Source organism: Cryptomeria japonica, chromosome 1, assembly GCF_030272615.1.
Source record: "Cryptomeria japonica chromosome 1, Sugi_1.0, whole genome shotgun sequence".
In the NCBI taxonomy this organism is placed as follows: Eukaryota; Viridiplantae; Streptophyta; class Pinopsida; order Cupressales; family Cupressaceae; genus Cryptomeria; species Cryptomeria japonica.
In genome coordinates, this window is record NC_081405.1 from 136,067,179 (window position 1) to 136,139,267 (window position 72,089).

The 72,089-nt window shown below is 35.7% G+C and overlaps 2 protein-coding genes across 2 annotated transcripts in view; both read right to left on the minus strand.

The window, feature by feature from the left end:
* Window positions 1–781, minus strand: part of LOC131065290 (beta-hexosaminidase 2-like) — an 834-nt gene extending 53 nt beyond the window's left edge. Inside the window, exon 1 of the mRNA XM_057999755.1 lies at window positions 1–781. This exon is cut by the window's left edge and continues 53 nt beyond it. Within this exon, the coding sequence (XP_057855738.1) occupies window positions 1–781 (781 nt within the window).
* A 9,822-nt stretch (window positions 782–10,603) lies between these two features.
* LOC131065291 (beta-hexosaminidase 2-like) lies at window positions 10,604–54,237 on the minus strand. Its single transcript, XM_059208753.1, has 3 exons — window positions 53,800–54,237; window positions 13,000–13,336; window positions 10,604–11,674 (listed from the first exon to the last, which is right to left on the minus strand). The coding sequence occupies exons 1-3, from the start codon at window positions 54,235–54,237 to the stop codon at window positions 10,710–10,712; spliced, it is 1,740 nt and encodes a 579-aa protein (XP_059064736.1). The 3' UTR covers window positions 10,604–10,709.
* Between the last annotated feature and the right edge of the window lie 17,852 nt (window positions 54,238–72,089).

Here is a 72,089-nt window from a genome sequence, read left to right on the forward strand (position 1 = left end):
CAATCTCCGGGATGACACGGACGCCATGGTCTCGCCCATATTCGATTATTGCACGCACATCTTGATTTGTATATGTCATGCCAGGGTACGATCCTTTCTGCGCCAGGGTCGGCTCCGAAGGCAACTCTAGCGGAAAAGAATGCGAGTCGGTTATGTGCCAGTGGAACACATTAATTTTGTTGTAGCTCATGGCGCTAATGGTCCTCAGAATTTCTCCCACAGTATAAAAGTTCCTGCTTGTGTCAAGCGTAATTCCTCTGTGTGGGAATAGCGGGTAGTCCACGATCATCAAAGGCCCCGGGATGAGGAGAGGATAAGAGGAAGTGGCGTTGTAGAGGCGGATCAGCTGTGAGAAGGTCTCCAAGCCCCAAATGGCTCCCCATGCCGTCTGAGCCGATAAAGTGGCGGGCGTTCCGTCAGAGGGAACGGTGAGATTGTATGACTCGTCGACCCCGTGCTGGAGGTCGGCGTTGAGATCGCGGACCAGCACATTGAGCTGTTTTAACGGGGTCGAAGAAACGGGCGTGGATGGTGCAGCGTCGGGTGAGTGGATGGGATACCAAGGCTTTTCCGAGATGATCTGTTTGTAGCGGGAGACTGCGTTTGCAAGGCTTGTATGATTGGGAAACGAGATTTGGAAGGTCGAAGATAATGGAATCATGAATTGGGTCTCATTTCCCCATTTTACAGAGATGGGCTTTGGCCATACATAAATGTTTTCAGATGCCGCAGCTGTGAATGCGAAGAGAGAGAAGATGAGAGAGCGCAGGGGGATCCTCATCATGGCTGAAGATTTTATGTTTGCTTGTGGTGATGAATGAGCAATTTATGGAGTGCGTGAGGGAGAAAGGTGTATGGATTGTTTTATGCTTTTGTCGATAGGTTGCAGGCGGATCATGCGAAGCTAATTCAATTGAGAGGGACAAAACTAGAATTGAAAAAAAAAAATTTGACATACACGTGTCGGGCGTTGAGGTCGATTGAAGAAACACAGCATTGTTGCCTGCTGAACCCGGCTGCCGGCTATTAGATTATTTTCTGATGACATTGTGAAATATGGGTTGGATTTTATTATATTTAAAAATAAAAAATATTTATGACATCGTAATATATTAGCTGGATTTTCTTTATTTATTTTTTTCAATTTTTTTTTGTTTTTATGTGAAAGCGGATATGAACAATTTGTACGGTTACTCTTAATTGATCTAAATAAAATAGTAAATGTAATGGATAATAAATGCACAAAGTATTGATTGTAATATTGATTATAATTTTTGATTAAAAAAATTATAAGTGGTTTTCAGATTAAAGTTATAAGGATTAGGTCTCAATTAACTCTTTGATATATGAGATATAAGATAAGATTAAAGACAACTTTCTTAACACATTTATATATTTGTGTACATATTAGATTTTTTCTAATATATCAATTGAAATGTTGAAGTGTGAATAATATAATTTCACAAACATACATATATATGTAATTATAATTCACACATTCAAACTTCAAGTTTAGTGAATCTCTCTCTCTCTCCGTATGTGTGTGTGTGTGTGTGTGTGTGTGTGTGTGTGTGTGTGTGTGTGTGTGTGTGTGTGTGTGTGTGTGTGTGATGTATATGTATATGTATATGTATATGTAAATTTATGTATATGTGTGTTTGTGTTGTACGAATAAATATTTAAATTATTGAATAATTTATACTAAGTTTCTACTAATGGTATTTATCAGATATTTAACAAAACTCAAAAAAAGAGGGGAGCACATTTAATGTTGTTTAATTTTTTATGGAAGAAAAACCCAATCGACACTAAGTCATGCATCCCCATTTTTTGGCTTTTGATGTACTCTATGGTGCCTAGATATTAGTCATGAATGGGAAAAATAGTATTCAATTGACCCCATTGACTACAATTATTAATCTTAATTCAAACTCTCTTTTTTCTTCCTTCCTAAATCTATGTTAATTGTTCAACCCCTGTGCTTTTCTTGAGCTATAATAATGTATTCCTATTATCTCGGTTGTGATCATTTGATATCATAAGCTTTGAGGATGTGAGATCAATGATAATGTGCTCTCATTAGCTAAATTATGATCATATGTTTTATATGCTAATAGTTTGATGTTGCATAGCTTAAATTATACATACAGATGATTCCAAGTTCTTGATAGCTATGGATGTGATCTAGGACTATCTTTGAAATTTCCCTAAGGTGTTAGAGTTTATTTTGGTATGTTAGTGCCCCTAGTATTAATTCATTTTCATTGAGTAATCATTAGTGTGCCACTTTTCATTTTATTTCTCCATGCATACTATTGCATCAATATTGTATCCATTAGATAGGGCCATTAGGTGGTACAACCCTATAAGCTTTATTTATATGCATAATGTGATACCATATATAATGTGAGTTGTTCTCTTGTGGTGAATTGGATGTTTAGAGGATCCTAACAAATCTAGGTAGAAAGTTCTTATTATGTCAATAGATAGAGCTATGAGGATAGTTTATCGCATTTGCAATATATAGTCTTCACACCTCCTATGGTCTCATTCACTTTACATTTGGCTAGGACTTTGTTGGTGATTCTATCTATCATATATTGACAATTATTATAGATTAAATGTATATTGGTCATTTCTATTAGGTGGTACAAGTGTGTGTGTGTGTGTGTGTGTATTGGTGATCATCTAGGCCCATGAAGGTAATTTAATATTTAGGATATATGATGATATGTTGTGCAAGTGGCAAGCTCAAATAATTTTTATTGTTGTTGGAGGACTAATCATTTATACTATTATGTCAATCTCCATATATACATAATTCATTAAGAGGATGTCATGTGAATATGATTCACAACATGGTGGAATTTAGTGTGCTTATTTCAAAGATAGTACATATATATTTAAATACTTACAAGATATAAGACTACATGTTCACTTTTAATTTTCTTGTGGAATTTTCAATTGAAAATGTATGATGAAAAAAAATGCACTTGGAGAAAGTTGTGAGACCCACCCTCTAGTTCATCTATCAATTTACAGGAAAGAACATTTAGGATGATTTTATCATTATCATGAGATATTAATGTTATAATCTTTGTGGACATTTTATTATGATTATTTGATGATTTTGTATTATAATGTGATGTATGATTTAATTTGATGAATTAGGGTTAAATATGTTTATCTTTTAGATAATCCTAATTACCTAGCTTATGAATACATTAACTGTTGAATGGAATTTTATTATGAATGGAAATAAACCTAGATATGTTGGTTAGAAATGATGTATGCGATTGTGTATATGTTGGTGTTCCTTTGCTTTAGCTATAGAAGTATCATGTCTTTCGAATATTTGGAATTGAGTATGAAAGCATTCTTGGCCAATCAGATCAAAGATTTGACATAATGATCTATTGTGTTAAGCCAATTAGGTTGAACTAGCCTATTTGGGGAGGTAAAGGTCTTCTATTTCACATTTATATCCTATGATGTGAAAAAATATAAATACTATTAAATTTACCTTTTAGTTGTGAAGTATGATGTTGTGTTGTAAAGTGCATGCAAATGTGATGATGAGGGAGTCAAATGATAATATGTAACACTTAGGAGTCTAGTGTGAATTTAATTTCTATTCCAAAATTTTAAGTGAGTTTAATGTGTCATTCTCACTTTATAATGCCTCTCCTAAAGTCCTAGGTCATAGGATAATGGGTTAGGACTCATTTAAAAGTCATAAGGTTTTGATTAATAAAAATAGGATAAGCTTGTATCATTACATATCCACAAAGTGACACCAAGAGTGCATGAGGGATGCATAGCCAGCAAAAAAAACCCACCAAAACATAGCAAAGTGAATAGAGAGCCAACAACTACACTAAAAGACCAACAAATAGAGAAGAACAAAAACAACCAAAAACTCAAAAGAACCACCCAACACAGACACAAAGAGATGGTCTACTACATGTGGGTACCCTTTTCCTGCCAATCCTGGCACAAATTAAGAACTTTATTAGAAAAAGAAACTTTTTTACTCAACCCTATCCCAAAGCTAGAGAAGACCAATGCAGAGTCAAGGGTGGCTTTAACCAAGGAATTTGCGGCACAAAATCTCATGAATAGGGACTCCCTATGTTTTCTTTTATTTTCCCTTCTTTCCATCTCATCATGAATAGCCTATAGGGAGGCAGGGACCTTCTCAATTTTCTTGTTAAGGGCCTGTTGGGTTTTCTTGACCTCATCCAACTCAAGCTTGGTCCCTGCCATCTAGAGTCCATATCATTGATTTTTGACCCATAAAGTCATAAAGTTAGTCATATGTGATTTTGACCCATTTTCTACCTTTCTATCATGCATGAAGAGTCGGTGTCTTTTTCTTTTTTCTATTGTTTCACTGTCATGATGCTCTCACAAATAGTACAATTATGACTATGCATTTTTGTTGATAGTAATGTCCCTACCCTATTATGCATCATAACTTGCCTCTTGCATGTGTGACCTCAAGGTTCTTTTGAACATGTTTAAAAAATTGTCTATTTTGCACAGTCACACACCATTAACTCTATTGTAGCATGATTTTAAGACTATATATTTTCCCTTATGCCAACTTAAAAAGATTTCTCTTTCTATATTTTATCTCAAGGGATTTGTCTTTTAAAGCTTGTCATGCCTACTTTTTTTTTCATGCTACACTTGTGAACTCTCATTTCAATTTTGTTTGGTATAAAAATTCATTAAGAATTGTATATTGCCCATGCTATTTTATATCTTTGTCATTTCCTTTGATACTCCTAATTTGTATTATTGTCCTCAACTTGATGATTATCTACTTGTTTGAATGTTCCTTTATGCCTTAAGACCACTTTCCTTGTCATTTTTACTTAAAGTAGACTATCCTTCACTTCTACTTAATGTATTCACTATCTATTAAAGGGATGTGATTCTCCCTTCAGCTTGAATTAAACCCTTTATACCATTTCCATACATGAGCTTTAATGTCCATTACTAGTCTCTATTCCAAGAAAAAAATAAACAAGTGTTTTTTAGGGAAATAAAAAATTAATATATGTCTCTTCGTACCCCAAACATCACCACTATATGGAGCTCCAAATTTAGCACAAACCCTTCATCATAACTTAGGAGACTTCTCTTATCATAATTTAACACCCTTTTGTGAATTTGCAAGGTGATGTTTTGTATAGATTAAAAGGTGGCTTTTGGTGCCAATAACCTTCCAATCAACTTATGTCAAAGGGTTTATCACATCACTATGAAATTATCTATAGCATAGTCCCTTTCCTTCCATGTTTATAACTATTATGGATTGTCATAAATTAGTACTCTTCTTTATGATAATGGCATTGGCCTATTTTGATTTTCTCATTGTTATATGAAAGGATTTTATTTATAGAACCCAAAATTACACCATTTTCAACTACTCCTTTCAAATTTATTCATGGACAAAAAGGACTTTCAAGTATGTTATCAAACAACCTAGCTAACATTTCTTCATAACTATCATAGTCACCCATATTCTCCTTAGTAGTTTCAAATACATTTCCATTCTTGTCAACTTGGGATGAAACCTTGAAATTCTCTCTATTGTGCAATGATATCTAACTAGGAAAATGCTATGAATACCATCACTTACTTGTGGATTTAGGAAATAATTATCAAAAGAAATAGAGGAAATATGTACTTAAAATTTCAAATGTATTTAGGAAAATAATCTAAATATAGAGGCTTGAGAATACCATTCAAGGGGTTTATGGAAAGTACTTTCCTGTGAGAGATTAGTATTATTTTTTGTTAAGTTTAGGGATTTTTTGAAACAACCATCTATATGGATACCACCCCCTAGGAGTTAAATGTAGAAGCATCAAGAGGAGAGTAACCTAATGGAATATGAGTAAAGGCTTTGAACCCATGATTAGCAAAATGACCAAAAAAATTGTCAAGAATTTTGTAGCTTCCTAAACTATCATATCTATCTACATGATCAATCCTAGCAACATGATATTATGGACTAATATTGGTGTTGATTGTCATAAAATTTTGGAATTCATAATTTTTACAAACTAAATACCTTGACATCATCATTATCATCAACACATCTTGAATAGAGATATATCATCTTCATGTCCTCAACCCTTGTGTTTGCTCTACAACATGGTGAAATTTATCCATTATCTTCTTCAATGTAACTAATATTCTTAACAAACCTTTCAAATATGCCAAGCTAGAGCAAAAAATATTGTTTATACACCACAAATGAAGGTTCTTTCCATGCCATATGACCAACAAACCTAAAATCCCATGGAAAAACATATTTTGGTGTTTTCCTTTCAATGAAAGGCATAGATATCTTATCTCTTTTTAATTTTTGGCACCCAAGACACTCTAGATACTTATAATAAAACATTATAACTTTGTTGGAGTTGAGGGGGGGGGGGTGAATTAGTACATTTAAAAGCTAATAGAAAGTTCCCAAACTCAAACTCAGTCAAACAAAGGAAACATATCTCAGTCAAGATCAATATTCATAAGAATACTTGACATCAACTGGTTTAACTAATATGACAACTTTAACAGTAAACAACTTCCATCTTGTAAACATCAACAATGCTCAATCATAACTCAACATATTCAACTCTCAATGCTTCTACTTAGCATGCCTTATCAGAAGTTAACCAAATCAACAAATAAGGTCACAACCACAAAAGCATTCACCACTTGACACAAATGTTTATATGTGGAAAACCCAAATAGGTAAAAACCACGGTGAGATGAGGCTCACAAGGATAGCTATCTAAACTCTTCTGAAGTTTGCCTTGTTAGGAGCCAAGCTTGTTAAATCTTTACAATAAGTCTTGTTAAGAACTAATTCCGGTTAGGAATCACCCGGTTAAGGGATTTACAAATATGCCTTGATGAAAAGCACAATACCCTATTAAGAGTAACCTTGCTGGAGGATTTAAGAATCCAAGCTAATGGACCACCTTGTTAGAGCTTACCCGGTTAAGGGATTTCACTTCTACTGTAATTGTTAGAAAACAACATGTTTTCTTGATCTGTCTGAGTAGCACTACATTTGCTTGATCAGATCTTTCTAAGCTTCAATCTGCCTTCACTCAAAGTGTAGATCCATTCATTGGTTAGGCAACTACACAATCAACAGGTTTCTACCAATCTTGCCAACAAACTTTACAAACAACTTCATCAACCTTAAACACAAATCAATTAGGTCGGTAACACAACAAAAACCTAATTCTCATCATCGAGATTACAAACAAGTCAGTACAATCTTGACCATTAGAAATCATGACAATCTCTTCACATTCTTCAAGAAAATTCCAACCGCTCCATGATCACCACTTCATCGGACTTTGTAACTCACCATGCATTGTGCATTAGATGTAATCCACTTTTCTCCTTCCCTAGACAAGAAATAAACGCGCCAAAACAATATGAATATATCCTCATACAATGATCACATGTGTCTCCATCATTACCGCTTATCAGATAATAAACCATCAAACTTGATCGGTTAGGGTTTAACAACTGATAGGGTTTACTGGTTACATTACATAGAAAGGTTTAACCCTTTACACCGGTTCACCTATTCAACTCACAAACTTTTCATACCGGTTTACAACATCTTCCACAAAGCTCTTCCTGATCAGTTACTAGCCAATATCAAAAACAACAATATCAGCAATAACATGAATACCATTACCAGTTCAATTGACATCAATGACAACATATCATTAATGCAATCTCTATGCAAATTGCCAACAAACTCAAAATGCCAACATCCATTAGTTTCTATCAAGCATATCTATTATCTACTTGTTTCTTTATAATCTTTCTTTTATCTATGGCTATTATATTGGTTGTCTATGGAGGTGGAAACACCAAAATGGGGGTCTGATTGAGGAAGACCTCTTAACATATCCCCAATAATTTTCCTTTTATCTGTGTGAAGGTTCATTATCAAGGGAGGAAGATCACTCTGTTGGAGGCTTCAATCATGGGTCCTAGTTGTGAGCCTTCCTAATTCATCTTTTTCTGAACTTTAAGTTGGTATTATTTCGTATTGGTGATTTCGTTTAGTATAGTTTCTTTAGCTTAATATTTTTTTTATATCCACATTTGTTGTACGGATTTGGTACTCTATCCATACAAAATGTTAGTGCATCACACTGGTGTCCAAGTTCTACGCATTCATCCCGAGAATAGAGAATTAGCAGAGGTTGTTTAGAAATTTATGTGGCTTGTCTGTTCAGTTTCATAGTTTATATCCCTTGGCTCACCAAAGTGCTAGTAAAGTGAGGTAGAGCGAAGGTTGGTTTTTTTCCTTGAATTTCATCACTTTGATAGTAGCAAATCCCATCCTCTACATTTCGGCGAACCCAAAATGAAACAATTTCATTTTTAATTCCTCATTGTGTGTATGTGTGGTTATAAAACTTATATACATACATACATACATACATACATACATACATATATATATATATCTATATATCTATATATATATGTATATATGTATAAAATAATTTCAACAAAGTTTCCTTTATCACCAAGTGTTGTAAGACCATTATAGTACCCTCATAGATCTTGTCTACGAGCTTTACGACCCAGACTGCCACAGGGGCTGTTCTAAGAAGGACTATTAGGAAGAGAATTCCTCTAAATCATTATAGTCCTCCTCAGCTAGGTCCATTGTATAATGAACCACTTCCCGATCCAAATGACTTCATGGCTTCTCACCTTGTTAGGACCATTTTGACAGGGGGTTTTTCTCCATCTATTTCACAATCTAATTCTCGATTTAACACCTTGACGAGCTCTCCCTTGTCTTATCCTCTTTCTATTGATCATGACTTCACTATCACTATTGAGTTTGACCAGATTCATATATTAGATGAGAACTTGAGATATTTCAAAGGTTTCTTAAATTAGGAAATATCCTCCCTCAGGCTAAAAATGTTGTGAATGCTTTAAGAGACATGTTGATTTCAGATAGAAGAGGCCTAGAGATGTTGAGGGAACTGTCTTTGATTGTTAAGAGTCATGTTCCCCTAGCAAGTACTCCTCCCCAAGACAATTAGTTTGACACCTATAGTTTTGAAATTGGTGTTTATATACTTGGGATGACAATACACATGGTTGAATCAACACCCACTATCCCTAGCATCAATGCTTCTACCATTCCCCTGGTTACACAGGCATTTCTAACAGCTCCTCTATTGCTTCCATTGTGGCTCATATCACTTCTATCAGTGTTGGCATAGGTGGTAACACTATCCCTAGTGGTGGTACTGGTCCTTATGTTAGTATTGGTGGAGGTGGTGGCACACGTGGTGCTCCTCCACCTTAAAATCCTATCTTAAATACCATATTGTAGAACATGGGTCAATTGCAACAACTCACAAATCTTGCATCCATCTCTAGCCACTCTTCTGTATATACTTATTACCGGAAGAGCTCATTCGATTTGACCATCCTTAACACTATCCTTCCCCAAGGGGCTAAAGTATTGAAGTTTGATTGATTCAATGGAGATAGTTATCCTAATGTGCATATTGACTCATTCATGACCATGTGTAATGATTATCATAGTTTAGATTTCATCTTGCTTAAGCTTCTCTCTTGTTCCCTCAACAAAACTATGTTAGAATGGTAGAACTCATTACCTGATCATTCCATCAAACATTTGATCAACTTATGGAATTGTTTCTCAAATGGTTCCAGGCCAACATTGGTAGTAGGGTCACCATCCTAGACCTTTTTCAATTTAAGCGAAATCCAAATGAGAAGGTTACAGATTTTATTTCAGGATACTAATCTATCTCTACGAAAATCCCCTTTGACTTGCTAAATAGATTTTTAAATTCTCACACTTCTAGTCCAGAGTAGCTTCATTTTTAAGGAGGATAGTGTTTCCTGAATCACCTTCTATTATGATTCGATTGTACCCTCTTTCATTGATAAAAATGAGGCCATAGTAAATAGTTGCCACCTCCGCAAAGCTCGACGTTTGTGTGCCTAAGTTGGCCACATAGGCCATATCAAAATTACCCTTGTTATCACGTACGACACCACCCCCACCTGCTTGACCTATATTTCCTTTTGACGAGCCATCTAAATTCAACTTCAGCCAACCACTATTGGGAGGGGCCCAAGAGTACATAAATATTGCAAGAGAACAATAAAAGAAATTAAATCAACCAATCATCATTTTGTAATAGGAAAACCCAAACAACATATTCTAAGCTTTGATTTGTTTAAGTGGCACATCTTAAATTACACTAGCTTCTGTCGTAGAACCCATCTATTACAGTGATTTCAGACCAGTCACGTGAATAAATGAAAACTTAAAATATGTTGTTTAAACCAAAAGCAGAAGCCTAAAATTGACGCTTCTCAAATTGATTATCAATAAACGTGGGTTTAAAATCTGAACCAAAAAAAAGGCAAACCAGAAAAGATATCAACAACAATCAATACACAAGCAATTGGATTTCATTCACAACGAATTTTAAGTTTACGGAAACCAAATATTCCGTAAATTAATTCAGCAGATCCACAGTAGATGCATTGCCGCTCAAGCCCATCTACTCGAGATAGGCCATGTCGACCATTACACAAAGAATTGAGAATTCATGGGCGCATAATCATAAATTGAGAAGAGTGCACTGACAAGATCATTGATTCAAATTACACATTCCAGGATTCAAGAGGCACCACATTGGTTGCAGAGGCTCTGCGTTGATTCCCCTGCCCACCATACGATATCTCCACTGGTTCAATCTATCGATGGCTTCTGCGTATCTCTTTTGCCCACTCGAGTCTTTATTCCCCGACCACAGTATTTCCGCCATGGCAGAAGCTCTGGGCCAAAGTCGAGCATCTAAAACAGTTCCATCAGCCTGTTCAGACCAGAGGGCCACCTCTGCACCTAAAACAAGCTTGGCTTCCTCCTCACTCAGCCCATAAGTGATATCGTAGTCATAAATTCTTTGCCACGTCTTGAAGGGCGCACAATAAGAGCCACCGTTGCCTCCCGCATAGTTGAAAGGGCTCCCATCGTCGCTGACCTGCTTATCATAGCGACTATCATTACCCAGCCAGCCGCCATGCCCACAATCCAAGTAAAAGAAATCGGTAGAAGAAACGATGGTTCTGTATCCAGCTGCAGTAATAAGCTTTGTATTGTTGGGACCGTTGTTCCAGGATTGAAGAATGGTGGTCTCTTTGGGCAGAAGCTCGGGCCTCACCTTAATCTTTTCGTCCAGAAGAACATCCTCCCAGTATATTACAGTTTTATTGTGGGCTGTTATTAACGGGTAGGTTTCTTTCACGAATTTCTCCAGGACTTCGCTCAGGTTTCCGCCCCCACTAACAAATTTTTGGATATCAGAATTCGCCATCCAACAGCCTGGTATTATCTCGTCGTTGCCCGCGTGAAAGAAATTATCGGGGAACATGGAGGCCACGTCGTTTACAACATTGTTGACGACTTTGTATGTGTTGGGGTGTAAGGGATTGAGATGGCCGGATCCAGGCTCAGAGGCCTTTCGGTCGTCCCAGCTTGTGCCGGCCTCCCACCAGAACAAATCGGAGCATGTCGTAATCTCTGGGTACGCCTTGGCCCACGACAACGTATGACCTGAAATCGTTATAACATTCAAATCACAAGTTAACTTCACAATTTACAAAGAAATGCTTGGAGAAATGATAAACGTAAGAATTTCCTTGGAGAGATGCAGAATTTTCTTTGATCCTAGAGGAGTGAGCGTATTCATAGATCATCTATAGTTTGCAAAAGCCCTCCAAAAGCTCTCCAGTTATAGGGGAATTGATTCAATTATCATTCATGTTTCATGTATTGGATCACCTAAATTTTGTGTTGGTCAAAGTGAATGAATAACGGTACAATAGAAAATATGTATTGGATGTTATCTTGAAATGGCAATTTTTTTAACCCTCGATGTATAACAAATCCCATCATATTTGTCATAACTACTTAGAAACCAAAACAATAGCTATAAGCACTTAAGTCACATATAAAGAGGAATAAAGAAAATTGTCAAAATCTAATATACTGTTTAGAAGCTTAGGGAGCTTGAAGTTAGCTATAATGACTATTGGTACCTTTACCCTAGATTTAAACTGCAGAAAATGTATTAAAATTATAAGATAGAGAAATAGTTGAATATTATTAACAGATTAATCAATATATTATAGCTAATCTTTGATTTATGATATTAATATCAAGATTCAATTCTGTAGTTTTTTCACTCAAACCCACTGACCTATATTCTATGAATTGTGGTTTGTATGAATTTATCACTCATGAAACTGAATGATCTGTTTCATGTAGATGATATTCAATAAAATGAAGGATCAAGACATCACCACATATCACCCATCCTAATACTACTTGGTACTTGGAAGTGATTAACTATGAAATTTTATCAAGATCAAACATACTTGTTACCCATTAACTAATCTTAAATTAGTTCATTTATTGATAGCATTTAATTCGTTAAAAAAATAATACTCCCACTCTAAGATTTTAATTGTAGTTCTGTTTGATTACCACTTTGTTTAGACCGCTGAGGGCTAAATATTGAAAATAAATATGAATGCAATTTTCTGAATTAATATGAGGAAGTTTATTTTGCTATCTACGCATTTTTCCCAAATTTTGTGAAATCCCCTGATTTTGTCCAACAGCAGTAGTGAAGGTTTCAGCAGGTATCCATCGCATCGCATCAATCTTTTCACTTGCGTGTTGTGGGGAAAGCAAATAAAAGTTATCGATGCGAGAAAAGGAAAAACTGGATATTATTACCTTCCTCCGCCCAAGTTTTGATTTGTCACTAAAGAAAACTGGGGGAAAATCGCAAATAAAATGAAAATCCGACTGGAAAGAAGCTGTTAACAGAATTCTTTAAAAAACTGTGGGTAAACAGGCCAAAACTAACAAACCTGGAGTGTCTATTTCAGGAATCACACGGACGCCATAGTTTCGACCATATTCAACTATCTCACGCACGTCTTGGCTAGTATACGTCATTCCAGGGTACGATCCTTTGTGCGCCAAGGCCGGCTCCGAAGGCAACTCTAACGGAAAAGAATGCGAGTCAGTTATATGCCAGTGGAAAACATTGATCTTGTTGTAGCTCAAGGCCCTGATGCTCCGCAGAATGTCTGTAACAGGGTAAAAGTTCCTGCTCGTGTCCAGAACAATCCCTCTATGTGGGAAAAGCGGGTAATCCATGATCATCACAGGGCCGACGATGACACGAGAGTAGATCGACGTCGCGTTGTAACGGCGCACGAGCTGCGAGAATGTCTCTAAGCCCCAAATGGCTCCCCATGGCGTCTGGGCAGCCATACATAAACTTTTCCGTTCTCAGCAGCCGCAGATGCAAAGAGAAATACAAAGACAGTGTAGAAGATGCTCATTTTGATGAAAGATCCGCACTGTGAGATGCTTTCGTTGTGTTTGATAATGGGGAATTTTATAGAGGTGGTGGAAGACGTTAGACAATGAGAGCTTCTGTCGCTTGCTGAATGGCGGATTGTACAAAGAGCGGGGAGTTTTGAAGTGTTAAATTGATTCCAACCGACAAAAGTGACGATATTATAGATAACTCAAGGATTCCCCTACAGATGTTGGACGCACAAGAATGTCAAAAACAAAGAGTACTTATTTAAATGGGCTTAATGTTCGGTTGCTTCAATGTCGATTCTCTGTTCTGGGGTAGATGCCATTCGCACTTTTCTTGGTAGAGATGGCAAACATTGATCGAGAATCTATCGTTTTCAAGTCTGAAATACGTACGAATATGAACGACAAAAAGTTACAACTCACAATTATTGTTAGGAAGTGTGGTTGGTTAGTCTACAAGGGAATATAGACACATTAAATGTAAGAGAAAATTGACAATAATAATTAGTTTATCTAAATTTTATTATGATGTTGATTTTGATTTTTATAATGGATTGATGTATATTTATGAAATATTAGATCTTAAAATTTGAATAGATATAGAAATTAGAGACTCAAGATAGAGACATTTTAATGTTCCGAAGTGAATTGTCTTTTGCAACCTAGTCTTATATTAGACTACTATATAACTTAGTCTAACAAATTGTTGTTCTCTAGAATAATTTTGGTTTTAATATAATTGTGAGTCTTTCATTTTATTTGTATAGTTTATTAATTTGCATCTTACTTAAATCAATTAAATACTTAAATATTTAAATAATTATTTTTAATAACATTAATCAAGTTAATTAATTTACTTTGTTTAATTCAACAAATGTACTCTTATGTGGGAAAATACTCAAATAGGGATTATAATTCATGTTATTAATAATTAGTAATCATGAGGGACATATAGCTAATAGGCTTAGAATGATCTTTATTAATTTTGAAAATGAGTCATATTGAGTTCCGAGACATAAATTATGATATCCATGACACTATTACATCATTGACCAATATCAAATTGCACAATTTCTTACCTGTACATGTCAAATTTTATTTTATTTTTCCAAGACACATACCAACTCTTACCTATAATCTATCAACTAATCACCCTTAAACATTACCTCATTCATAACCAATTCATATTTCATAGTCATGTTCACTATGAACTAGGTCACTTGATGAAATCCATCTACTTAAATTTTAAAACTTTCAATTAAAGGACAACCACTTAAGAAAGTAGGTATTTTCTTATTTGTTTGCAAAAATTAAATTTAAACTATAGGTATATATATATATATATATATATATATATACATACATTTTTAGGTTTAATTAAACATCCAAAAATAATTAATAAATCAATTGTAAGATCATTTGATATGAGAACATTTAAATCTATATTCTACATCTAATATATTGTAAAACTTCACTACGACATTAGATCTATATTTGCACTACATATGTGAAATGTTTGTATCATCTTATTTTTCCGTGTGATCTTAATTGATATAAATTGAAAACAGTTATCTAATCTATCATATTTTAAAGCAAAATATATTCATAAACAAAAGCATATTAATTCAAAAGTGCATGTCAATAGAAAATCAAGCCAATCTACACAATTGCACCTGATCTAAAGCACTAGATTTTACTGTACAAAATATTCTCTGGTATTTAAATACAAATCCACAATAAATTTTTGATTTCAATTAATTACAAGATCAACTATTCATCTATATCTAATAAAATTAAATAAACTGAATCCAAACGACAAAACTGATGATATTATAGAGAATTCAATGCTTCATCTACAGATGTTGCAAGCACAAAACTGTCAAAAACGAAGACTGCTTATTTAAAATTCCATTCTCACTTTTCTTGGCAGGGATGACAAAAAAAAGAGCAAGATCAGTTTGTTTACAGGTTTGAATGACGTATGAACATGAACAACAAAATGTAAAGAGTTGTATGTGACTACTTAGTGATTATAATTGAAGTATTGTTAGGAAGTGTAGTGGGTTTGTCGATAGGAAATATAGATATATAGTAATGTTATATTCAGAATAATGATTTTTTTAAGTTTTTTATTAAAATGAAATAATTGAATAGTATTTTTTAGTGTGAGATATTTTTTATAATTTTTTTTATCAATTAAATATTTATAATTATGTAATATTGAATTAATCAAAATATATAATATTATGAATGATGGAGACTAAATAACATTTTTTTAAGTTTTAGTGTGATGTTGATTTGGATATCTATAATAGATTGATGTATTGTTATGAAAGATTGGATCCTAAAATTTGGATAGATATAGAAATTAGGGATTCAAGATAGAGACACTTTAATGTTTCTTCTATTAAAGAGTGAATTGTTTAATCAAATTGTTGTAATCAATATGGAAAAATACTCAAAATAGTTTTTGGGGTCATGTAGTTGATGTGTATTGATCATGAGTGACATGTAGCTAATAGACTAAGAATAATATTTGTTCAATTGTGAAAATGATTTGAGTGTTAGGACACATCATTTATGATATTCATTACACTTTTACATCTTTGATTTATACCACTTTGCAATTTTCTCAAGTAAGAGACTTAGAATGCAATTTTGTCTTATCAAGGCATAAACTAACTCCTACTTAGAATCCATCAACTTGTCACAACTAGACATTGCCTTATCCCTAACCAATCCACATTTTATAGTCATCTACAACTATAGATTAGCTCACTTGACCTTGATCAAGTCCATCTAATTTAAATTTTAATATTCCCAACTCTAGGGCAACCCCTTTAGAAAGCGGGTATTTGATTTTTTATTCGTATGTGTGCTAAAATATTGAAATATGAAATTATTGACATGTATTTATATACATTCCTAGCTTGTTATTAACATTTAGAAATAATAAAGAAATCAATTCCAAGATTATTTGGCACAAGCACATTTAAACCTATATTCTACATTTGGCCATTTTAAAACTTCATTATTATATTAGATCTACATCAACATTATATGTGTAGCATGTTTGTTGATCTTGTTCCTCCCTACAATCTTGATTGATATCAATACAAGACAATGACCCATTTTCTCATATTGAAGCAAGCTCTATCATGCTTTTACACACAACTATATCCAAATAAACATTAAATGAAATCATATTAATTGAAGATTTTATGCTGATAGAGGACCAACTAATATCATTTGTACTAGTCCACACAACATAGCCTTGTTTACAATACTAGATTTCATTGCACAAGATATACTCTATTATTTGATTGCATATCCACAATAATAAACCAAAATTTATTTAATTTGATGCCAACCAAATAATTACATTAATCAAGACACAAGACATCTTAATCTACAATACTAGATTTAATTGAATAAAGTATTTTCTATTATTGAATCGCAAATCTATAATAAAATATTGATTTCATTTTATTTGATTCAACCAAATTAGATTAATTGACACAACACATTGTAAAAAAAGAATATTTCGTACTATTGATCAAAAATCTATATCTAAATTTAATTTTGATTATTTTGTCACAACATATTAAAGAATTCTTTATCCAATAACAAGAGATGCAAAGCGTCAAGTTCCTGCCAATAATTTTGTTAGTTTAGAGTAGAAAACAATAGAAAATGCATTTACTTAAACGCAAAAATTTAGATTTATTATTAGTAATAAAATAATTTGAAATGTATTGTGAAATTGTAGATATTTGCATTAAAAGAGTTTAAGATGAACAAATAATTATTTAAAAATAATAAAGTAAAATATTTCTTATTATTTTAAATTTGAGTCTTTTGTAAATTCGTCTAGCAATATCAAAATACAGTAAAACCATTCATAATTTTGACCATGATGTTATTTGTGCAACAAAGCTTTGAATGGATAAGTAATAACTTCAAATAAACTATGAACCCAATTATAGAGATCCAAACACAACTAAAAGAAAACCTATAAAATGAGAAGACAATCAAGCTGAGGAAGTCTAAAGCATAGAAAAGGGAGAGAGAGATAGTGATAAAAAGGGGGAGAGATACAAATAGAAATGAGAGATAAAGAGATGGAAATATCACCTTGGCATGTAATGGGAATGTTGAAGAGGTGTGGTAATATCACCTGATCCTATTTGATTAAAATATTTTTTATAATAATAAAATTTATAGTAATATTCAATTAGAATCACAATCATAATATAATTGATTAAATTTTTTATAAATATTTTACAATCATTTTATATTTTCAACCAAGAATTATTTTATGTTTATATATTGCAAGTTTATATTATATTTTAATTTCATGAGGTATGAACATGAAATTAAAATATAATATAAACTTATAGTTCAAATCTTAATAAAATAATATATTTTTATTAACTTATTATCAAATTCATTTTCTTTAATAATTTTAATTAATTTTATTATAGAGTTTATATATAATTTTATTATAATCTAAACAATTTTAATTTTATTGAACTATTATTATTAAAATAAAAATTAACTTTTAATAAATATCCATTAAATTTATTATAAAAAATATTCATGAAAATATTTAAATTAAATTCGTTCATTGAAGTGAAATCTTATCATATTAATAAATTTTAAATAAATAATAAACACTTTTATTCATGATATAATTATGACATAATATGAGGGCAAAAAGGGTAATCGAATTGCATGTAAATCCAAGAACCAAGTGATATTAATATATTAAATAAATTAACTATAACACGAACGAGCTATTCAATGCTTTTTCTATAACAAAAGTAGTCAAATATAATAAAAAGTATTAATAACAAAATATAAACATATTCAAATTTACCATTATAACATATATAACAAAATATTAGTTGTAGTATTGATGAGGTATCAACTAAAATAATTAAGAAAAAAAAATTGAAATATTTTTTATTAAATTAAGTGGGGAAGGGCCCCAATCTATTACAGATCTGTCACCAACTATCAAAAATTTGAACTAGAACAAAAACAATGACAAAAAAAAGAACTATTATTAAAGATTAATATTAAATCTATTAAGAGTTTTTACTACATTCCAAAGTACTAATCCTGAACAAAGTATCTAAACTTTTTACGAGGCAATAAAAGGGGTTTAGGAAAAATTACACAAGCCATGAACAACCCCTAGACCCATCATTACATTTATCAAAATTAAAAACCTTAGTAGCTAAAATCATCTCCACAACCTCATTTAAATCTTGATTGCCACAACAATTAAAGTCATCTCCACAACAAGAGGTCTCCATTGAGGTCTTTAAGAGGTAGTTTATGCAGTAGGAGCCTCCAGGCAAAAAATTTCTTCTTTGGCTCAGTCGGGGAAGACCAAAATCTTGAGAGGGCAGAGCACCAGTGCAAGGAGTCCCAGGAAAGGCTCCAGGAGCAGTTAAGGTGGTCAAGGATATCTCCAGAATCAGCAAGGGCAAAGTAGATCATTTTGGCTTTGATTTGCAAGAGGGGGGAGCCACCTAACCAACAGAGGGAGGTTAAGGGGGGGAAGGCGGGGGAAGGAGCAGGTAGGATGGGGGCCAGTGCAGATTTAAGGACAAAGTAGGTTCTGGCCTAGGAGAGGGGGAGGTTGAATTTAGAGCTAAGAGATTCCCAAGAGATCAGGGTGCCATCCTTCAGAATGTGTTCAAATGAGACTAGCCCCAGGTTGTGCCATTTTAGGGAAGAGCATCCTTGAAGATAGGCAAGTTGTTTTCCATTATGCAGAACATTCCACCAAATAGACCTTTCCAGATTAAGGGTTCCTTCCTTATCTGTTATGTCTTTATTGCTAATAAATTGCCTAACATGGTTCCAGGCTTTCCATATTGATTTGAAGACTTCTGACCCTACAGGGGAGACCTCAAAACTCCCAACAATCGGATCAATGATGGGTAGGTTCTTCCATTTTTTACCTAATTTTGGGGTGGAGCATTGAATATTATTTCTAATAAGCACTTTCCAGGGTTCGTTATCATCAATTTCTTTACAAATCCATTTGGTTGCCAGGGCAGTTCCTTGAAGTTTGAGGTCTTTGAGGCCAATACCTCCCTGAGTCTTAGATTTGATACACCAATCCCATTTAACTGCATGTTGTTTCTTTTTTCCTTTTCCATCTGATCAGAGGAAGTTCCTGATCTATTTTTGAATGTAGTTGAACTGATAATTGCTGAATAACCAGGCTCAGGAGCAATATATATTATAGGAAGATAGCAGCTTTTGGCAAACCTGATAGTGACTTGCCAAGGAAAGGAAGTTCCGTTTCCACTTGGTGAGTTTCTTATCAACCTTATTTTTGAACCATTCCCACATTTCTTTCAAGTTCGGAGAGATAGAGAAAGGGATTCCTAGGTATCTAATGATTATATCTGGGCCTCCCCACTTTAGGTCAAACTTAGACAGCAAGATAGGAGGGGCATCAGACCATCCTAACATGGTAGATTTGTGGAGGGCAATTATACTGCCTGATGCTTTGCAGAATATCTCTATATTGTGAAGCAGGTGTGATAGATTCTCCTCTTCTAGGGAGAAGATAATAGCTGTGTCATCTGCAAACTGTATATTGATGACTTCTTCTTTGTTAGGGAGTCTTATTCCTATAACCTTAGGAGATAAGTTGCAGTCTTTTAGTATGTAGTACATAGCATCCGCAGCCAAGACAAACAGGGTCGGGGCAAGAGCGCACCCCTGCCTAATTGATCTGGATAGAATGATGTTATCAGATTTTAGTCCGTTTACTTCCACAACTGCATTGGCATCAGTAAGAAGTGTCTGAACAATCCTACAAAAGGAGTCTGGGAAGCCCAGATTGTCTAGCATCTGTGTAATGAATCCCCATTCTATCCTATCGTATGCCTTCTCGAAGTCTATTAATAACATAGCCCCATTCTGACCAGAGGCTTTGGCCCAATCTAGAGATTCCCAGCAGGTCACCAAGTTCTCAAGGATAAACCTGCCTTTCACAAAACCTGTTTGGGTAGGGCTGATAATCTTAGGTAGTATTTTGATTAACTTGTTTGCTACTACTTTAGCTAATATTTTGTAAGATACATTTAGTAGCGTGATAGGCCTCCAATTCTTGACCAAAGTCTTGTCTCCCTCTTTGGGGATGAGTTTGATAAGCCCTTGATTGATCTCTTTACCAAGAGTTCCTTTGGAAATAGCCTCCAAATATAGGGCATGGAGGTCATCCACAATCCATTTCATATTTTTCTTATAGAACTCCACTGGGAATCCATCTGGACCAGGGGACTGGTCGTTTCCCATAGAGAAGATAGCCTTGACTATTTCTTCTTTTGAAATAGGGCTTCCCAAAACCTCACAGTCTTCCTCATTAATTTTGGTTGGGGTTAATTGCTTAACAAGGACTCTAGCTTGTCTGTGTTCTTCACTTACTTCCTCTGACGCGAAAAGCTTCTAATAATAGAGGGAGAAGCATTGCAGGATCTCCTGGGAGTCTGTGATGTGAGTATTATTGTCCCATATAGTGTTGATGTTGACTTTAGCCTCTTTAACTTTGAGCATGTGAAAAAAGAATTTGGAGCCCTTGTCCCCCGAGTCCAGCCAATTTAGTTTGGCCCTGGTTTTCAACCCTTTAATTTTCTGGTTCTCAAACTTCCTGAGTTGGTCTTTGATTGTCATTAGAGTGCAGGTGAGGTTGTCATCATTCGGAGAGTTTTGAAGATTCATTTTTGCATTACATAGATCCTCTTGGAGAAGTCTTTCAACCCTCCTGGCATCCTTGGCCTTTTTTTCCCCACTATTTGATAAAGTATGGTCCATGTTTTAATGTTTGCATTCCAGGCATCAAGATAGGATGGCTGCACCCTATCCTTTTTGTTAAATAGTCTGATAAAGGCTAGGGCAGAGAAAAGGTCTTCATCTTCCAGAAGCCTAGTGTTTAGGATAAATGAAGAGGCCCTTGAGGAGGAGGGGGGGCCACTGGGGACATGTCAATTCCCATAATTATCGGGTGGTGATCAGATAGGGTGTATGGGGAAACAGCATAGTGGTCACCACAGGGGCCTTTGTTTATCACAAAGTGGGCTTTGTTGAGGTAGAATCTGTCCAACCTGCAATATATCCTTTTATTCACTTGTTGATAGTTGCACCAGGTCAACCATATAGTGTTCAAATTGTCTTTCTTCCCCACAATAGGGTCAAACAGGTGTAGTTTATTGATCATTCTATCCCATTGAAGCCTTTCTATTCCTTTCCACTCAAATTTATTGCCTCCTTTTTTATCACTGGGAGATTCCATCATATTGAAGTCTCCCCCAATAATCCAAGGGATATCCTCTAGAGTTGCTAGCCAGTTCCAAAGTTCACCTCTTTCCCTGTAGTCATTCGGGGCATATATAGAGCAAATTCCAAATTTCTGGTTCCCCATTTGAATGGAGACCCATATACCTCTAGCACAGGGGGATTGACCCCAATTAACTAGATTGCTGGCCCATTTAGGGCTAAGGAGAATGGCTGATCCACCTTTTCCTTTGGTATGGTTAGTGTAAAAAGAGGTGGCCTCCCTCTAGATACATTTTAGACCAATTTGCAGTGTGAAACCCACTGCCTTTAGCTCCTGCAAGAGGAGACAGTCCATGTTCTTATGTGCATTGAGAAACCTGTTTATGATGTATTTCCTATCAGGGTCCTCCACACCTCTGATGTTCCAAGAAATAATCTTCAGCATGATTCACTTAGTTGGGGAGGTTCAGATTGGGATTTAAACCCCTCAAAACACTTGGGCCAGTCCTCTTTGTTGTTATATTGCTAGCATCAATGCAATAGAAGAGGAGGGTCTACCTCTCTTTTTCCTTGCCTCTGAGATTTGTTCAGGGCCTAGAGATTCCTTCCTGTTAGCACTATCCTTGTTTTTCTTAAGAGATCTCTTTCTCCTAGATTTTCTGTATTTAACCATTGTAAATTCATCTTGAGGGATTGTCAATCCTTATTCGAAGTTGGCTTCCATTGGATTGAAGGGGCCTGAGTCGGGTTCCACAGGTTGATCGGTGGCTACCTCAGCCTTCAGGGCACTAATAGGGGTGCAAGCCGAGTAGGGGGCACCACTAGCATGGTCTCCCCTAGAATCCTGCAACTTACCCAACTCATCTAGAGGGGTTGCCGGTACCTCCTCTAGAGTAGGATCGTCCCCAACCCCTTGCCGAGTAAGGGGATCCTCAGTATTGAGACCATTATGTTCTTTGTAAGAGGAAAGTTCAGGGTCTAGGGCCGAGGCCCTACTAATGGTGTCAGTCATATCAGGAGCACCTCTATCAAAGTCCTCAAGGTCAGGTAGGTGGCACCGAGAGGCCTCAATTTCCATTTTCTGCTTGAGGAGGTTTAGTTCAAGAATCTTCCTAGCTTTCGCTGCTTTTCTTAGGTTCTCCATCACTAGTTGTTGAGCATTAAGGGTCCTTGGGTTAGAGGGGTGGGACGGGGGATCAACTGTTCCAAAGGGGGTAAGGGGGGGAGGCTGAGCAACAGCGAGGGCCTCTTTGATAGCATTGCGGTAATCTGAGATGGAATTAGCCATCAAGGAGGTTGGAGAGGCAGGGGGAGGGGTGTGGGGGGGTGGCGAGGTGGGGGGAAAGGAAGTTGGTGGGGGGATGGCAAGGAAGGGGAACGAGGGGGGGGGGGGGGCGAGGGCAGGTTCAGAGGGCACTACTTTAGCTACAAGGGGGGACCGGAGGCCCTAGTTTTGGACCTTGAATTTTTGCTCGAAAGTAACGAACATTTGCTTCTAAAGTGGCCACTAACTTTACAAAAGTGACAGGCATCTATTCCTCCCATGTATTCAATCGGACAATAGTCGGTCTTATTGTGGAGACAAATAGCAATCTCTGTAGGGTAAACCATGCCTGGTTTTAATGCAATGAGTATTCTAGCATCGAGATGAGGGAGAACCGAAGGGGAAGAGTCTATTTTTACAATTTTCCCCAATGGTTCCACAATTTTGTCAACACAGGACCAAAGGAAAGCTGGAATATTTTTGATGGTAATCCACTTTGGGCAAGAAAGGGCAAGAATTTCATCATTGTAGGCTTCAGGGTCCCATCTAACTGCCCTAAACGACGAATTTCCTGTTGACCAAAACCTAGCGTCATTATCAAATTGGTTTAAAAGGGTTTATTATTTATTAGGTGCGAAAATGGGAGCTTTGGAATACGGTATGTGCATCCATGGATAAACAATGTAGTAATTTTATCACTACAATTGACATGGTAGACATATGCAAAATGTGTAAGCTTAAACAAGGCACGTGAACTGTTTCACGGAATGCCTCAAAGAAATATTTTCTTATGGAACACCATGTTAACATGATATGAAGAAATTGGATTTTTTTAAAAATGCTTTAGAAATTTTCAATAAAATGCTATTGGCAGGTCTAAAGTTTAGACGTCGAAATTAGTTGCATGTGATCTATGCTGGCATTTGGCATTACCCATGATTAAATTTAGGGCTAACTCGCAAGCTTTAAAGCTTATTACTATTCTTTTACATCACTTTTTTGTTTTTTTTTAATGTGGAAGAAAACTATTATCTACCATTTATTAATCAGCTCTTTAAATTTTCAGCTTAGATATAAACTATGGGGTCTTTTAATATAATTTCAGAAGGTTGTTTCATTCATTTTATTATATACTCTTCATTAATTAGTCATTTGATTATATATTTTTCATTGGTAGTTTTAAATCATATTTAATAATTTGATTGTTTTTATTTGTTTCTATTTTTATTTATTTTTTAAAACTACTTTTTATTTGTAGAAAAATAATTATAAATGTCATTCACATGCAATTGTGTATTTGTTATTTTATTTTTTGTACAACTTATTCTTTTTAAAAATAATTGACAGATTATTTTTAGTGACCACCTATAACATTGAAAAACCAGCTACCAAAATTTAAACAAAATGAGTCATTAATTAAATATAAATTGATAAATCATAATTTATGCTATATGTTTTACCCTTAATTTTATGGAATGACTTTATCGGTCTCAAAAAAAATTGAACAATTGAATATACACACAATCTATTCCGGAAGCAGAATGTCTATTATTTGAATATAAGTTTTGGTTTAGCTTTGTCATACACTAGAATCATCTAGATAAATGCTAGCTATTGGATATCATAATGAGTGGTTTGAAGGAGACATGTGGCCAAAAGTAAAAGAAATAGTCTCTTAACTTTTGGGCTTCTCAATAGAGCATCTCATACTTTCTAAGTGGTTTGCTATGAATACTATTTATTCCCAAAGATCAAAGGATTTCTTAAATATTGATTAGCTTGGTTATTTTAATTATATGCTTCACTTGATAATTACTTTTGAACTATCACATAGAATTTGGGGTTTCAGCTAACTTATTTCACCTTTCAATTTTAATTTTCAAGAATGACAATGTCAAATATTTAGATAATTCATTATTAATACATGCAATGCTTTAGTTGATCTAGAATAAAATAAATTATTACAATAATCTAGGATATTTCCCTCCCATTGCCATGAGATTTCTATGAAATTTGAACTTAAACAAATTTCTACTAAAATAAAATAATCTTTCAAAAAATTATCTTCCTTCTAAAGACCTATCATGAAGAGGGAACGATTATTAACTTGAGATTTCTATGAAGTTTGAACTTCTACTAAAATATAATAATTTTTAAATATTCTCTTCCTTCTAAAGACTTATCGTCAAGAGGGAATCATTGTTAACAAAATCATACGACATTTGGATTGAAGTTATTCTTGGGTATAGCTTGAAATAAATATTGTTTTTATGCATGGGAGAATTAAAGTTAAGAACATAAATAGTAATAACTAAGTACTAGCTTGAATTATCTAGGCTTGCATTAGGGATAATAGGAGAAGTATAGATGTGTTTCTAGGATAATTTTTTGAAGTAATTTGTAAGGGGATGACAATAGATTAATACTTTTAAAATATAGAATATTTTGAAATACAAGAAAAATTTAAATATTTATATTATAACATTATTAAGCCATTCATCATAGATATTATATAATTTAATTAAAAAACATTAGAATTGAATTGGTATTTTATAGGAGATTTGACAAATAAATTAAAAAATGTTATTATTATTGTTATTAATATGCATATATTATATAAAAACTATAACAAATGCATAAAGGCTACAAATTTTGTCCAAGGGGTTGAGCTTAGTTGGTTAAAGCATTGAGTTCTCAATGTGGAGACCCAAGTTCAACTCCCATGAGAGACACCTTTGTGTAGAATTCTAAGTTGTGACTCTTGATCTTCCGTTGTTGTTTAAAAGTGGATTTCTAAGTTGTGACCCTTGGTCTTCCAATTGTTGTTTCTAGTTTGGTGCTCGAAAGGAGCTAGTATTTGTAATAAGTTTGCTTGAAAGGAGCTGGTATTTGTAATAAGTTTGCAACGTGGATGCTCGAATGAGCAAAAAATGAGCTTTGTGATTCTATGATACTTAATACAAAAAAGGCTACAAATTTTAACTACAAATGATAAAATATAGAGAATATGCAGTTATCCATAACCAACATCTAGTTGGTTTGAATTAAAATTTGAGTTTAATTTTGAGTCACTCCTACTATGAGAAGTTTCTTCTTCCATTAGAATGCCAACCGATATTTTTTTTGTGCTTTCTCAACAACCTATATGCTATTTGAAGAATTAACATCTGAATGTGTCACCAGAGTCTAGAATTACTTAAATCTCTTTATTTTGTAGTTGTGAGACATTGTGAGTGATCACCAACTGCTTTGATCATTAAGAGGTAAAGGTTGTTCCTCTTGATTGATTGAATGAATTTACATGTGGACCAATTCTTCTTTGCAAAAAAATAATTGGCAACCTACGAAAGGAGGCTAAAGGAAAGCACCCTTAGCTCAAGTGCATCCTACCCATTTGAAATTCACCATTTAATAGTGTCAACTTAAGCTAATGCACGAATTTATCCATCATTACTTTAGTTTGTTTAAGGTTGGATTACGAAGAATGAGGAAGGCTAGCCGATGTGTTAATAGAGTTGACTCCTCATTAGTATACTTTTTTCATAGGGAATTCATTAGACTTTCTTTCACTTCTTCCCCATGAGATGGATTCACTTTCCCAATCCTTCCTACATATTATTTGAGAGTTAGATCATAGGTTGTCATATGAAGTGTGGTGTTCAAAATGTTCCATCATTGTATCGCAATGGGCCTAATATTCTCATCAAATCTCAAAGTAGGATCACTACTATGAATGCCTTTCTTTTTTGTTCAAGCATGCTATCAAGTATCTTATAAATATCTCAAACGCTTGAAGAGTCTATTTTAACATATCTTATGGTTCATGCAATAGGTGACATAAAGGAGAAATCGTATTTATAAGTGCAAAAAAGTTACAAAAAATATAATTTAAAATAAGGATTAAGGCCCAAATGTTAAAGAATGGGTTCTATTACAAATTTAAGGAAAATAATTTTATGATTTGAAGTTGTAGACGTATAAATATGACCACCTTATTAAATAAATATTTAATATTTATTTAAACCACATCCCCCTATTAATTAAATTGTATTTAATTAATTCATCCATTTTTCATCTATTTGATTAAATAAATTATTTAATTTATTTAATTAAATTCATCTAACCTATTTCTAGTATTTAATTAAATAAATCACTTTATTTAATTAAATCCCCTTTCTCTATTTTAATTAAATTTACATTTAATTCAATTGATCCTTGCATATAAATAAATCAAATTTATTTATAAAATCCTCTCACTTGCATTTATGCAAGTTGCATCTATTTTGGTTGAAATAAAACATTTTTATTTCAATTAAAATCTTGTTTCTCCCACTTGCCCCCTTCCTACATTTCCCACTTGCCTCCTAATAATTCTTCTAGAACCTCTCTAATCTTAGTCAATTAGCCTTATTTCATCCAATCATATCATTTCCCTAAATTTGAGGAGATCACTTCTTAAGTTTGGAAGAAAGTCTTCTAAATGCAATAAAGACTCTATTTCTTCAACAAGTTAACTTGTTGAGTTCCCCAAATTTGTAAGGACTCTTACAAATTTGTCCCCAAATTCCTATTAACCATTAATGGTTAGTCCAACCTTCCGTCATGGTTAGAGACTTTCTCTCTAACTTAACTCTCATCTAACTCAGGGCTCTCATCAAATCACTCATGGCTTTGACCCTAATTATCCCATCTAACCCTTGCACAAGAGTTTATCCCTTGGGTAAAAGCATTATCCAATGGATGACCCTAACCTAACCCTCACCCAATATCCTAAGGTGACCTTCATGTCTTCTCAGGCATGTAGTACCTCTTGTATCTCCTCTCAAGTCATCGCTTGTTGACAATTGTCACCATTTCATTGGTGAAAATTGTAAACATGGATTGAGTGACTTTCAATCCTAGTCATTGTTAATATTATTCAATCTTAACCATCCATTTCCCTATTTCCTCTATAAATAGAGCCCACATTATTCATTCTGCATATCCAAGTTTTATGCATCTACATTATAATCTAATTATATCAAGCATTTTAGCCTCTCTTTGTTATAATATCAATGTAGCATTTAGAAGCATTTCATACCATAACATATCCATGTTATTATATCATGTTAGGATAGTTTGTTAATATCTTTATCATATCATTATCTTCATCCTAGCTTAAATATCATAGTTTGAACATATCATTTAGATCTTAGAATGCATGCATGCATATAGATCACAATATCACTCGTTCTTGGAGTTGTCATTCCTAAAGTAATTTTCTCAATGATATGAGATAAAAACATTGGCTTTATGGATCCTATGAGATAGAGAACAATGATACATATCTTGAGAAGTTAAACTAGTTTAAGTTAGTTAATCCTTGTACTCAAAAGTTTCATTGGTATGTTGGTCTTTTGATCTCAATGTTGATATTCTGATCACCACAGATTCCAGCACATAGAAGCATTAATAAGTTCACTTTAAATTATTAATAAAATTAATAATTTCTTATTTCATTGTAGAGATTTGCAATCATCATCAACAATATTTTTTTTACACGTATTCATCATGGTGTGCCAACCTCTAGCTATCAACCCCAATTTTAATTGACCACTATAAATTAAAGAGGCTCTTCCACCTCATCTAAATAGTATGCTCATATATTTACATTTGACAATTTTTCTAGAACACACAAGAATGTGTTGGCAAAAGAAAAATAAATTGATAGTGGAAATTTGGATGGTGTAAGGGCAATCCTACATCACCAATAATATTTTAATATAATTTTTCTAAAGTTTTTGTTGAATAAAGTTGTAGGATGAATATATTTCTAATGAAAGGCCAATATTTGGTAAATATTGTGGCCATAGTTTGAGGGAAAGTTTAAATAGGTGATTCAAATTTGAATTTGGCATATTCTACTTCAAACCTATAATATTCCTTTTTGGGTGTAATATTATAGGAGATATCATTTGTTACTACTCATAATTTCCATCCTAAATGATAGCTATTCAAATTGGTGCCAAGAGTAATTTTTGGGTCTCTTTCTATTGTGGAGGTCCGGGTGAGTGGAGGAGAAGGCCTTGTTGATAGATATTATCAATTGCTAGGTTTAGAGGTGGAGATGGCAAGACATCTAATGACATTAAATTCAATTTCTAAAGTGAGAATATGTTGTCCTTTTGGTTTTGGAAGTAACAAATCATTTAAAATATCCTATTGTTGATTTTACGGAAGGCCATTTAAATAACTCAAGGAGGAGAAGCAAATTTCTAGGGAAGAAGACCAATTTCCACGAGAGAATTTGTGGTAGCTCTTATTGGTCTTTGTTTTCTATTTAAGATCAGATTATTATCAGTTTTGTAATGGTTTTGATTGGCCCATATGGATGCAAATCATTTCAACAATTTCTGAATTAGAAATATGAGAAATTTCTTATAGATTTTTAGTTAAATTCTAGTACAACCATTCTCTCAAAATGGTTCTACTAGTGGCAGCTAGAGGCTATGTAGGTGTGAAATATTCCCTAGGGCTTCAACTCATGCCTTGTACAGTTGTAGAAAGGTTTTGGATTCATTGACCATGTGAAGAATAAAATACATGTGTGCATATTATACATTGAATATCTCCATTACTATTTTTATTTCCCTTACCACACTCGCTAGCATGAATGTGAACATTTGATAATATGATAACATTCTAATGAACTACAAGATTTTTAATTCTCACTGGTTTGATGCATATTTATTTGTACAATTAAATTTAGATAACTAAGCATAACAATTGTGTGGATAACTAAGATTTTTAACTTCTTTATTGTGGTGTTAGACAATTATGTCCTATTATTTGATACTTCTCATTTGATGCATTTTATGGTTAAATAAATCCTTGTATGCTTTAATTTCATTGTTATTCCTTTGATAAATTGTGACTTTGTTGCCCATAGGATACACATCGATCCTCGAAGAAAGTGATGCAATCACACTCCTTAAATAAATAAAATTTTAATAGAAAAACAACACTAACGAACCTTATTAGTTTGTTCGTAATAGTGAATCACGTATACTTACCTTTATCTCTTCCCCTTATTAGCCATATTAAATATTTTATGTAGTTGGTTAGCTTTCATCCTAGTGACAATCTTTCTGGTCAAACTTACTTTGGGTACAATTGCAATTTTGGCACCTTGTACTACTCTAGCACCATTTATCTTGTTAACGATGCCTTTAGGAACACTTTTTTTGGTTTAAGTTGATCCCAAAGTGAAAGAGAGGTTATCCACTCTTGCTAATGGGCCTTTGACCCTCTTTAGTTTTTTGATGAAAACTGCATTTTTTTACCTCTTGATGACAAGCCTTATACTTGAAGGTAGAAGAGTTCTAGGATTATGGAGTAGTGGTTTTAGGACACAACAATGTAGAAGAGAATCATAGCTAAAATTGTCAATGTCTTAAAGGCCAATTGGGTATTACTATTTGTTTCTTGTACATCAAACTAAAAATAAGGAATGAGTTATTGTGGGTATGTTCTTAACTTCTTAGTGGTGGCCCAATTGCTATGAAATTAAAATAAATAAAATCTCTTAACATATAGCATGATAGGTAGCATTATCAATTTCTTATAGAGGTATTGTGAATTATTGTCTGTTGATTATAGAGTAAATTACAAATAAGGAAGGAATGAATTATTGCAGATGTATTCTTAAGTTCTTAATGGTGATCCCAATTGCTATGAAATTAAATGTAAGAATGTCTTTTAATGTGGGTTCAATCTAAGACATATAATTGTGTTAGTTTCTTGGGAAATCTTTATTCAACATCAACAAAATTTATGGCCTGATGGAATCTCACATCTTATCCTTTTTGGAGATGATAGCTATCTCCCCAACTCCAAGAAACCATCTACAACCAAAACACCTATTACATCTGAAGAGAAAAAAATATGTTTGATGATGTGCAACCTTGAGAGAGATTGATCCAATAGGAATGTGATATTGAGATTAATCTGTAAATGAATTGGATAGATTACAATGTAAACAATGAATGCTTATAAAAGCATAAAGAAACACTCTAGATGAAAACCCTAGGAGAGGATTAAATTAGAGCATAACAAGTGTCTTAGTCACATAACCTGAAACAACTTGACCTATAATTAACTCGATCTAATTATAGAAAAACACTCCTAAGTTTGGCTTAAGTGTAAGAAAATAATAATGGACCTAAGTAATTAATGATTGATTAATCAACTACTAAGGTGTTTTTCTAATTACTCCAACAATCTTGTCAAATTCTTGTCTATCTTGTGGAAAGTTCACTTTCTTTTCCAATTTTAATATTGGATACTATTAGATTATTGATACCTCTATAGATCATCAACTGCAACTCATTTCATAATACATGGAACCCTTTTGTCTATATGCTTATTATGCCTTTACTTTCTTTTTAATGTATATTTCAAATAAACCAATTGATTATTATGTATGTCTTCAAATATCCAAATGTGTATGTACATGTGTATATATCCAATTGTGAATAGTTTGTCTTGGATTATTAATATCAGCTGAAAAGTGCACAACAATAACTTTTTGTATGGTTGGTTATTATGGCTTTATTTTATTTTTAAATTAGACTTGCAAGAAAACAATCCATTATTCTCGTATCTTTGTAAATGTCTAGATGCATATGTACATGCACATATATCCATTGTCAATAGTTTATTATGCCGAGAGGCATCTACATTGATATCAAAATGTCAGTAAACAAAAATTCATTTTCAAAACAATTTGACATGCAAATGGCAGGTAACTGCATGGAATATGTCATGTTTGAGTTTTTGTGGAGGCGTTCTTTATTACTCCAAATAAAATAGAACCCTCACCACTTGTCTCCAACTAGATTCATATGCAGCAGTTGAATGGATTTGTATTCTTGTGTTCAGTATTTTAAAAGAACATTTATTTTACAGATGATTCTCTTTTATTATAAGATATCTCTTGACATATTTTAAATATAGGTATACTAGTATATACACATCTATACATTACCCAAATAAAACATAAATGATCATATATATCTAGCGGTCTACATATGCACACATGCATAAAAACTTATTTGAGAATATACATAAAAAGAATATATCCAATATATATACATGGATTACACACTTAGGGGAAGATACATGTATGGGTATACATAGAATTTATAGATCTTGATACATACACAACATATTTATAAACAGATTATAGACATCTGGTTGTAATAATATTTATATTCTGTGGGTTTGTGGTTCACATTGTAAGCTAATACGTGGAAGATGGGCAGTTGGCAGAAAACACAACTAGGCATCTTCTAGATTTTAAGACCACAAGGGGAATAAATTCTAAGTGACAGAAAATGAATCGTGGTTTGAAAGCTGAAACCATATACTTTGTATGATTAAAGTAATTGCTGATATATTATACGATGGAAAGAATATTTTATGAGAGCAAAAGTAAGGGTATTAGAAATCAAAGTAAGCGTACAGCCTGGAGCCTCCAGGCTTCACTATAGAAAATACTATTATCACTTTCAAGCCAACTCAAACTTAATTGATTGGACTATTTTTTTTTATTGCGAGGATTTTTATACAGTCGCAAGCATTCTTTCAAAAATTTCTTAGTTCGGCACATATATCCTTTGGCTGGTGCTCCATGCTCCTCGTGAAATGATGTGCTATGAAAACCTAATATGCTGTTGCGAATAACTTAGTAGAGAAGTGACTTCTTTCATGCCTTCTTTGAAACCAACATGTGGAAAGAGATATAAAAAATTCTCTTCTTTATCTAAACCCTGTTCCAAAGCTCTCATTTTGGCATAGGCAGGGGGATGCTGGCAAAGAGTGGAGAGTTTGGCAAAATCCTTTTCAGCAAATGCATTTTCTGCATATCCTGCAAACACGCCATTCAGCAAGACTGCATTTCTTTGAGGCATCCTCTTAAACATTTCACATGCCTTGCCTATGCTTCCACACTTTACATGCATGTCTTTCAGAGCATTTCCAACAGTTACGACGAACATCCCTACCCAGTTTGATAGCTCCCATTTTGGCACAGGCGGTGTGAAAATGAGATCTGCTGAGGTCAAAAACCTATTTGTTGCCGTTGTAGAACTTATGGGCGGGAGAAAAGAGTTTGAAAAATTAAAATTTGGGCGGGATTAATGGGGACAGAAACGACAGGTAAGGGAAAAAGATGGATTAGAGGGGCCCACAGGAGACACGGAAGTTAACGGTGCTTATTTCTCCAACAGAAACGGACGGGACGGGAAAGAACGTTAGAGGAAAGAATAGGCCCACACACACCTAAGCAGTCAAAGCTTAGTGTGTGCTGTTTAAGCCATCCGGTTTCACAGGGCAAAAGAGGTCAATGTGAGTTTCACCGCGGAGCTGCGAGGTGAACTTGTGTGAGTGCAAAGGAAAATAGGGCACAATGCAAAGTGTTGGTGGAGATCTGTAGCTAATATTAGGGTTTGTGAATTTAGTTTCAAATCCACCTTCCAAGCGGCATGATCAACGAAAGAGTGTCTACATCAGAACAGATCATAATCTATGTTCTTGCCTATGTATTGTGGATGCTGTGATGGTTCATTATTTTTCTATTCAACCAATGGTTGTGGCTGCAATTGACTGTAATCAAAATGAAAAGAACTAGATCATGCAACGTGTTTTGTTGATGAAGTTGCCCGTAGTAATGGAAACACATTCTAGTAGAGGAAAAACATGTTTTGAATAGGAAGATCTTTGTGATTGAGTCGATAGAAGGCCACGCATGATTCTGGTCACTATTTGATAGCAAATCTTAGAGAAATGGCGCCCAAGGAGTGAAGCAAAGTGATGTTGAATCCCAGCCGAGGCACGTGATTGTTTTATAAATGCTTCAATGAAGCGTGGTTCATGGATGTGTTTTCTTGGAGCCTGTAGATATGTATCTCTGAGCTATACTTGATAGTTAAATGGGGCAGTGTGGTTGTCTGCTCTGAAAAGAACGAGTGTGGAATATACATAGAATGGATATGTTGAATGGCAAATCATAGTAGAACATACATATATTTTCTATCGATTGGAAACAAAGAGCAGCAAACAATAATGTCATCCTTGGCCATAAATTTTATTCATCTGCAACACTTTGATAAGCCACCCATCATAGCCTTGTTGAGAGTGCGAAAAGCCCCTGTGCAACATATAAAGAATGTGATGGAGAGGTAACGAAAAGGGGATTCGTATTGCTAACGTGTTTTGGCCAGATGATCTGCAAATTTTGTGTGTTTCAATAACCAGTAAAAATGTGTTGGTTACGAGCAACGCACTGTGGTTGATGTGTTTTGTGAAATGAAAATCCTTTTATACATATGACCTAGATAATCCCTAATACAATGGTGCATTAGTGAATGCAAGTGCCCCATGATCGGAAGGTTTATGGTGACGTGCATGGGCATGTTCTCTTGGTACCTGTAAATCAGGTGAAGCCGGCAAGTGTAGAGATGTATTATTCTTCTTGCGGATTGGGGGTTCAATGTGGAGGGTGCAATGACTTTAGTGTAGAAAGGATGTTTTGTTATAAGGCAACGTACCCATGTATCCTGCAACAAAATTTGATATGTGCATCAATGAGATAAAAGGGAACCATTAATATTTACTCCTGCGTTAGGGTTCACCTTTCCTCTTGTGTTTTCTGTGTTGCACGGGGCATTCTAATTTTTCACTGAATCTCATTCCCCATCACTGGGATGATTACGTCCTTGACGAACAGTTGCAGTATAAGGAAGCAGCAACTGACAGTGCTAAGAAGTTAGGGAGAAACTTTAGAGCATCAATTTATAGCAAGCAATGGAGGCTTCAAAGTGAAAGTTGCAAAATCAAGAAAAGGTCATTTATGAAGCAGTATTCTTGAAGATATGGTTGATGTGATCTTAGACTACAATAGAAACAGAGGTTGTGGGTCGTTGAAATCAGAAGACAATGCTGTGAAAAATGGTGTACCAAATGGTAGAATACAACAGACTCGAATTCTTGCAATGATAACATATTGTTCTTTCTATTCCAAAGTTTGGGTTTTATCATATTATGGTGAGTGATAACTATGGGGGGAGAAAAGTTTTGGTGTTTCAAGAGTAGAACATTTTTATAAAAAAGGATATTAATGATCCAACAAAGCTTTATCACCTAAGCAAGACTTATTTCATATAAGAAGTTAGATTTGTAGAGGTGAAAACTCGCTTTAAGTAAAATATAACTGATGTGAATGTTCCTATAGCTAGACAATAAAGAATTTGTCACAGACCTTATCAACAAGATCCACGCAACACTGACATTAATCGTCTCAGATGTGCAAAGGCCTAGAGACAACCAACCCAGACTACGCCTTCTCGTACCTATTCGGATCGGAACTCAATTTCGCGTAAAAATCAATGCCGCGATTTGTTGCCAAAGTGGAATCCAAATGAATGTGGAAATAAGAAGTCAGATGCAATGCACTAACTCAGTATGCACAAGAACACAAAAGATGGTGGGCGAACACGAATGCTTTTCTATTATGTAAACCCAGCATTACAAAATCAAAAGCCAAGCGTGTTGTGTTAAGAAACACTAGTTGCCGCATTGTCTGAGCTAACAAAGTGCTTAGCCAAACTTATTACAAAGAAACCACTCAGAGCTTCCAGCGCAGCTCGTAGCTCCACAGTCAGAGATCCTCGGCTCACCTTGCTCGCACTTTCGCCTGACTGCACCTCACTCTGAACTCTCAGATGGCGCTCCTCTTCATGCTTTAAATGGCTAAGGCATCCCGCCTTATATAGCCAAGCCCGCCTCTAAATGCATCGGATGGATGAACATTTCCTCGCCATCGATCTTGTAATGACTTGATCGCACAACACACAAAAATCAAGCAGAAGGATGATCCGCGTGCTTCCAATGGTTGGCTCAACATGCTAAGCAAGTTGGCCCAATATAGGTCCTACTGAAGCATGCAATTTGCCTAGGGACTTGCAATCCCTAATAACGTGTGCCAAATAGATCCGCACCCATCTACGGCCACCTAGGTACTTGTCCCACGAAGTCGACCCCAAATGCATAAGTGATCCATGCGGATCCCCTTAGACTGATAAGTGCTATCTGAATTCAGCTAAATGTTCAAGTATGATAATGAACACAAAAAAGACTTCATCCCAAAAATGAATGCAAAGTCTAGGTCCATTACATCCTCCCCCACTTAAACTGGTGCAATGCCCTCGTTGCTGCAACTTCAGACCAAAAGTTACAGAGGGAGTGTTCTATTGCGGTCAAGTCTACAGAGTTGAGTTCCTCTTGAGGAACCCCATGATCTTTTCCTCATCGCGCCAAAGAGTCTCGCCAGCTTGCCAAGAAGCAGATTCATGTGGCGCACCCTAAAAAATGATAAGGAATTCTCTGTGCACCTTCCTACCATAGCCCCTGATTCGCATAGCCAAGACTTGACCCACTCGCTTTCCTGGATGGTCGACCATATTAGCCGACCCCCTCTCAGGAATGTTGCGAACCAAATCTTCTTCATCTACATTGTGCGCTCTCAGCTATGACACATGAAAAATTGGGTTCTTTCCCAGATGCTCCGGCAAATCCACTTTGTAGGCTACCAGACCCATCTTGTTCACAATGCAGAACGACCCATCCCACCTGCGAACAAGTGAAGTGCTCAACCCCTTGGCATTTTGAACTGGTAAGGATCCATGCGCAACAAAACTCTATCGCCCACTTGAAATTCCACTTGCTTGCATTTTCCATCAACATTCTTTTTCATTCGGTTTGATGCCTTGGTGAGATGATAACGAGCCAGGTCAACTCGCTCATTCCAGGTCTGCACCATGTCTGTCGCATTGGTATCACCTCCTTGATATCCACGCATCACTGTATACGGAGTGAGTGGTTGTTGTCCCATCGCCAACTCGAATGGTGAGTACTTGGAAGACTCACTCTTATGCAAATTATAACTAAATTGAGCTGTGTCAAGCAACTTCGGCCAATTGCCTTGGTCGGAATTCACAAAATACCTCAGGTAGACTTCCAACACCGCATTGATCCTCTTAGTCTGTCCATCTGTCTATGGATGATAAGTAGATCTCATCAAAAGTTTGGTGCCCACGAGTTTGAATAACTCGGTCCAAAAATTTGATGTGAACCTGGTATCCCTGTCTGAAATAATGCTCAATGGTATGCCCCAGTACTTATCCACATTCTTGAAAAAGTACTCGACCGCTAACTCAACTAGACATGGTTGTTGGCAAGCAACAAAAATAACATACTTGTTGAACCGATCCACCACAACCATAATGTTGGAGAAATCTTCCACATTCGGTAGTTGAGTGATGAAATCCATACTCACACTCGTCCATGGCCACATGGGTATTGGCAAAGGTTGGAGCAACCACCCAGTCGCTCATGAACTGACTTATCCTGCTAGCAGGTGAGGCAAGTCCTCACATAGAGCTCAACATCATCTTGCATCTTCACCCAGTAGAAGCCACATTCCATAAGTGCCAAAGTCCGCTTCTTCCCTGGGTGGCCCACCCAGGTTGAATCATGACACTCACGTAGCAACTCTCTACGCAACTCCTTCCATTTTGGAATGTACAAATGGTTCTCTGCATAGTAGAGAATTCCATCTCGCAGTGAAAACCTCCTAGTCCGCCCAGCACGAACTTGAAGAATAATCTGATAGGCTTGAGAATCATTCTCAAGTCCTTCCTTGATCTCATCTAGCACATCTTCAGCCACTGTGACTTTGCTGGAACCTCCTTCCAGGTTCTCTAGTGTGCCCAACTGTGCCTTTCGACTAAGAGCATCTATAATCACATTATGTCTACCTGGGTTGTACACGAGCTCGAAATCAAACTCTGCAAGGAACTCCTGCCACCTTGCTTACTTTGGGGTGAGTTTGGCTTGCATTTTGAAGTAAGTCGAACTAATGTTGTTCGTCTTCACTACAAAAGGCACTCCCAGAAGATAGTGCTGCCAAACTCTAAGGCAGTGAACAATGGTTGTCATCTTCTTCTCATGGGTAGAATATATGTGCTCTCTGTCATTAAGTTTCCTTGACTCGTATGCAACTGGGTGTCCATGCTGCATCAAATTTCCTCCGATCACATAGTCAAAAGCATTCATCTGAACCTCAAATGGTTTATTGTATCTTGGCAATGCAAGCACAGGTTCCACTGTGAGCTTTCTCTTCAACTCCTCAAAAGCATGCTGCTACCGCTCGCCCTAGATCCATCTCTTTTCCTTCTTCAACAAGTCGGTCAAGGGTCCTATGATCCTATAGTAGCCTGCAACAAACTTCATGTAGTAGTTTGCCTATCCCAAAAACTGTCGTACCTCATGGACATTCCGAAGTGGTTCCCAATCCTGAATCGCTACAAGCTTTTCTGGATCAGGTTAGATCTAACTGTGTCCCACGATGTGCACCAAGAACTGGACCTCCTCTCATGCAAAGTCACACTTGTCCCTCTTGGCAAAGAGGTAGTGTGCTCTCAGAAGGCCGAATACCTCCCTAAGGTGCTCCTTGTGTTCTGCAAGAGTGCGACTATACACCAAGATGTCGTCCAAATATACAACAATACATTTATCCAGCAAGGGCCTAAACACATCATTCATGAGGGTGCTGAAAGTAGCTGGTGCATTGGTTAGGCCGAATGACATAACCAGAAATTCATAAGATCCATACCTTGTTGTGATAGTCGTCTTCTCTTTGTCGCCCGGTGCGATGCAGATCTGGTAGTAGCCTTGCCTGAGATCTAACTTAGTGAAGTTCCCAACCTCCACAAGTCAATCGAAGCTATCTGCTATTAAGGGAAGAGGGTACTTATTCTTGATGGTCAGTTTGTTGAGCACCTGGTAGTCCACGCACAAACAAAGTGACCCATCCTTCTTTCGTTGAAACAAGACTGGAGAAGCATAGGATGAGCGAGAAGGCCGCAAGTATCCTACCTCAACGAGCTCTGCAAGCTGCTCAACTTTGCCATCTCAAGTCCTAAGAGGCGATAAGGAGCCCGAGACAATAGTCTTGCTCTTGTCTCCAACTCAATCATGTGATCCACATGCCTCTTCGATGGCAGTGTTGCTCATAACTTCTCTGGCATTACATCTGCAAACTCCTTCAGGACATCCTCTACCACGAATGGATTAAATGAGCCGGATGGTTCACCTTCATCCTATCCACCAAGTAAGGTAGCCAGGAAGAGTTCCTCAGTCGTCTTGCTTCCAACCCTCTTAGCACTCACTGCACTCAGAATCTAAGTTGAGTCGCCTCACCAGACTGTCAGAATGGTCGTGTCGGATCCAAGATCAAAACGCAACCCAAGTATGGAGCCACAACGACTGCTTCTTATCTCAGATATGCTTGTCCCAAAATTAGATTGAACTCTTCCATTTCGATTGCCACAAGGTTGACTGGAGCCTGCCATGATCCGGTCCTCATGACTGCATTCTGGATCTCGCCACTAACCTTCTGTGCGGCAACAGTAACTGCCTTGAATTTAGTCTCAGTCGGATCCATCTTGAGCCCAAGTGACTTCACTTGGCTCATAGACATGTAATTATGCGTTTCCCCATAATCAATCATCACCAAGACCTTCTTTGCTCCAAAGAATGTCTCAATGAAGCATAAGTCATGTTGACTTGATGTGCCTGCATTCGGATTTGCCGTCTCTTGCAAATCATTCAACAATTACAACACACCCATTTTGGGTTGGACCTTCTGGTTCTTGGTCAGCAATGAATTGATGTGAGTCCGCTCTGGGCACTCCCGAGCCCAATGTCCAGGTTTCCCACAAATGAAGCAGCTATTATCTGCCTTCTTATCTTTAGCAGATGTTTGATTCTTCGCCTTCTTGGGAGGGTGGTTCCCAGTCAGTTTACTCTTCTTCTGCTCATCCGCCTTCGGCTATGGACCATCATTCTTCTTTTCCTTCTTCCAATGAAAGTTTTTGCGTCGATCTCTTGAGTCAAACCATGATCTGCCAAACCCTTTGGCTGCATCACCCTTATAATCCAACAAGCCATCGACCAAAGTAATCGCCTGAGCCAATGTTTGCACTACCTGTCGTCACATTTCATCGGCAGCCCAATGTTGTAAGTTCCTCACGAACAAGTACAACTTCTCAAAGTCCTTTATCTTGGTGCATTTCAAGTCCAGTACTTGGAACTGTCGGACATAATCTAGAAATCTTGTCGGTATGCTTCAACTTATCAAAGTGAGCTCGAGCCACCCAATCCAAATTTCCTAGATGGAATTGATCTTGCAAAGCCGCCTTCAGTTTGAGTTAATTCTTAATCGACCGTACTGCCTTTCCAGCTCGCTCGTCCGCCAGATACGTCCGCCACCAAAGCTTCGTACTTCCAGTGAAGCACAAGGCCACCTTCCTGACTTGTGCCTCATCAACCAACTTAGGTGTGCTCGACAAGTATTATTCTACATCCCAGAAGAAATTATCCAATACTTTGTCATCTCGATCACCATCATACGATCCAATCGGTGCTGATGTCTTGGAACCCTGCGTTCCATCTTGAAGCAATGCATGGTGAAGTGACTGCCCTTCTCTTAGAAACTTGATCTCATTGTTGTGAACCTCCACACTCTGATGAATCCTGTCTATGACATCATTCATCTCCTTGAGTCTTGATAGAATACTATCAAATCAGTCCTCCCAAGCCTCCAAATCAGAAATCCACTGCTCATGATCCTAGAGCCATTGCCTGGTATGCGACCCATGCTGATTGTGCTCTTGTTGTTCCGTGACTTCCTCTTGATGTGCATCATCCTGAGCATCCACCATTGAGTTCCTTTGCAAAGCCTTTGCAAAGTTCTTCTCTGATACCAACTGTCACGAACCTTATCAAGAAGATCTGCGTGACGCTAGCATTAATCGTCTCAGGTGTGCAAAAGCTTGCAGACAACCAACCCAGACTATGCCTTCTCATACCTATTCGGATCGGAACTCAATGTCACCTAAAAATCAATGTCGTGATTTGCTGCCAATGTGGAATCCAAATGAATGCAGAAATAAGAAGTCAGATGCAATGCACTAACTCAATATGCACAAGAACACAAAAGATGCTGGGCGAACACAAATGTTTTTCTATTATGTAAAACTAGCGTTACAAAATCAAAAGCCAAGTGTGTTGTGTTAAGAAACACTATTCGCCGTGTTGTCTGAGCTAACAAATTGCTTAGCCAAACTTATTACAAAGAAAACACTCAGAGCTTCCAACTCAGTCCGTAGCTCCACAATTAGACTTCCTCGGCCCGCCTTGCTCGTACTTTCACCTGACTGTGCCTCGCTCCAAACTCTCAGATGTCACTCCTCTTCATGCTTCAAATGGCTAAGGCATCCCGCCTTATATAGCCAAGCCCGCCTACAAATGCATCGGATGGATCAAAATTTTCCCTGGCATCGATCTTGTAATAGCTTGATCACACAACACACAAAAATCAAGTAGAAGGATGATCCACTTTCCTCCAACGGTCGGCTCAACACGCTAAGGAAGTCGGCCCAATATAGGTCCTACTTAAGCATGCGATCTGCCTAGGGACTTGCAATCCCCCATAACGTGCACCATATAGGTCCGCACCCATCTATGGCCTCCTAGGTACTTGTTCCACGAAGTTGGCCCCAAATGCATAAGTGATCCATGTGGATCCCCTTAGATTGATAAGTGTCATTTGAATTCGGCTAAGTGTTCAAGTATGACCATGAACACAGAAAAGACTTCGTCCCAAAAATGAATGCAAAGTCCGGGTCCGTTACAGAATCCATTTGTGAAGTATTTTTTACTCATGGGTACTCACAAAAGATATTGTGTGAAGTTAAATAATGCAGTAGCAAGTAGTTATTTAATGAGGGAAAAAATATGTAACAATAGTATTTTTTTCATGTGAAAATATTTTTCATAGGAGGGAGCAAAGTGTAACAAGTAGTAATATTTTTTTTACATAATAGTAAAAGCCATTAACAAGAAAGGATGTGCATAAAGGGGAATAATTTATTTTTTGGTGAAAATACTCTCATGAGTAAGAAGAGACATAGCACCAAGGGGAAGAGGTGAAAATGTGTTGTTGCAAACATAATGCAAATGAAGGAAAATGAATATCAAAGTTAGACTGAAAAAATAGTAGGAAATTTATGTTTCTCACAAGTTAGATTTGAAAGTGGACAATTGTCAGTTATAAGATTAATTTGGAAACTTCTCTTTCTATATATTTTCTTTTCTCTTCCATTGTAATGGTCCTAAAATTTTATATTGAGGAGGTTAATAGAAAAATGTTGAGTTTGAATCACAGATGGAAGATGTAAATTGTAATGCCTAGTTTTATGAGCAAATGCCAACCAATTTATGAAATAAAATATTACTATCATTGAGTTGTCTCTGTATATGCATTCTTTTGATGATATGAATTCAATATATTAAATATATTTAAATTTTTCATATCAGCTTCCCTATGATTGTATTGTTTGTTCATGGTTCTCTTTCAAAAAAAAAGTTAAATTAATTTGATTAGACAATTGTGAAATTAGGTGTACAAGGTGGACCTATAAGTATGATTTTATGACAACATGAGTGGATCTGTTAGTGTAAGGAATTAACATATTTTGAATCCACTAGTTGAAATTTGTTTGTTGGTATGATCTCCTTTATAGATTCATATCTGACTCTATGGCCTAGAATGAGGCATTGATCTGTCATTCAGCTTAATGCATTTTCTTAAACAATACATTATTCTTAAAATCTCTTTTGAAATTTTTTTATAGGTATTAGGTGTAGTGTAGGAATTGTTTCCAATTCCTAAGAAAAGGATAAATAGCCAAGATCAAAGCCATATTTATAGCTATTTAGACTACCCTTGGTGAATTGTTTTTGAGAATTCTCTGCTATAAAATACAATGTCTGTGCAAAGTAAGTGTTGAATCTTTAGGAATTGTTAGGTTCACCCACCTTGGTCTAGCAAAGCAAGAAGTGTAGACGATTTCAGCCTTATGACTGAATCTCATTTGTTGGCCAAATCCAACACTAGGTCTAAGCATAAGAACGTGGCTAGTCTTTAGGATTTAGTGGATTTATTGATTTGCAGGGAACCAACAATCATCACATGTTATCATTCCTCCTTATCAAATTTATTTTATAAAACTAGTTAGAATGACCATACTCTAAGATCAATTGATGTAGTCATGGCCATAAGGGCCAGTGATGGATTACCCAACCTTGCTATAAAAGAAAAACTTACAAAAAATCAGTTGAACAACAAAGTAATATATTATTTACTTGCGACGAGAACAATAATATTATAACCTGTGGTGATGTCATATTAAGCTCCAATCATTTGATTATAAGGTAAAAATTATAGATTCAAAAGATACGACAATATAAATCCACTGCCAACTTTCTTCTAGCTTTTTCTCTTCCTTCTAAGGACGTAAATATGAAATTGAAGTATCATAGTAGAACATATATCTCATGTTGTCAACTAAGACATATGTAACTACAATGAAATGTAATACGATCTTTGATGACTAATTGAACACCAAAAGTAAATAAAAATAAATAAATAAGAAAATAATATATTTAAAGTTAAATACTGAATTAAGGAATAAGTAAATGTGTTTGCGCATGTCATGATCTCTGGATAGGCCTTGGCCCATGACAAGGTATGCCCTAAAATCATTCAACCATTTTAAGTTTTCAATAACTAAAATAATTAAAGCTATAAACATGAGTTGAATTTTTATATGTGCAAAGTCAATGGGCAATTAGGATGAAGCAACAAATTTCAATCTTGATAACTACAAATATAATATTTAATATAACCTATTATTATTTAATTATCTTGCCTTTGCATTGAAGTCATAAGAACAAGTATGCCTCAAATTCACAAGTTTGAAAGATTGAATATTTCCGTAACAAAGATATATCATCTTTCAACAATAGAATATTTTTACTTCATTTATAAAAAATAGGTAAATAGTTGTCTTATCTTGTTACTTAAAATTTATCTTTTAACTATTGAATTGAGGATAGCTTAATGATAGGCATTTGCATATCATCCCAAATTTATTGATATCATTCCTTCTACTTTCAATATATTTGCAATATACATATGTAATCATAATAACTATATATATGTGTGCAAATGTAAAATGGCATCAACACTTACATAATGAGACAATAGACTAATACAAAATTGCTTTAATATTAAAGTATAATTAATTTAGGTCAAATTAAAGTTGAGTATTTAGAAATTTAAATGGAAAGTGTAGCATCCTAAAATTATGACACTTGCAATTTTGACTGCATTTGGGTCTTCACGATGGCGGCGCAACATTGAACCTGAATGGAGACCCCGAAACCTACTTGTGACATCAAAAACTGCATTTTTCTGCACCGTGGCCTGATCCCTCCTTGCACCCTGCTGTCCCGGGAGGTGGGACCATGGCGCCCAGCGCCCTGGTCCTTCTGGACTAGGGCGCCTAGCGCCCTGGTCCCCCAGGACCATGGCACCCAATGCCCTGGTCCCTGGCCCTATTTTGGGCCCGGTCTCTTTTGGGCATCGGGTCTTTAAGTTTGCAATTCGGGAAATAATATTTCCTGGTCGGCCTAAGGTCGGGAAAATCAGTCTATCAGCCCTAATTGACAAGTATATAAACTACATTTCCCCTCCCATTTGAGGAGGTAAGAAAAAGGAAGCAAATAAGCAAGAACAAGACGCGAAAGCAATATTCAAACATTCAAGCATTCAAGCATTCAAGCATTCCTTCAAGCAATTGAGCATTCTAAGTTTCCATTCAAGGCTAGGTGTTGCATTCAAGACAAGGATTCAACCATTGAAGAGGAGATCACATACAACATACAACATACTACATACATTACACCTTCGCATGTAAGAATACAAACATTCTTACAACAAGGTATCAGTACTTGTTTACATTACAAACATTTACATTTACAACATTCTCATTTCTTGGTTAATTCCAAAACCGGGGTTTGACCTAAAGGCAAACCCCTCATCCCTAACCCCCCAATCATCCTCTCTTTTCTGTGTGTAGGTTGCAGGTACGCGACTATAATTGAAGATCTGGAATCCTTGTGCAGAGACGAACAGATCCACCTTCGTTTCGCGGATTTTTCGGAGGACCGTGTGCATGCCGGGCGCCATCGTCCCGTCAAATTTTGCTCAAATTTGCAGAACAGCACCGTCTCGACATTTTACTGCTAATTCCAGGTCCGCAGCTTCATCCCATATGCCTATCTCTGTTTATAAGCGAATCTTTCCTACTTTACATGCATTCCTAGTTCAATCTTTCTATCTACATTCTTTACAAAAGAGGGTATCCTTGATGTCACAACCCTTGAAACTCATTTAGAATCCAATCTTGCATTGTGTGGGATTGGATCTTGTGGGTTTCAACCCCTCTTTTGAATGTAAAGTCTCTCCTAAGTGAAAACCATCAACCCTAGTGACTCTCCCTTCTCTCTCCTTGGAGTTGGGGAGGGGAGAACGACTAGGGTTCGATTTTTTCTGCTTTACATTTTGGTGAACCCGACGTGAACATCCTCATTTTGATTATTCATGGTTAGATCTGAAAATTTTTCTTCCTTAATTACATTTCCATGTTTGATCTTTTGCAAATTTTAGAGGTTGATTGCATAAAAACCCTAAAATTTTCATTTTAGTAATTGAGCTTGTGGAATGTTTAATTGTTAATGCTTGTTTCAGATCTACCCTTCTATTGCAAATTGTCAATTCATATTTGTGCTTTAATTCTGAAAATTAAGTGCTTAAATGTTAAAACCCTAATTTTTAAGACCTTCTTGATTCAACCTTTGACTGATAATTCCACTGATCAAAACACTTCCAAATCGGCTGTAACTTTGGATTCCGCAACAAAATCACAATATCTCTCATCCCTGAAAATTTGGAAAAAAGTTGCGAGGACCGTGTGCACCCCGAGCGCCATCGTCCCCAACATTTTTTCCGAAATTTCGGGAGCTAGATCTTACTGTATTTTTCTGCTAAAATCCAGAATTTTGGCTGATTTTATCAATTTTAACACTTTCAAAATTAAAGTCAAAGTTGGTCTAGCGATTACTTGGATTGAGGCTTCTAATCATTCAAAAATTGTTGAAATTAAAATTCATATCAAAATTGTGTTTCTTACAGTCCTAAATCTGAAAAGTGTGTTCGCATTCATTCGAAATTTCAGTGTTTTATTCAAATTTTTGCAGTTTGTGACTTTTGAAATTAAGTGTTTAATTGCAACAACTTTAAATTCCACTTTCAAATTCGAATTTTGCATGAAATCGAGTCAACTTTTAAATTTCAAAGCCTGCATTGCTTTAAGTATTCCCTCTAAAATCATAAAATTCAAAATTTCAGTTTCCCTCTCTTTTTCAAAATTCGAATTTTGCATTTTTCAACAATCTTGGTAGGGTTCAATTTTGAGATTGCAACTTTAATTTGGCCTATCTACAGATCATAAAATCACTCAATTTTTTCAGATTAGCTTTAAAATCATCATAACTTTCATCCCTGAAAATTTTGAAAAAAGTTGCGAGGACCGTGTGCACTCCGTTCGCCACGGTCCCGGACATTTTTTCTGAAATTTTGGGAGATTGTCCTGATTGTATTTAACAGCTTAAATCCAGGAGATTGGCTGGTTTTATTGAAATTTGCTACCTCTAAAATTCAAAATCTTCTCTCTCTCTTTAGTGCATGAGTTTTACAACAATAAGCCCTACTTACACTATTCCCGTTAGACGAAGCCTTAGAATTAAGTCTTTCCAAGGTGTAATTACCGAGGAGATGGAACCTAATTTGAATGGCCTTTTTAATGAGGACATGGGTAATTCCTCTAATCCTCTTAATGATGAAGAAGCTCTCCATGAGGTTTCTGTAGAACAACTTTCAAAATTGGATAACCAATTTGATGATTTTCGACAATGGATGTCTCAAGAATACCCCGATAGTCAAGCTCTTCCTTTAATTGAGGGTCTAAAATGTATGGTTCAAAGTGATAAGAATGGAATTGATATTTTGCATGGTATTGTACACATTGTGGATTCGAATGTGATGCCGATGAAAAGTTGTGCCGAAACCTTAGGTTATACACAACCTCCTACTCAAGTTAATCATTCTATTCCTTTGACAACTCCTATTGCTAGTATACCTACTTTTACATCAAACATAATGACTACTTCAATACAAGACATTCCACCTATGATCACCAGTCATGGGGGCAATCCCTCTTCTTCAATCAACCCTCTTCCTTCATTCAATCCGACTTCTTCATTCATTCCTTCAATGAGTGTTCCTATTATATCTCCACAAATGAACATGACGCAAGGGGGCAATTCATTTAACCCTTCCATTCCTCCTTGTAGTGTTCCTCCTTTCCAATCATCTCCTATGACTAACTATCATAGTGTCCCACCACCTTACTCTCTACCTTCTTTCAATAACATAACACCTCCATCACAATCTAACACGTCTAATATGAACTCTTCGACTGAAGCGACCATTAACAATCTTACACAAACTGTCTCTTCTTTACAGCAACAAATTGCCTCTATGAATCAATCTAAGTTTAGTGTGCCCACATTTGATGTTGCGAGCCCACTTTCTCTTGACATTGTTCGAGCTATCCCCCCTAAACATGTTGAAATTCCGCATTTGGAGCTTTATAATGGTAAGGGTGATCCTCTAACACATATTAAGACCTTTCAAACAATATGTACTGATTTTGCTTATGACCAAAGGTTGCTTGCAAAACTATTTACTAGAACATTAAGAGATAAAGCCCTACAATGGTATTGCTCGTTGCCTTCTTATTCTATTACTTCTTTCGAACAACTTGCAAATGCTTTTATTCAACAATTTCAAAACAATATAAGTCCTAAAGTTACTTTGATTGATTTAATGCATTGTAAACAAGGTGTTAAAGAAAAAGTGACTGATTTCATTGGTAGATATAAGCATTTGTATGCTCAAATTTCTTTTCCAGTACCTGACAATGATATTCAAAGAATCTTTATTTCTAATTTACAAAAGGATATTAGAGAAAAACTTCTGTTTTCTGAGTTTACTTCTTTCCAACAGTTGTGCGCAACTCTTCACAATTATCAACTGACTGTGAGTCAAATGGAACAAGCAAATCCTATGGCTCCGAGTGATAAGGGTGATAGTAGTCAACAACCATTTGGGAAGTTTAAACCGAACAAAGAGTCAATTAAATTCAATGAAAACATCATCAACAACAATGTGAATGCAGCATCAGGTGTGCCTCCTATTTCTAAGTTTTTCAAGAAAGAAAGAAAGTTTACTCCTTTGAATGAATCATTGCATAGTATTATGAATAAGTTATTGGAACAAAATGTGCTTACTCTTCCTCCTATAAAGCAAATAGATCCTGCAAAGATTAATTCACCCTGTTTTGATAACAAATCTTTTTGTCAATTTCATCGTCATCCTGGGCATGATACTGAAAAATGTTTTTCTTTAAAGGGTAAAATTCAAGATTTGATTGATAATAATACTATCTCTGTTTCTATTGTGAATGATAAAGGCAACACATCTGTAGCTCCTCCTAACCAAAATCTTCAGATTTTTACTGATCCATTACCTTCTCATACCTCTAATGTGGTTGAGACTAACGATTCCTCTTTCTCACCTGATAATCTTGTGTCTATGACTCCGAATGTGATTAACTTTGTAGAGCAGCAGAAAATCCCTAAAGAACCTTCCATCACCTTTGATTCTAGTGAAACTATCAGGGCACCTGATGGTCCTTTATATATAGTTGCAAAAGTCAAGAATACACCTTGCCGTGGAGTGCTTATTGATCCTTCTTGTATGGTTAATATCATTACTGAAGAATTTCTTTTTACTTTGCAATTGAATCAAGTGATCTATGATGAAACAAATGTGGTTGTGAAACTATTTGATGCATTTTCTTCTCCTGCAATTGGTTCTATTACATTACCTATTGAGGTCCATAACAAATCCCTTGATGTGGACTTTGCTATTATTCCATCATCCGAACAATTTCGTGTGAAGCTAGGCTATCCTTGGCTATCTTCCATGAAAGCTATTGCTTCTCCTATTCACAAGTGTTTGAAATTTCCCCATAATGTTGAAGGTGTTACTGTCAATCATAGTCTCTTTAAACCAGTTGAAAGAACTTCTAGCGTTCCTATGGATTACTTTTGGCCTAAACAATTCCAATCTCTTCCTCCGCGAAGTGATCATCTTTTCAAATCTTATCAAAAGTGGAAAAGAGATATGATCCTATCTCTAAGTGAACCTAGAACACCCAAACTTGACATTCCTATCGTTCTTGAGAAGGAAGTTCTTCCTTTGAAAGATAAAACTAATGTCTTTCCTCAAGAAGATTCCCAACCCATCCCTATGAATGTGACTATGTCTATATCTAATAAACTTCCTAAAAGTAGACCTATACCTCCTCGTCATGATGGACTTGGTCTCCTTCCTAAACCAAATATTCCTCCTTTATATGGAGCAGTTCCTCCTCCTTCCTCTTATGGAGAGAAGAGACCTTCCTCTTCTCCTATTGTTCAACCTAAGAGACCACAACCTAAACACCCAAGTGACAAGGATGAGAATATTCCTCCTCCTTAATCTTCTCAACTTCCTACTAAGACTAGACGAAATCGTTCTGCACGTGAATGCCGACGAAAGCGTCGTCTTAGAGCTCAGGCAGCTACTTCTCAAACTTTGCAATCCCCAAAAACACCTTCAGCCAGTATTATTTCATTTTCTCCTCGGCCAACGATTGAGCCGAAATCTCCTAAACATAAGATGCATGATGGTCTTGATCCTGTGCGAGTTAAAGATCCTATTTTTATAAATCTTGATGATGATATAGATGAAAATGTTACTCTTGTTCATTCTAATAGTGAGTATGAATATGTTGATGTTGATAACCATTTATCTAACGAATTTTCTAAAGCACTTATCCTAGCTCCTAGACAAGAACAACGTGGCTTGGGGTATGAACATAGCCCTTGTTTGGATCTTGTGATAGCTCCATCTGCTGTGTTGGATGTTCCTCCTCTAGCATGTTTCCTACCCTCCCGAAACATTGATCAGCAAGATCGGGGGGTAGATGACGTGCTAGACTAGTTCATTAGCATAGCAGACTCTCTCCTCCTCTCTTGATCTCTTTTGTTACTTCTTCTATGTGTTATTCTTATTCTTCTATTTGTTGTCCTTAGTGTTGTCTACTTGAGGACGATGCAAAACATTGAGATCTCTTTTGGTCTCTCTCATGTTGACTCAAAAGATACATGTGTTCCCTTCTTCTAGGTGACCTTCCTTGATTGAGGAATGAAGAACAATTATGCATACATACATATGATATACATGAATTATCATACAACATACTGACCCCGAGGAAAGTGAAGTCACCTTGTGCTTTGTGTTTTGTGTCTATTATCCTTGGGCTTATCTCACACTTGGGGGCTAAATCCTTGTGATAACGTGCTCCTTTCTCATTTCTTATATGTATCACTACCTTAAAGCAATCACCCCCGGTGAGGCATGTGCGATCGCTTTAACGTAGGGGGGCATACATCCCGTTCATATCTTTTCAAGATACTTGAAAATTTCTTGACAAATTTAGCTTTGCCTTGAAAATTTTTGATATCTTTCTTGCATGACTCATAGTGAGGGAACCTTACTACTGACAGTCATGGTTCTCCCTCGTGATCTTCCCTTTTACTTTGTCAATCGAAGTCGTAAGATCCTTAGTCCACTGGGGGCTTGGTGTATCTTGCCTCCTTGACGTGGTGAAAGTTTTTCAATGTTGTTTCCTTGTACTTTACCAGAAGTATGAGTATACGCTTATACTCCCGCTAAAGTGGGGGCTAAATGTAGCATCCTAAAATTGCGACACTTGCAATTTCGACTGCATTTGGGTCTTCACGATGGCGGCGCAACGTTGAACTTGAATGGAGACCCCGAAACCTACTTGTGACATCAAAAATTGCATTTTTCTGCACCCTAGCCTGATCCCTCCTTGCACCCTGCTGTCCCGGGAGGTGGGACCATGATGCCCAGCGCCCTGGTCCTTTTGGACTAGGGCATCCAGCGCCTTGCTCCCTGGCCCTATTTTGGGCCCGGTCTCTTTTGGGCATCGGGTCTTTAAGTTTGCAATTCGGGAAATAATGTTTCCTGGTCGGCCTAAGGTCGGGAAAATCAGTCTATCAGCCCTAATTGACAAGTATATAAACTACATTTCCCCTCCCATTTGAGGAGGTAAGAAAAAGGAAGGAAATAAGCAAGAACAAGACGCGAAAGCGATATTCAAACATTCAAGCATTCAAGCATTCAAGCATTCCTTCAAGCAATTGAGCATTCTAAGTCTCCATTCAAGGCTAGGTGTTGCATTCAAGACAAGGATTCAACCATTGAAGAGGAGATCACATACAACATACAACATACTACATACATTACACCTTCGCATGTAAGAATACAAACATTCTTACAACAAGGTATTAGTACTTGTTTACATTACAAACATTTACATTTACAGCATTCTCATTTCTTGGTTAATTCCAAAACTGGGGTTTGACCTAAAGGCAAACCCCTCATCCCTAACCCCCCAATCGTCCTCTCTTTTCTGTGTGTAGGTTGCAGGTACGCAACTGTAATTGAAGATCTGGAATCCTTGTGCAGAGACGAACAGATCCACCTTCGTTTTGCGGATTTTTCGGAGGACCGTGTGCACACTGGGCGCCATCTTCCTGTCAACTTTCGCTCAAATTTACAGAACAGCACCGTCTCGACATTTTACTGCTAATTCCAGGTCCGCAGCTTCATCCCATATCCCTATCTCTGTTTATAAGCGAATCTTTCCTACTTTACATGCATTCCTAGTTCAATCTTTCTATCTACATTCTTTACAAAAGAAGGTATCCTTGATGTCACAACCCTTGAAACTCATTTAGAATCCAATCTTGCATTGTGTGGGATTGGATCTTGTGGGTTTCAACCCCTCTTTTGAATGTAAAGTCTCTCCTAAGTGAAAACCATCAACCCTAGTGACTCTCCCTTCTCTCTCCTTGGAGTTGGGGAGGGGAGAACGACTAGGGTTCGATTTTTCCGCTTTACAGAAAGATAGATGTGTTAAGTTTTGAGAATTTTAAATATAAAGAAATGTTATTGATATTAAGTTGGAATCACTTTTCAAATATGTAGAAATTGATTATATTAGTCTTGAAGAAGTTGCAAACTTTGTGCATATATGCTTTATGTGGTTCACATTTGAGTCCCTTAAGTTTGAACCCAAGTGCCACAACTTTGATCTAATACATGAGAATGGACATAATTATATGGGAATGAATTAACAAATCTATTCACCTTCTGTGTGTATGAATCTACTAAGGTGGTGTATACAAACACTTTGGGGGAGATTGTTGAATTGCTAGGATCAAGTCCTCCTAGGTCAGTCCTCTAGATACATTGACTTTGCAATTTTGAGTGGATAATCATAAATATCATATGTAAGCATACAAAAGTATTATATGATTTTTATATAGACTATAATTCTTTCACCCTTCATAAATGAAGTGTGCTCTAATATTTTTTTGTTGGTGTCCATAAAAATTTATTGAACATTGAGTATATTTAAATATAAAAAAATAACAATAATAAATACAAACATACATCAATCTAGTTCTTAATGGCTAATGAAACGATATAGGAATATTAAAAATTGAATTAAATTTTTAAATTTTAGATTCAGTCTCATGTCCTAGATTGAACTAGACTAGTCTGAGTAGCATAAAATTGAATGAGAGGATTAGAACTGAAAGTTTGTAGTAGGAAACAAATATATGAAAATAATAGTTAATATACATAGATTAAATAATTAAAATATATTAAGTTTTATACAAATGAAAATATGATAAAATTAAATATATAAACATAAAATGAATTGAATAAAAAAAGTATTGAGTCATGAGTCAAATCTATAAAAAAAATGTCTTATTTATTAATATATAATTATATTAAAATATTTGGTAAAAATAAATTCAAAAATAGATAACAATTGACATAACTATACAAATTTTACCCCACAATAGTAAATATGTCGTACAAACATCTTCTAAATTTAATGGTCCCTAAATTTGAATGTAAATTTAAACAATAAATTTTATATTTTAATATAAAATCCAAATATTAGATATTTAAAATTACTCATATCATATCGACGAAACAATATATAAGTTAATCGAGTACATTCCTCCTGAAGGGCGACATTTCTGATTGGGCAGTACAGACATGAAAAATATAAGGATAACAAGAAACTATAGATTGAATCGAAGGATATTTGTAAGCTACGATGTATATTGGTTGACCTGTGAATTATAATTCTAAAATCATCCAAAATATTTCATTCTATACCAGCTAAACCTTTCTGTCCATATTCTTCTTTGGTGTAGATCAGCTATTGAATTATCTTTCAAGGAGTAAAGAAAGTAAGCTCATTGAACTGTATATACAAACCTGGAGCATCAATCTCCGGGATGACACATTAATTTTGTTGTAGCTCATGGCGCTAATGGTCCTCAGAATTTCTTCCACAGTATAAAAGTTCCTGCTTGTGTCAAGCGTAATTCCTCTGTGTGGGAATAGCGGGTAGTCCACGATCATCAAAGGCCCGGGGATGAGGAGAGGATAAGAGGAAGTGGCGTTGTAGAGGTGGATCAGCTGTGAGAAGGTCTCCAAGCCCCAAATGGCTCCCCATGCCGTCTGAGCCGATAAAGTGGCGGGCGTTCCGTCAGAGGGAACGGTGAGATTGTATGACTCGTCGACCCCGTGCTGGAGGTCGGCGTTGAGATCGCGGACCAGCACATTGAGCTGTTTTAACGGGGTCGAAGAAACGGGCGTGGATGGTGCAGCGTCGGGTGAGTGGATGGGATACCAAGGCTTTTCCGAGATGATCTGTTTGTAGCGGGAGACTGCGTTTGCAAGGCTTGTATGATTGGGAAACGAGATTTGGAAGGTCGAAGATAATGGAATCATGAATTGGGTCTCATTTCCCCATTTTACAGAGATGGGCTTTGGCCATACATAAATGTTTTCAGATGCCGCAGCTGTGAATGCGAAGAGAGAGAAGATGAGAGAGCGCAGGGGGATCCTCATCATGGCTGAAGATTTTATGTTTGCTTGTGGTGATGAACGAGCAATTTATGGAGTGCGTGAGGTAGAAAGGTGTATGGATTGTTTTATGCTTTTGTCGATAGGTTGCAGGCGGATCATGCGAAGCTAATTCAATTGAGAGGGACAAAACTAGAATTGAAAAAAAAAAATTTGACATACACGTGTCGGGCGTTGAGGTCGATTGAAGAAACACAGCATTGTTGCCTGCTGAACCCGGCTGCCGGCTATTAGATTATTCTCTGATGGCATTGTGAAATATGGGTTGGATTTTATTATATTTAAAAATAAAAAATATTTATGACATCGTAATATATTAGATGGATTTTTTTTATTTTTTTTTTCAATTTTTTTTTGTTTTTATGTGAAAGCGGATATGAACAATTTGTCCGGTTACTCTTAATTGATCTAAATAAAATAGTAAATGTAATGGATAATAAATGCACAAAGTATTGACTGTAATATTGATTATAATTTTTGATTAAAAAAATTATAAGTGGTTTTCAGATTAAAGTTATAAGGATTAGGTCTCAATTAACTCTTTGATATATGAGATATAAGATAAGATTAAATACAACTTTCTTAACACATTTATATATTTGTGTACATATTAGATTTTTTCTAATATATCAATTGAAATGTTGATGTGTGAATAATATAATTTCACAAACATACATATATATGTAATTATAATTCACACATTCAAACTTCAAATTTAGTGAATCTCTCTCTCTCTCTCTCTCTCTCTCTCTCTCTCTCTCTCTCTCTCTCTCCGTATGTGTGTGTGTGTGTGTGTGTGTGTGTGTGTGTGTGTGTGTGTGTGTGTGTGTGTGTGTGTGTGTGTGTGTGTGTGTGTGTGTGTGTGATGTGTGTGATGTATATGTATATGTATATGTATATGTATATGTATATGCATATGTATATGTATATGTAAATTTATGTATATGTCTGTTTGTGTTGTACGAATAAATATTTAAATTATTGAATAATTTATACTAAGTTTCTACTAATGGTATTTATCAGATATTTAACAAAACTCAAAAAAAGAGGGGAGCACATTTAATGTTGTTTAATTTTTTATGGAAGAAAAACCCAATCGACACTAAGTCGTGCATCCCCATTTTTTGGCTTTTGATGTACTCTATGGTGCCTAGATATTAGTCATGAATGGGAAAAATAGTATTCAATTGACCCCATTGAATACAATTATTAATCTTAATTCAAACTCTCTTTTTTCTTCCTTCCTAAATCTATGTTAATTGTTCAACCCCTGTGCTTTTCTTGAGCTATAATAATGTATTCCTATTATCTCGGTTGTGATCATTTGATATCATAAGCTTTGAGGATGTGAGATCAATGATAATGTGCTCTCATTAGCTAAATTATGATCATATGTTTTATATGCTAATAGTTTGATGTTGCATAGCTTAAATTATACATACAGATGATTCCAAGTTCTTGATAGCTATGGATGTGATCTAGGACTATCTTTGAAATTTCCCTAAGGTGTTAGAGTTTATTTTGGTATGTTAGTGCCCCTAGTATTGATTCATTTTCATTGAGTAATCATTAGTGTGCCACTTTTCATTTTATTTCTCCATGCATACTATTGCAACAATATTGTATCCATTAGATAGGGCCATTAGGTGGTACAACCCTATAAGCTTTATTTATATGCATAATGTGATACCATATATAATGTGAGTTGTTCTCTTGTGGTGAATAGGATGTTTAGAGGATCCTAACAAATCTAGGTAGAAAGTTCTTATTATGTCAATAGATAGAGCTATGAGGATAGTTTATAGCATTTGCAATATATAGTCTTCACACCTCCTATGGTCTCATTCACTTTACATTTGGCTAGGACTTTGTTGGTGATTCTATCTATCATATATTGACAATTATTATAGATTAAATGTATATTGGTCATTTCTATTAGGTGGTACAAGTGTGTGTGTGTGTGTGTGTGTGTCTATTGGTGATCATCTAGGCCCATGACGGTAATTTAATATTTAGGATATATGATGATATGTTGTGCAAGTGGCAAGCTCAAATAATTTTTATTGTTGTTGGAGGACTAATCATTTATACTATTATTTCAATCTCCATATATACATAATTCATTAAGAGGATGTCATGTGAATATGATTCACAACACGGTGGAATTTAGTGTGCTCATTTCAAAGATAGTACATATATATTTAAATACTTACAAGATATAAGACTACATGTTCACTTTTAATTTTCTTGTGGAATTTTCAATTGAAAATGTATGATGAAAAAAAATGCACTTGGAGAAAGTTGTGAGACCCACCCTCTAGTTCATCTATCAATTTATAGGAAAGAACATTTAGGATGATTTTATCATTATCATGAGATATTAATGCTATAATCTTTGTGGACATTTTATTATGATTATTTGATGATTTTGTATTATAATGTGATGTATGATTTAATTTGATGAATTAGGGTTAAATATGTTTATCTTTTAGATAATCCTAATTACCTAGCTTATGAATACATTAACTGTTGAATGGAATTTTATTATGAATGGAAATAAACCTAGATATGTTAGTTAGAAACGATGTATGTGATTGTGTATATGTTGGCGTTCCTTTGCTTTAGCTATGGAAGTATCATGTCTTTCGAATATTTGGAATTGAGTATGAAAGCATTCGTGGCCAATCAGATCAAAGATTTGACATAATGATCTATTGTGTTAAGCCAATTAAGTTGAACTAGCCTATTTGGGGAGGTAAAGGTCTTCTATTTCACATTTATATCCTATGATGTGAAAAAATATAAATACTATTAAATTTACCTTTTAGTTGTGAAGTATGATGTTGTGTTGTAAAGTGCATGCAAATGTGATGATGAGGGAGTCAAATGATCATATGTAACACTTAGGAGTCTAGTGTGAATTTAATTTCTATTCCAAAATTTTAAGTGAGTTTAATTTGTCATTCTCACTTTATAATGCCTCTCCTAAAGTCTTAGGTCATAGGATAATGGGTTAGGACTCATTTAAAAGTCATAAGGTTTTGATTAATAAAAATAGGATAAGCTTGTATCATTACATATCCACAAAGCAACACCAAGAGCGCATGAGGGATGCATAGCCAACAAAAAAAAACCCACCAAAACATAGCAAAGTGAATAGAGAGCCAACAACTACACTAAAAGACCAACAAATAGAGAAGAACAAAAACAACCAAAAACTCAAAAGAACCACCCAACACAGACACAAAGAGATGGTCTACTACATGTGGGTACCCTTTTCCTGCCAATCGTGGCACAAATTAAGAACTTTATTAGAAAAAGAAACTTTTTACTCGACCCTATCCCAAAGGCAGAGAAGACCAACGCAAAGTCAAGGGTGGCTTTAACCAAGGAATTTGCAGCACAAAATCTCATGACTAGGGACTCCCTGTGTTTTCTTTTATTTTCCCTTCTTTCCATCTCATCATGAATAGCCTATAGGGAGGCAGGGACCTTCTCAATTTTCTTGTTAAGGGCCTACTGGGTTTTCTTGACCTCATCCAACTCAAGCTTGGTCCCTGCCATCTAGAGTCCATATCATTGATTTTTGACCCATAAAGTCATAAAGTTAGTCATATGTGATTTTGACCCATTTTCTACCTTTCTATCATGCATGAAGAGTCGGTGTCTTTTTCTTTTTTCTATTGTTTCACCATCATGATGCTCTCACAAATAGTACAATTATGACTATGCATTTTTGTTGATAGTAATGTCCCTACCCTATTATGCATCATAACTTGCCTCTTGCATGTGTGACCTCAAGGTTCTTTTGAACATGTTTAAAAAATTGTCTATTTTGCATAGTCACACACCATTAACTCTATTGTAGCATGATTTTAAGACTATATATTTTCCCTTATGTCAACTTAAAAAGATTTCTCTTTCTATATTTTATCTCAAGGGATTTGTCTTTTAATTCTTGTCATGCCTACTTTTTTTTTTCATGCTACACTTGTGAACTCTCATTTCAATTTTGTTTGGTATAAAAATTCATTTAGAATTGTATATTGCCCATGCTATTTTATATCTTTGTCATTTCCTTTGATACTCCTAATTTTTATTATTGTCCTCAACTTGATGATCATCTACTTGTTTGAATGTTCCTTTATGCCTTAAGACCACTTTCCTTGTCATTTTTACTTAAAGTAGACTATCCTTCACTTCTACTTAATGTATTCACTATCTATTAAAGGGATGTGATTCTCCCTTCAGCTTGAATTAAACCCTTTATACCATTTCCATACATGAGCTTTAATGTCCATTACTAGTCTATATTCCAAGAAAAAAATAAACTAGTGTTTTTTAGGGAAATAAAAAATTAATATATGTCTCTTCGTACCCCAAACATCACCACTTTATGGAGCTCCAAATATAGCACAAACCCTTCATCATAACTTAGGAGACTTCTCTTATCATTATTTAACACCCTTTTGTGAATTTGCAAGGTGATGTTTTGTATAGATTAAAAAGGTGGCTTTTGGTGCCAATAACCTTCCAATCAACTTATGTCAAAGGGTTTATCACATCACTATGAAATTATCTATAGCATAGTCCCTTTCCTTCCATGTTTATAACTATTATGGATTGTCATAAATTAGCACTCTTCTTGATGATAATGGCATTGGCCTATTTTGATTTTCTCATTGTTATATGAAAGGATTTTATTTATAGAACCCAAAATTACACCATTTTCAACTACTCCTTTCAAATTTATTCATGGACAAAAAGGACTTTCAAGTATGTTATCAAACAACCTAGCTAACATTTCTTCATAACTATCATAGTCACCCATATTCTCCTTAGTAGTTTCAAATACATTTCCATTCTTGTCAACTTGGGATGAAACCTTGAAATTCTCTCTATTGTGCAATGATATCTTCCTAGGAAAATGCTATGAATACCATCACTTACTTGTGGATTTAGGAAATAATTATCAAAAGAAATAGAGGAAATATGTAATTAAAATTTCAAATGTATTTAGGAAAATAATCTAAATATAGAGGCTTGAGAATACCATTCAAGGGGTTTATGGAAAGTACTTTCCTGTGAGAGATTAGTATTATTTTTTGTTAAGTTTAGGGATTTTTTGAAACAACCATCTATATGGATACCACCCCCTAGGAGTTAAATGTAGAAGCATCAAGAGGAGAGTAACCTAATGGAATATGAGTAAAGCCTTTGAACCCATGATTAGCAAAATGACCAAAAAAATTGTCAAGGATTTTGTAGCTTCCTAAACTATCATATCTATCTACATGATCAATCCTAGCAACATGATATTATGGACTAATATTGGTGTTTATTGTCATAAAATTTTGGAATTCATAATTTTTACAAACTAAATACCTTGACATCATCATTATCATCAACACATCTTGAATAGAGATATATCATCTTCATGTCCTCAACCCTTGTGTTTGCTCTACAACATGGTGAAATTTATCCATTATCTTCTTCAATGTACCCAATATTCTTAACAAACCTTTCAAATATGCCAAGCTAGAGAAAAAAATATTGTTTATACACCACAAATGAAGGTTCTTTCCATGCCATATGACCAACAAACCTAAAATCCCATGAAAAAACATATTTTGGTGTTTTCCTTTCAATGAAAGGCATAGATATCTTATCTCTTTTTAATTTTTGGCACCCAAGACACTCTAGATACTTATAATAAAACATTATAACTTTGTTGGAGTTGAGGGGGGGGGGGTGAATTAGTACATTTAAAAACTAATAGAAAGTTCCCAAACTCAAACTCAGTCAAACAAAGGAAACATATCTCAGTCAAGATCAATATTCATAAGAATACTTGACATCAACTGGTTTAACTAATATGACAACTTTAACAGTAAACAACTTCCATCTTGTAAACATCAACAATGCTTAATCATAACTCAACATATTCAACTCTCAATGCTTCTACTTAGCATGCCTTATCAGAAGTTAACCGAATCAACAAATAAGATCACAACCACAAAAGCATTCACCACTTGACACAAATGTTTATACGTGGAAAACCCAAATAGGTAAAAACCACGGTGAGATGAGGCTCACAAGGATAGTTATCTGAACTCTTCTGAAGTTCGCCCTGTTAGGAGCCAAGCTTGTTAAATCTTTACAATAAGTCTTGTTAAGAACTAATTCCGGTTAGGAATCACCCGATTAAGGGATTTACAAATATGCCTTGATGAAAAGCACAATACCCTATTAAGAGTAACCTCGCTGGAGGATTTAAGAATCCAAGCTAATGGACCACCTTGTTAGAGCTTACCCGGTTAAGGGATTTCACTTCTACTGTAATTGTTAGAAAACAACAGGTTTTCTTGATCTGTTTGAGTAGCACTACATTTGCTTGATCAGATCCTTCTAAGCTTCAATCTTCCTTCACTCAAAGTGTAGATCCATTCATTGGTTAGGCAACTACACAATCAACAGGTTTCTATCAATCTTGCCAACAAACTTTACAAACAACTTCATCAACCTTAAATACAAATCAATTAGGTCGGTAACACAACAAAAACCTAATTCTCATCATCGAGATTACAAACAAGTCAGTACAATCTTGACCATTAGAAATCATGACAATCTCTTCACATTCTTCAAGAAAATTCCAACCGCTCCATGATCACCACTTCATCGGACTTTGTAACTCACCATGCATTGTGCATTAGATGTAATCCACTTTTCTCCTTCCCTAGACAAGAAATAAACGTGCCAAAACAATATGAATATATCCTCATACAATGATCACATGTGTCTCCATCATTACTGCTTATCAGATAATAAACCATCAAACTTGATCGGTTAGGGTTTAGAAAACTGATAGGGTTTACTGGTTACATTACATAGAAAGGTTTAACCCTTTACACCGGTTCACCTGTTCAACTCACAAACTTTTCATACCGGTTTACAACATCTTCCACAAAGCTCTTCCTTATCAGTTACTAGCCAATATCAAAAACAACAATATCAGCAATAACATGAATACCATTACTGGTTCAATTGACATCAATGACAACATATCATTAATGCAATCTCTATGCAAATTGCCAACAAACTCAAAATGCCAACATCCATTAGTTTCTATCAAGCATATCTATTATCTACTTGTTTCTTTATAATCTTTCTTTTATTTGTGGCTATTATATTGGTTGTCTATGGAGGTGGAAACACCAAAATGGGGGTCTGATTGAGGAAGACCTCTTAACATATCCCCAATAATTTTCCTTTTATCTGTGTGAAGGTTCATTATCAAGGGAGGAAGATCACTCTGTTGGAGGCTTCAATCATGGGTCCTGGTTGTGAGCCTTCCTAATTCATCTTTTTCTGAACTTTAAGTTGCTATTATTTCGTATTGGTGATTTCGTTTAGTATAGTTTCTTTAGCTTAATATTTTTTTTATATCCACATTTGTTGTATGGATTTGGTACTCTATCCATACAAAATGTTAGTGCATCACACTGGTGTCCAAGTTCTACGTATTCATCCCGAGAATAGAGAATTAGCAGAGGTTGTTTAGAAATTTATGTGGCTTGTCTGTTCAGTTTCATAGTTTATATCCCCTGGCTCACCAAAGTGCTAGTAAAGTGAGGTAGAGTGAAGGTTGGTTTTTTTCCTTGAATTTCATCACTTTGACAGTAGAAAATCCCATCCTCTACATTTTGGTGAACCCAAAATGAAACAATTTCATTTTTAATTCCTCATTTGTGTATGTGTGGTTATAAAACTTATATACATACATACATACATACATACATACACATATATATATATCTATATATCTATATATATATGTATATATGTATAAAATAATTTCAACAAAGTTTCCTTTATCACCAAGTGTTGTAAGACCATTATAGTACCCTCATAGATCTTGTCTACGAGCTTTACGACCCAGACTGCCACAGGGGCTGTTCTAAGAAGGACTATTAGGAAGAGAATTCCTCTAAATCATTATAGTCCTCCTCGGCTAGGTCCATTGTATAATGAACCACTTCCCGATCCAAATGACTTCATGGCTTCTCACCTTGTTAGGACCATTTTGACAGGGGGTTTTTCTCCATCTATTTCACAATCTAATTCTTGATTTAACACCTTGACGAGCTCTCCCTCGTCTTATCCTCTTTCTATTGATCATGACTTCACTATCACTATTGAGTTTGACTAGATTCATTTATTAGATGAGAACTTGAGATATTTCAAAGGTTTCTTAAATTAGGAAATATCCTCCCTCAAGCTAAAAATGTTGTGAATACTTTAAGAGACATGTTGATTTCAGATAGAAGAGGCCTAGAGATGTTGAGGGAACTATCTTTGATTGTTATTAGTCATGTTCCCCTAGCAGGTACTCCTCCCCAAGACAATTAGTTTGACACCTATAGTTTTGAAATTGGTGTTTATATACTTGGGATGACAATACACATGGTTGAATCAACACCCACTATCCCTAGCATCAATGCTTCTACCATTCCCTTGGTTACACAGGCATTTCTAACAGCTCCTCTATTGCTTCCACTGTGGCTCATATCACTTCTATCAGTGTTGGCATAGGTGGTAACACTATCCCTAGTGGTGGTACTGGTCCTCATGTTAGTATTGGTGGAGGTGGTGGCACACGTGGTGCTCCTCCACCTTAAAATCCTATCTTGCAACAACTCACAAATCTTGCATCCATCTCTAGCCACTCTTCTGTATATAATTATTACCGGAAGAGCTCATTCAATTTGACCATCCTTAACACTATCCTTCCCCAAGGGGCTAAAGTATTGAAGTTTGATTGATTCAATGGAGATAGCTATCCTAATGTGCATATTGACTCATTCATGACCATGTGTAATGATTATCATAGTTTATATTTCATCTTGCTTAAGCTTCTCTCTTGTTCCCTCAACAAAACTATGTTAGAATGGTACAACTCATTACCTGATCATTCCATCCAAACATCTGATCAACTTATGGAATTGTTTCTCAAATGGTTGCAGGCCAACATTGGTAGTAGGCTCACCATCCTAGACCTTTTTCAATTTAAGCGAAATCCAAATGAGAAGGTTACAGATTTTATTTCATGATACTAATCTATCTCTACCAAAATCCCCTTTGACTTGCTAAATAGTAACTTGTAACAAATATTTATTAAAAATCTGCTGCTAACATTGAGGGAGAAATTGTCCCTTAATCGATACCAAACATTTTCTAGCTTGTGTTTTGCACACTGATTACCAACATATGATAACTCAGTTCAGAGAGTTTGCTTTGAACTCTTGTACTGGTGCTTTTGGGGGTATGTCCATGGAAGGGTATAGAAAGAAAAAATTTGTGGCTAATGTCATAGCTACACCATCAATAGTTGTTGCATAGGAACCACAACGTAATATGGTCTTCACCAAATTGAATGACTCCTATCTGAGCATAATGCAAAAATCATTAAAGGATAACCTTATAACCCTTCTAGAGATTAGACTGTTGCCTAGCAACAGACCATACCCTCATTGGTATGATGGTCAAAATTCTGTCAATATCGCCGTGTGATCGGACATGATACTGATATTGTTATCGTCTTAGACACATAGTCTAAGACCGCATTGATAGTGGAGCTATTAAGTTGGGTGAAAGAAAACATATGTCTAATAAATCTGCTGATAAAAAAAATAGTGACTTAAAAATTTATAAGGATCCTTTTCCATTGCAGTCACCCAACTTCATCTCTACATCATCTATGGATACAACATCAAATGAGGGCCCTTATATTAATGTAGCATCATAAATTGTCACTAGGATAATTTACACCTAATATTTGTGCCCCTACTTTAGTGCCTTCCCCCCTCACCTTCAATCTGTGTCCTTTCAGTGCCTTAACTCCAACCTTTATGCCTTATACACTGGCCAGATGACCCTCTAGAGTTGGATCATCCTCCTTGGGCAATGATTTTGGTCCCTAATTGAGGAGAACCAAGGTGCCACTAATGCCCAGGTCCAAGACCAGAATGCTTAGTGCTTTGGTCCCCCTCTTTGGGGTCCAATTTTCAAGGAGAGGATGAGACCCATTTCTCTGGTAGGAAATGAAGTCGATGGCTCAATATGACCATTTGAGGTTGACCTAATCGGTAAATTGACATAGATCCTCATATATAAAGACATTAATCAATTCATTTCAACTGAAGTCTTCACATCCAAGCAATCAACCATTCAAGAATTGAAGTGTCCATCATCATGCATTTCCAATGGTCTTCAAGGCTCGATTTTCTTCATTCAATAATTGTGGAGAAAATTATAACTTTCATATGCAAACATGTGTGTGTGATCAGGGTTTTGTTATGTTCATGCCATTTCATACAACATATGTGATTACATTCAAGAAGCAAAGCATCATTATCAGTCATTGCAAATTTGAGGTATATATCTTTCCATCATTTATTTCAGTATTTACAACATTTCATTCAAGGTTAATTCCTAAACTGGGGTTTGACTTATGCAAACCCCTATTCCCAACCTATTTCCCCTTCTTTCTTTATGTAGGAAACAAGTATGGATCTGCGATCTTCAAGATAAGCTTTATTTACAAAGACAAATCATTCCCCCATTAGAGTGCAGAAAGTTTGAAGGACCAAATATTCCCAACCTATTTCCCCTTCTTTCTTTATGTAGGAAACAAGTACGGATCTGTGATCTTCAAGATAAGCTTTATTTACAGAGACAAATCATTCCCCCATTAGAAAGTTCAAAGGACCAAAGAAACCATCATATCGGTCCTAAAAAATTAGGAGCTCCTTCTGGGAACAGGTCTGAATACTCTTACAATCTTCAGATCTAGGTTTGTGGCTCTATTCGATGAATGTAGCTCATTGTTGGCACATTTTTACCTCAATTTAAGTCCATTTACCCTAATTTTAGCAAAGTCAACAAATCAATTCAACTCAAGGGAAAAAGATGGGTACATTCCAAACACCCTTGTAATCATATCAAAATGTAGATCTATCTAATTCCTATCTTTCCCTAATGTAATGATCTTAAGTAAAAATTAGCAGTTTTCATACATCTAATGGTGGAAATGCTAATTTTTCACCATCACAATTAACATGGTCACTATTAGTCCAATATCACCTCCTAGCTAGAAGATGAAATTCTCTAACATATCATTCACCCTTTTGGATGCCCCATATTGTGTAGAGCCTACTCCTTTGTACATCCATGCGAAGCTCAATGGTCAAACTATTATTGGTGTAATGGTTGATCCTTCGTGCAAAGTCAATGTCATCACAGAGGAATATTTTTTTTGTAAATGGATGGCATAGGACAAGATATGATGTGTGTCATGCTAAATTGAGAATGTATAATGGGTTGTCTCCTTCCCCTTTGGGTAGTATCACCTTGATAGTCATCATGGGACCCAAGGCCGTTTCAACTACGTTTGTCATCATTCCTAAATCAGACCTCTCTCAAGCTAGACTAGGTATTCTCTTGTTGGTATCTATGGATGTAGTCCCCTTAATGATTCATAAGTGCTTAAATTTTCCTCATGAAGGTTCAGGGCATGTTGTCTAGGATACTAGATATTGACCATTAGTAGCCCATGGGGATTTTTTAGAAGATCATTTTTGGCCTCTTCTGATTGGGCCTATGCTTCCCCATGGTGACTTAATTTATAGAGCTTATTATGAATATAAAATGGGGGATTTGGCTCCTAAATTGGTTCATCCTAGCTATTAGTTGCCTCTTTCTATATCAACTTTTGATTTATCCATTCATGTGTTGGAGCGAGTAGTGCTTCTGCCCCTTCTTCATCAGGGGCTGAGGTTAAGCCTGTTCCTTCGAGTAGACCTCCTCATACACCCAAGAATACACAACCTTCAATAGTATCCTCCATCCTATGACTGCACCTACTACAGAAAAAGGAAAAACACCCACGCTGTCAAAGTTTGTGGCCCACCCTCCCTTCGAGCTCCTGATCCTGACAGATATCCCCTATCTAATTCAATATGAGAAAAGGAAGCACTCCCCTCATGCTCATTCATAAAAAAATTCTCCTAATTACGGCCTTTGAGAGCACCCCCCTATTCCTCCATCTACTCTTTGAGTGAAGATAGGTAGGACGCCCATCGTTGTGAATATAGCACCTATCTCAAGGGCACCTCCTATTCCATCAGTGGGACCTTCTCCCATGCAAAACACGGTCTCAAAAGACTCTCCTATTGAGCATGAATCTCTTGACCCTTTCAGGGCTTCAACCCCTAGTATCCATCTTCATTGTAATCAGCGTGCATGTGAGCGTAAGTGTCATCGATGGGCAACGACTTGGGAATGTGACCCTGCCTTGCAAACTAGAGGTGTGCCTTCAACATCTGTTCTTGTTGTGTCTGCTCCTATTCCTTTGAAAGTTACAACATTTGCATCATCTTTGGTGTTGTTATTGGCTTCTTTTAGGACTCTTGACGAACCTCCCCCTAAGCAGGTGCAAGTCTTCATTGCGTCGTCCCTAGAGCTGCCTCTCATCAGAGCTTTCCTAGGGTTCTCCAACTTGCTACTTTTCTTGATCCTCCTATTTCAAAACTACTTGTTCATCAGAGCTTTCCTAGGGTTCTCCAACTTGCTACGGTTGACAGGTGGCCTGTGCATCCTACATAGCCTAAATGCAAGTTTGAGTAGGGCCCCATTCTATAGTTTCATCAGTGCAAATCAGCTCAGCCATCTTCCTCACCCATCTCTTTTCCCACTTCAATGTCTATTTCTTTACCTATTTCTATTTGTGTTGTTGAGAGAGTCTCGCCTTCTCCCGAGTTTGTCACTGCCCCTTTTGCAGAGGCCAACAGTCCAACTCCTATATCAATTCCTTGAACTGAATCACCTACTTCCTCTATAGAGGCATGCTTGTTTGACTCTTTGGAGGATATCTCTGCGTTGTCTATGGTCTTCACCTGATCGTTGACTCTTGCATCTTTTGAGCTTGTGGACCTAGATGTTGAATTTTCCTCATCCCTCTCTCTAGCTACCGATGAGGCACATGATATTTCCCTTTTGGTTGTTCCTCTCTGGGATCATCCTCCTTCCTTGTTTGATCTAGACTGGGAGGACGATGATCTCCTAAGGGATAACCTCTAGGATAATACCCTTCTTATCTTGTAGCATTAGAATGTGCATGATTGTTTCCCCCATGCTTGCTTTACATGTTTGTTCCCTCTCAGATGACCCACGTTACTTAGTTGGTGCTTGGCAACTGGAGGTTGATTATCTTTATCTATTATGATCTTCTCAAGGAATCAGGTTGCTTTGTAGGTTCCTGGAAATAGGAGATTTTCTATCGTACTTCTTCTATTTGTTAATCTCTTTCTTCTCTTTGTTGTATCTTTCTTTTCAACATTCGGGATGATGCAAAGCATTGGGGGCATTCAAGCCTTCTTCCATGTTGACCCAAATTTTTATTTTTATCTTTGTTTTCATGTCTCCTTCCTCAGATCCAAGAACTTTTCCATTGTGATGAAATACCCATATGCTACTATACTATTTTTTTTTTATCTTACTACTATGGGTTCTGACACCAAATAATCAGATCCCCCTATGTTATTGCATTTATTGTCAAGGTTGAGGTTCTTATGTGTCATCAGCTAAAGGTGGCATTCCATGAAAACATCTTTCTATGTTGACACGACACATCATTTCTTCTCCTTAGACTGGCATGCCTTTCATGCATACCATTCTAAGGGGGGGCTATCATATTGACATGGTTGCATTTGCATCTATTTATCTTGGCATCTTTTTTGCCTTGATGGGGACCAAACCATTTGATCTATTTATCTTTTTTGCCTTGGTGGGGGCCAAAACAATTGATCTATTTATCTTTTTTGCCTTTCTTGGGGCCAAACCAACTAATCTATTTATATTTTTGTTTTATGTGGGGGCTAATTCACTACTCATCAAACCAATCTATAGTTGCCCAATCGTATGGCTATCTAGCATAACACAATTTGCTACCCATGTCGACAAAATCTTGCTTAATCATATGGCTATCTAGAATAACAAAACTTGCTACCCATACCAACGCTATCTTGTATCTTTCATAATAGGGGTTCTCCTCCACTAAGTGGGATCTATTTCTATTACACTATCTTGTCTACTTCGTGCCTAGTCACTTTATTTTCAATCTCTCATCTAACACATTTGTCTATAGCTAATGTGTTTGTGATGAGACAACCTAGCAAAATCTAGCACAATTTCAAGTTTATCTCATTGGGGGCAACGTTGTTCAATGAGCTAATTATGCTTCCCCTTTTCAATCTCGGTAATATCTCTCTACTTTAGCTTCATATCTCTTGATAATGATATGCTCACTAAAGTGGGGAAAAAATATAACATCGTAAAGTACACTCCATACAATTTTATGCCACATTAGCACTTTCACTTTAGGTCGATTGGAGTCATTCTTCTTCTCCTTTTCCTTTTGTCCACATGAATTTCCTTGTTAGCTTAGAATCTGACCTTTTCCCGATCATGTCGATCATTTGACCTATGGACTCTAGTGCATCGCGAAGACATTTGCATGTTGTGAAAGCATCCCATGAATATGTCAGCCTGCAGGTCACCATTTGAGCATTACGCATGTGCCTGGAAGAGTTTGTAACGCCTTTGTCCATAGTCACCGACAACAAGATTCTTTCTTGGGCTTTATATCTCATTCATGGAGGCTTATTTTTGGTCTTCTAGATCATTTGGAGATTTTTGGAGATCTTGGTAGTCTAATAATTTTTTCTAGCATTCAATGTCTGCCATTATTGTAGCTTTGGAGAAGATCTTGGTGCTCAAATTCATTCCATCGATTGATGGTTTCTCAGGTGTTGAAGGGGATTCTTCTCTTTCCATTCATCTGCATTCCATAATTCCACATCCATTAGTTTCTATCAGGATTATCTATTATCTACTTGTTTCTTTATCATCTTTCTTTTATCCATGGCTATTATTTTGGTTGGTTGTGGAGGTGGAAATACCAAAACAAGGGTCCAATTGAGGAATACCTCTTAACACAGCCCCAACAATTTTTCTTTTGTCTATGTGCAGGTTTGTTATCAAGGGAGGAAGGTCACTCTGCTGGAGGCTTCACTCATGGACCGGTTGTGAGCCTTTTTTATCCCTCTTTGTCTTCTTTAAGCTACTATAATTTTGTATTGGTTATTTTGTTTAATGTAGTGTCTTTAGCTTAATATTGTTGTTATATCTATATTCATTGTATGACTTTTGTACATTGTCTGTATAGGACATTAGCATGTCGTGTTGGTGTCCTAGTTCTACAAGTTCACCCCGAGAGCATAGACTTAGCAAAGGTCATTCAGAATGTTTTGCGGCTTGTCTGTTTAGTTTCATCATTTATATCCCCTATCTCACTAGAGCGTTAGTAAAGTGATGTAGAGTGAAGGTTGGTTTGGTCCTTGAAGTTAATCACTTTGAGAGTTGCATATCCCATCATCTATAGATAGGTTGGATTGGTTTTAAGTTAGTTGTTACTACTTTCTGATAGGAAGTGTGTCTATCATCTACTGGTCTGAAAAGTCTTTGACGGCCTCTAGACATGTTGAAGTTTATGTCGCAGTTTAGAGAGTGTGATTATATGATTCTTACAATGTTCTCAATAAGATCCTATTGTGGTGTTAGTACTTCACAAGTGAGTTATGTTGATTTGAGTGTGATTTATTCAGTTATGGTTCAATGTGTCCTATTGGTTTATCTTATTTTGATCATGTTTTTGGTCTAGATATGCTATCGATGACAAGTTGGGATATTGTTATGGGTCTCAGCTTAGTGTGTGGAGATTTGCATGGAGTATTTATAAGAGAGTATTCACAAAGAGGGAAATACATTTATAAGAGAGTAGTTACAAAGCCAATATTAGAGAGATAAAAGAATCCCTAGGGTTTCAATTTATAGTTTCGTGTGTAGCTATTTTTGTATTGTAGTGATCTAGGTTTAACCCAAACTTTTAAAAACATATTTTGAAGATTAAAGATTAAATGATAAAAGGTAGAACCAACATTAGTTGAGTGTTTCCTTGTGTATGGTATGCATTTTTTGATATATATGTTATTAAGTTTTTCAGCTAGAATTGTGTAAAATCCTTGTAAAGCCTTTGTAAGGTATTTTTTCATCATAATAAAGGAAGTATATGGGCATATTCTTGGATTAACAAGTATATTCACTTACTATACTATAAATAATTTTTTTTTTTTGAATGTATACGTATATCACAACATGCATGTGCATTTTGAAAGGCATAACCTTTTGTGGTGCCTTGATTAAGGCATTACCTTATTTTCATTTATTACATGTTTAATTAAATTTAGATACTATATTTCTAATGGATAATGGAACTAGTCTATGACTAGCTTACTCTCTCATAATCCTTTACATAGTTATTTAATAAAACTTAAATATATTTTGAGTTCATAAGTTTGTGTGTTTTATTGTCGTGTTTGAATGCATATAAGAACACAAATATTATCATAGAACACATTCTTAAACATGTTTATGTGGTAGATAATTCATTTAAAAAGGTGTTAATATTTTTATGTCCAAACTAGCATGAAGGTATATTGTGACACTAGTATTTGGATATACTATGTAATGGGTATAATTTGTTCTTTAAAGGAAGTGTTCAATTATACTTTCAATCATCATGTTAGAACCTTGGATAAATCCTCTGTCTTGTAGAGTTAAAAGGACTTAACCACCTGAACAATTGGGTTTATGTTACTTAACTTGAAGATAGGTTTGTGGTGATCTTCCCAAGTTTGATGCTCCTAGCACCTAGTAGATTATCCGACCTTAGGGATTTGGGATCTACAATTCAAATCGCCAATAGATTATAAAGATGATAAAAGAGAAAAAAAAAAGAACAACATTGACTACACATGCATTGAAACATGTGTAGCTTATTGAATATAGCACATCTTTTCACATGACCCCACATCAAGGTTCATACCTTCTAGGGAAAAAGAAGATACCTTATAGAATCACAATGTGAGTTCACCCATCATGGAAATTTGATGTAGGATTCTATGATCCTAGAAATCTTGAAAGATAGGTTTATGATTTTTTTAGGACTTGGCATGGTATATAAAAAATAAGTGAGAGGAAAGTATTTTGGCCTCAAGATAGAAGCAAATTGAACGAGAAAGAGTTGCAAATATAAAGGGATCATATAAAGAAACATAAGATTAGCATGCTTGAAAATTTTCAGAAAGTTAACTCTATAATGTCAAGTTTGAACTAGTTGGATATTGAAGAGTTAGTTGTTCTAGTGATTAGCACTTTTGAGTGTGACATGCATCAATCCAACAACAAAAGAATATGTTGCTTGAAGTAGTGCTGGACTTTCACATGCTACTTCTATGACATTAATTTTGATCTTTTGTTCTGATATTGGTGCTAATAGTTTCTCTTAATAATAAGACCTAATCATTTTTTTTGTATAGCTTTTGACTATGTTGTGTTCAATGTAGACATGATGATGTTTCTAGGGTGATGGTTTTCACCTCGTATTATATATACTTTTGTTAACAATCTATAATAAAAAAAAAATTCTAGAATTAAAAAATTACAACTTTGATCAAATTCATTTAAATAAAAAATTGATAAAAAAAATTTAATTATCAATAAATTATATTCTATTAAACATTAAAAAAACTTGAAAAAAGACTAATAATATACTATAATGCGAATGTATCTATCAATACAATATTATTCATTTTTGTTTCTATTTTCAAAACACTTATTTTTTTATATTTCATACATCTAAGTAATTTGTTGAGGAGAAT

What these genes read in the sequence shown, in the direction of transcription:
- LOC131065291 (XM_059208753.1), bottom strand. Translation starts at nt 54,237, where the DNA reads ATGAGGATCCCCCTGCGCTCTCTCATCTTCTCTCTCTTCGCATTCACA. An exon ending in TGGAGACCTTCTCACAGCTG is followed by an intron (nt 13,337 to 53,799) that starts ATCCACCTCTAC and finishes CGCCGTTACAAC; the next exon opens with GCGACGTCGATCTACTCTCG. An exon ending in TCCTGAAATAGACACTCCAG is followed by an intron (nt 11,675 to 12,999) that starts GTTTGTTAGTTT and finishes TAACGATTTCAG; the next exon opens with GTCATACGTTGTCGTGGGCC.